The sequence below is a fragment of the Balaenoptera acutorostrata genome, chromosome X, assembly GCF_949987535.1.
Source record: "Balaenoptera acutorostrata chromosome X, mBalAcu1.1, whole genome shotgun sequence".
Classification (NCBI taxonomy): domain Eukaryota; kingdom Metazoa; phylum Chordata; class Mammalia; order Artiodactyla; family Balaenopteridae; genus Balaenoptera; species Balaenoptera acutorostrata.
Window position 1 is genome coordinate 71,616,329 of NC_080085.1, and position 72,089 is coordinate 71,688,417.

The 72,089-nt window shown below is 35.4% G+C and overlaps 1 protein-coding gene across 1 annotated transcript; it reads right to left on the bottom strand.

Annotated features, from left to right (window-relative positions):
* Window positions 1-31,178: 31,178 nt before the first annotated feature.
* LOC102999124 (occludin-like) lies at window positions 31,179-39,501 on the bottom strand. Its single transcript, XM_007188589.2, has 2 exons — window positions 39,337-39,501; window positions 31,179-31,619 (listed from the first exon to the last, which is right to left on the bottom strand). Exons 1-2 carry the CDS (start codon window positions 39,499-39,501, stop codon window positions 31,179-31,181), a joined length of 606 nt encoding a protein of 201 aa, XP_007188651.2.
* Window positions 39,502-72,089: the final 32,588 nt, after the last annotated feature.

Here is a 72,089-nt window from a genome sequence, read left to right on the forward strand (position 1 = left end):
TGTCTCCAAAACTTAGTGCAGGAAAAATTTTTGGTTCTAGGTCATTAACTTTTTTACATCTTATTTTCAATTTTATTATTTTAATTTTGTAAAAGGTGATGTTACACCAATGGTATTTATTTTAAGTACAACTATATTATTGATAGAAATTTATAATTTTCCTTAGAGATGAATATCATTGACACGAGTACTATATCTTAAGAGTGATTTTATATACTAGCCTAACTACAAGTATCTACAATGCAATATTTATCTGATTTGATATATAAAATCAAATTTTTCACTAAGCAGAATTCCAATGTGTAGAAACTTTGTTAGCACATATTTCAATCATGGGATTTATACTATAACTAGTTTTTTTTTAAAATTCTTAGAACTAAATAATAATTGGGTACAGTGCAAAGTTTTCAAATTTTGTGGGTACATTGTATAATGTAAAACTTCCCATTTTAACCATTTTAAGTACACAATTCAGTGGCATTAATTACATTCACAATATTGTACAACCATCACCACTATCTATTTTCAGAACTTTTCCATTACTCCAAATAGATACTTTGTACCATTAAAAACTCTCTATTTCCCCTTCCCTGTTGTCTCTGGTAACCTCTAATCTATATTCTGTTTTTATGAACTTGTGTATTTTAGATATTTCATGCAAGTGGAATCATACAATATTTATCTTTTTCTGCTTGGCTTATTTCACTTACCTTAATGTATTCAAGGTTCATCCGTATTTTAGATGACCATAACATCATTCTTTTTAATGGCTGAACAACATTCCATTGACCGTATATACCGTATTTTGTTTATCCATTCATCTGATGACAGATACCTGGGTTGTTTTGAGTTGTTTGGCTAATACGAGTAAGGCTACAATGAACATTGGCATACAAATATCTGTTTGAATGCCTGTTTTCAATGTCCTTGCATATATATCTACAAGCGGAGTTGCTGGTTCATATAATTTCTGTTTAATTTTCCGAGGAACCCCAAAACCGTTCCTACAACAGCTGAACCATTTTACATTCCCAAGAGTAATGTATGACGGTTCCAATTTTACCGCCTCCTTGCCAACACTTGTTGATTTCAATTTTTAAAAAATTAATTACATCCTATTTGATGTGAAATGGTATCTAATTGTGTTTTTTATTTGAATTTCCTTAATGGCTAATGATGTTGAACATCTTTTCATGTGCTCATTGGCTATTTGTATATCTTTTCAAGTCCTTTGTCCACTTTAAATCTTTTTGTTGTTGCTATTGTTGAGCTGTAGGAGTTCTTTATATATTCTGTATTTAACCCCACATCAAATATATGATTTATTAAATTTTCTCCCATTCTGTAAATTGTCTTTTTACTTTCTTGATAATGTGCTTTGTTACACAAAATTTTTAAGTTTGATGAAGTACAATTTATCTTTTTGTTGTTGTTCCTTGTGCTTTAGATGTCATATGTAAGAATCTATGGCCAAATCCAAAGCCATGAATATTTACCCCTGTTTTCTTATAAGAAATATTAGCTTTTGGTTCTTATATTTAGGTCAATGATCAATTGAGTTTATGGGTCCAAATTCAGTCTTTTGCATGTGGAAATATAGTTGTCCTAACACCATTTATTAAGGAACTCTTTTGTCTCCATCGAATGGTATTGGCACCCTTGTCAAAAGTCAGTTGGCCATTGATATATGGGTTGATTTCTGGATTCTCAGTTATATTCCATTTGTCTTCATATCTATCCACAGATTTCATTCCTGCATCTGAATAGTGAGTCTTCTAAATTTATTGTCACTTAAAATATTGTTTTGGCTCTACAGAACCCCATGTCTATCCACTTATTTAGGTCTTCTTTAATTTCTCTCTGCAATATTTTATAGTTTTAAGTATACAAGGCTTTTACATTCTTGGTTAAATTTATTCTTAGGGATTTTTTTTCTTTTAAATGCAATTGCAAGTGGAATTGACTTCTTAAATCCTTTTTGGGATTATTCATTGCTGTTGAATGAAAACTCAACTGATTTTTTTAATGTGTTGAGCTTGTAACATTCAACTTTACTCAATTTGTTTACTAGCTCTAGTAGCTTTTTTGTACCTTCCTTGGGATTTTCTATATATAGGATTACATCATCTATGGATATAGTTTTAAGTTTTCCTTTTTTATTTGAATAAATTTTACTTCATTTTCTTGCCTAATTGCTCTGGTTACAACTTTTAGTACAATGTTGAATAACAGCAGTGAAAGTGGGCACACTTGAATTTTTCCTAATATTAGGGGAAAAACTTTCAGTCTTTCATCATTAAGTATAATGTTAGCTCTGGGATTTTCAAAAATGTCCTTTATCATGTTAAGGAAGTTTCCTTCTATTCCTAGGTTTCTGAATGTTTATATCATGAAAAGGTGTAATTATGTCAAGTATCCTTCTACAGCAATTGAGATAATCATGTGGATTTTTTTTCATTCTATGAATGTGGTGTATTATGTTTATTGATTTATTATATTGAACCACCCTTGCTGTCCTGTGACAAATACCAGTTGGTCATGATGTATAATCCTTTAAATATGCTATTGGATTCAGTTTGCTAGTATTTTGTTGAGAATATTTGCTGTGTATTCATAAAGGATATTGTTCTGTAATTTCCTTCCCTTGTGATTTTTTCTGATGTATCAGAGTAATGCATGCATTATAGAATGATTTAAGAGGTGTTCCTCCTTCTTCCATTTTTTGAAAGAGTTGGGGAAGAATTAATGTTAATTCTTCTTTAAATATTTGGTTGAATTTAACAGTACAGTGAAGCCACATGGCCTTGAATTTTTCTTTGTTGGGATGTTTTTGACTACTAATTTAATCTTATTACTTGTTATAAGTCTGTTCAGATTTTCTATTTCTTCTTCAGTCAATTTTGGTAATTTGAATGTTTCTAGGAAATTGTCCATTTCATCTAGGTTATCTGACTTTTTGGTGTAAAACTATAGTGTTCTTTTATAGTTTTTTCTATTTCTTTAAGGTTGGTAGTAATGTCCACTCTTATATCTAATTTTAGTTTTTTGTGTATTCTCTCCTTTTTCTTAATCAGTCTGCCTAAAAATTTGTCAATTTTTGTTGCTCTTTCTAAAGAACCATCTTTGATTTTGTTGATTTTCTCTATTCTCTAGTTTAAAAATCTCAGATCTAATTATTTTCTTCTTTTTGCTAGTTTTACTTTTGGTTTGCTCTTCTTTTTCTAGTTCTTTCAAGTATAAATTTACATTTTTGATGTGAGATTTTTTCTCTTTTATAATGTAGTCATTTACTGCTATAAATTTCCCTCTGAGCCCTGCCTTTGTTGCATCCCATAAGTTTTGATATGTTGTGTTTTCAGCTTTATTCACCTCAAATTATATTCTAATTTATCTAGTGATTTCTTTTTTAAACTATTTGTTATTTAATTGTTTGCTATTTAATGTCCACACATTTTAAAATGTTTTTCATTTTTCTGTTACTTTTGTAGCTTTACTCCATTGTGGTCCTGGAAGATGCTTGTATGATATCAATCATTTAAAATTTATTGATACTTGTGGCCTAACATATGGTCTATCCTAGAGAATGTCCAATGTACACATGAGAAAAGTGTGTGCTCTGCTATTGTTTAGTAAATTGTTTTATACATATCTATTAGGTCTAATAGTTTAGAGTGCTGTCCAAGTCTTTTGTTTTTTTATTGGTCATCTAGCTAGATGTTCTACCCATTATTTAAATTAATGCTTTGACATCTCCAATTATTGTAGAACTATTTCTCACTTCAATCTGGTCAATGTTGCTTCATATATTTGGGGGATTTGTTGTTTGGTGCATGTTTATAATTGTTATATCTTCTTAAGGATTTGACCCTTTATCAACATATAATGTTTTTCTTTGTCTTTTGCAACTGTTTTTGACTTAAAACTATTTTGTTTGATATTAATACAGCTGCTTCAAACCTCTTTTTTATTATTATTTGCATGCAATACCTTGTCTTATTCTTTCTCTTTCAACCTGTTCGAATCTTTGGATGTAAAGTAAATCTCTTATAGACAGGATATAGCTGTGTCATATATTTTTAATCCATTTTTCAATTCCTGTTTTTTTTATTTCAAACTTCAATCCATTTGCATCAGTAAAGTAATTACTGGTAAGGAAGAAATTGTTTCTGCCATTTTTCATTTTGTTTTCTGTAACTCTTACATCTTTTTTGTCCTTAATTTTCTCCATTAATACCTTCTTTTGTATTTGGTTAAGTATTTTTGTAGTGACATTTCTTTATTCCTTTCTCATTTCCTTTGTGTATTTTAAAAATATTTTTATAGTTATACTAGGGATTACATTTAACATACTAAATTTATAAAAATATAGTTTGATTTAGTACTAACTTAAATTCAATATCATAAAAAACTCTGCTCCTATATAACTCCATCCCCTCCCCTTTTATGCTGTTGTCACAAATTACGTTTTTATACATGTGCAGTGCATAAAATAGAATAGAATTTTAATACATAAGAATTCAGAGCCATCAACAATTTTCCAAGACATTTGTTTTGCACAATTCTTATTACCAAGAAGGTGAAAAAAGCAATTAAAACATGATTTTGGTCTCACCATTCCTTTATTCTCTAAATGATCATAGAAAGTTAATAAGAATAAGAATAATACTAATAATAATATAAGACAATATTTAGGAGGTCCAAAAGACAAACTGAGGTGGACCACCTGAGGTAGTATAGCAGAGGGGTTAGGGAGGTTGACTGGACTCAGACTACATCTAGTTCCATTATCAGCCACATAATTTTGGATGTGTTCCTTAATCTTTTTATGCCTAATTTTCCTTATCTGTAAAATGTGGATAACTGTACCTGTGTCAAGTATTGTCAGGATTTAAATGTAAAATTCATGGAAATTTACTATACATTACCTAGAATTTGGTTAGGTCAATAAAAATAGTTTTTATTATAACTGACCTCCCCCCAAATCTGATAATACAGAGAACATAGCAGCTTTTGTGCATGGAACTTTTGTTTATGAATTGTGATTTTTAAATCAAGTTTTTACCTTGGAAAAAAGTTGAACTTAGTGGAAAATCTGACTTAATCTACTTTCTACACAAGAAAGAATGTTTAAAGCACTATTTCTCAAGCTGCTTTTTTTCTTCAGATCATAATAACAGTCAACATTTACTCCCTCCTGCCCCGAGCTTTATTATGACATAATAGACAAATAAAATTGTAAATATGCAAAGTGTACAATGTGATAATTTGTTATACACATACATTGGGAAATGATTACCACAATCAAGTTAATTAACACATCCATCACCTCACATACCTACCTTATTATTCTTTTCTTTTCTTTTTTGTGAGAATGTTTAAAATGTAATCTCTTAGCAGAATTCAAGTACATAATACAGTGTTTTTAACTATACTCACCATGCCACACATTAGATTCTCAGAACTCTTTCACCTTATAACTGAAAGTTTATACCATTTAGCAAACCAACCCCCAGTGCCTGGAAACCAGCAACTCTGCTTCTCTGAGATCAACTTTTTAAAAAAGACTCCACATATGAGTGATACCATACAGTCTTTGCCTTTGTCTGCCTTATTTCACATACTATAATGTCCTCCAAATCATCCATTTAGTTACATAGGGCAGAATTTCCTTCTTTTTATGTAGATCTCACATTTTCTTTATTCATTCACCCACGAATGGACACTTACATTGTTTTCATATCTTGGATATTAGGGAAAATGCTGCAATCAACATGCTATTGCAGATATCTCTTTGAGACCCTGATTTAATTTCCTTTGCCTATATACTCAGAAGGGGGACTTGCTGGATCATATGGTGATTCTATTTTTTTTAGGAACTTCCATACTGTTTTCCATAATGGCTGTACCAATTTACATGTCTGTCCATCAACAGTGTACAAGCATTCCTTTTCCTCCACATCTTCACCAACATTTGTTAATTTTATTTCTCTTTTCAAAGAACTGACTCAGTTTTTTTGATCATTTTTACTGTTTTTCTATTCTTTATTTCATTTATTTCTGCTCTGATCTTTATTATTTCCTGCTTTCTGCTTTTTTCTTAGTTTGTTCTTATTTTTCTCATTCCTTGAGGTGTAAAGTTAGGTTGTTCAAGATCTTGGTTTTTCTTAATGTAGGCATTTACCACTAAAACCTTTCTTCTTAGAAGTGCTTAGCCAGCATCTTATACATTTCAGTATGTTGTGTTTCCACTTTCGTTTGCTTTAAGATACTATTTGATTTCCCTTTTGATTTCTTCTTTGACCTATTGGTTGTTCAGGCATGTGTTGTTTAATTTCTGCATATTTGTGAATTTTTCAGTTTCCCTTCTGTTATTTATTTACAGTTTCTTATCACTGTGGTTAGAAAAAGTGCTTGATATTATTTCAATCCTCTTAAATTTGTTAAGACCGGTTTTATAAACTAACATATAATCTATTCTGAAGAAACTTCCCTTTGTGCACAAAAGGAACATGTATACTGCTGCTGTTGGATGGAATGTTCTCTATATGTCTATTAGATTCATCTTGTATAAATTGTAATGTAAGTCCAGTATTTCCTTGTTAATTTTATGTCTAGATAACCTATCCATGGCTGAATGTTGGGTATTGCAGTCCCTTACTATTGTATACCTGGCTGATTCTTTCTAATGATATGTTAATATTTTCTTACTTAGCTACTCTGGTGTTGGATATATATACAATTACTATCCTTTCTTGATGAATTTTTCCTTATTATTATATAATGATCTTTGTATTTTATTAAAGTTTTTGATTCAAAATCTTTTTTTTCTGATATAAGTATAGTTACCCTGTTCACTTTTCATTTTCATTTTCATGGAATATTGTTTTCCATCCCTTTATTTTGAGCATGTGTGTGTCCTTTATTCTCATTCTTTATATACTATTTTTTTATTGGAGTATAGTTGCTTTAAAATGTTGTGTTAGTTTCTACTGTACAGCAAAGTGAATCAGCTGTATGTATACATATATTCCCTCTTTTTTCGGTTTCCTTCCCATTTAGGTCACCACAGAGCACTGAGTAGCGTTCCCTGTGCTGTACAGGAGGTTCTCACTAGTTATCTATTTTATACATAGTATCAATAGTGTATATACATCAATTCCTATCTCGCAATTCATCCCACCTCCACTTCCCCATTGGTATCCATACGTTTGTTCTCTATGTCTGTGTCTCTATTCCAGCTTTGCAAATAAGATCATCTATACCATTTTTATATATTCCAGATACATACATTAGTATATGATATTTGTTTTCCTCTTTCTGACTAACTTCACTCTGTATGACAGTCTCTAGTTCCATCCACGTCTCTACAGATGAACCAGTTTTGTTCCTTTTAATGGGTGAGTAATATTCCATTGTATATATGTACCACATCTTTCTTTTCTTTTTCTTTTTGAAGAGAAAAAACTTAGATGTGTCCTTTATATTTATATATATATTTTTTTATCAGTAATGTTGTACTATACTCTTATTTTTTACATCTTCATTGGAGTATAATTGCTTTACAATGTTGTGTTACTTTCTGCTGCATAACAGAGTGAATCAGCTATATGTATGTATATATATATATATATATATATATATATATATATATATATATATATCCCCATATCCCCTCCCTGTTACACCTCCCTCCCACCCGCCCGATCCCATCTCTCTAGGTGGTCACAAAGCACTGAGCTGATCTCCCTGTGCTATGCAGCTGCTTCCCACTAGCTATCTATTTTACATTTGGTCAATGCTACTCTCTCACTTTGTCCCAGCTTCCCCTCCCCACACCGTGTCCTCAAGTCCATTCTGTACTTCTGCATCTTTATTCCTGTCCTGCCCCTAGGTTCATCAGAACCATTTTTTTTTTAGATTACATATATATGTGTTAGCATATGGTATCTGCTTTTCTCTTTCTGACGTACTTCACTCTAGAGTATGACAGATTCTAGGTCCATCCACCTCACTACAAATATTTCAATTACGTTTCTTTTTATGGCTGAGTAATATTCCATTGAATGTATGTGTCACATCTTCTTTATCCATTCATCTGTTGATGGACATTTAGGTTGCTTCCAGGTCCTGGTTATTGAAAATAGTGTTGCAATAAACATTGGGGTGCATGTGTCTTTTGCGGTGCATGTGTTTCTGGATATATGCTCAGTAGTGGATTGCTGGGTCATATGGTAGTTCTATTTTTGGTTTTTTGAGGAACATTCATACTGTTCTCCACAGTGGTTGTATCAACTTACATTCCCACCAACAGTGCAAGAGGGTTCCCTTTTCTCCACACCCTCTCCAGCATTTATTGTTTGTAGATTTTTTGATGATGGTCATTCTGACCAGTATGAGATGATACCTCATTGTAGTTTTGATTTGCATTTCTCTAATAATTAATGATGCTGAACATCTTTTCATGTGTTTGTTGGCCATCTGTATGTCTTCTTTGGTGAAATGTTTATTTAGGTCTTCTGCCCATTTTTGTATTGGGTTTATTGGTTTTTTGATATTGAGCTCCATGAGCTGTTTGTAAATTTTTGACATTAATCCCTTGTCCATTGCTTCATTTGCAAATATTTTCTCCAATTTTGCGGGTGTCTTTTCATTTTGTTTATGGTTTCCTTTGCTGTGCAAAAGCTTTTGAGTTTAATTAGGTCCCATTTGTTTATTTTTGTTTTTATTTTAATTACCCTAGGATGTGGGTCAGAAAACTATAAGACAGTGATGAAAGAAATCAAAGACAACACAAACGGATGGAGAGATATACCATGTACTTTGATTGGAAAAATCAATATTGTGAAAATGACGATACTACCCAAAGCAATCTACAGATTAAATGCAATCCCTGTCAAATTACCAATGACAATTTTCACAGAACTAGAACAAAAAAAAAAATTGCAGTTTGTATGGAAACACAAACAGACCACAAATAGCTAAATCAGTCTTGGGGAAGGAAAACAGAGCTGGAAGAATCAGACACCCCTCCCTATACTACAAAGCTACAGTCATCAAGATAGTATGGTACTGGCACAAAAACAGAAAATATAGATCAATGGAACAGGATAGAAAGCCCAGAGATAAACCCATGCACCTGTGGTCACCTAATCTGTTATAAAGGAGGCAAGAATATACAATGGAGAAAAGACAGTCTCTTCAATAAGTGGTGCTGGGAGACCTGGCAGCTACATGTAAAAGAATGAAATTAGAACACTCTGTAATACCACACACAAAAATGAACTCAAAATGGACTAAAGACCTAAATGTGAGCCCAGAGCCTATGTGTGTCCTTAAAGCTGAAGTGAGAATCTTCTGGGTAGCATATAGTTGGGTTTTGTGTTTTTATTCACTCAGCCACTTTAAGCCTTTTGGTTGGATAATTTAATACATTTACACTTAAAGTAATTATTAACAGTTAGAAACTCACTATTGTCAATGTGATCATTTTTTTCTGGCTCTTTTGTAATTCTTTTGTTCTTTTCTTCCCCTTTTACTATCTTCCTTTGTGATTTGATTATTTTCCGTAGTGGTATGCTTTGATTGTTTCTCTTAATCTTCTTTGTATCTACTATAAGTTTTGCTTTCTCTTTACCATGAAAGTTACATAATACATATTATAAACCTATTTTAAGCTGATAACAACTTAACTTCAATCACATAAAAATCTGTACACTTTTATCCCATCCCACACATTTTATAGTTTTGATATAAAAATTTCATCTTTTTAAAGGATGCATCATTAACAAATTATTGTAGCTAAATTTATTTTCAATACTTTTGTCTTTTAACATTTATACTAGAACTAGTGATTTACACACTACATTTACAATATTGGAATATTCTGAATTTGACTATATACTGAAATTTACTAGTGAGTTTTATACTTTTGTATGTCTCTGTGTTACTAATTAGTGTCCTTTCATTACAGCATGAAGGACTCATTTCAGAATTTCTTGTAAAGAGATCAGTTGTGATGAACTTCCTCAGCTTTTTATTTATTTATTTATTTTGGTCTGGGATAGTCTTTATCTCTTCTTTATCTCTGAGGGACAGCTTTGCCAGATAAAGTGTTTTTTGTTTGTTTTCTGTCACCACTTAGAATGTATCTTCCTACTCTCTCCTGGCTTTTCAGGTTTCTACTGAGAAGTTTTCTGATAGCCGTATAGCAGTTCCCTTGTATGAGATGAGCTGTTTTTCTGTTGCTACTTTCAAAATTCTTTGTATTTGATTGTCAATTGTTTTTTAATAATATATACTGGTGAAGTCTTCTTCGGGTTAAATCTGGATGAGGACATGTGTGCTCCATGTACCTAGCTGTCTATATCTCCTCTCAGATTTGGGAAGATCTCAGTCTTTATTTCTTTCAATAATCTTTCTGTCCCTTCTCTTTCTTTTGTTCTTCCAGCACTTCTATAATACTAATTATATTTTTTGCTTGATGGTGACACATAATTCAAGTAAGCATTCATTCTCTTTATTCTTTTTTTTTCTCCTTTGACTGTATAATTTCAAAAGACCTATCTTTGAGTTCACAGATTCTTTCTTCTGCTTGACCAAGTTTGAGGTTAATGCTCTCTACTAAAATTTTCATTTCATTCATTTTATTCCTGAGCTCCAGAATCTGTTTGGTTCATTTTTTATTATTTCTATTTCCATGTTAAACTTCTAGTTTTGTTCATGTATTCTTTTCCTGATTTCACTGCTTTGTCGATCTGTGTTCTCTTATAACTTGCTGAACTTCTTTATAACAATTATATTGATTTCTCTTTCTCTGGCAATTTGTAAATCTTCACTATTTTGTGGTTGGTTACTGAAAACTATGTTGTCATACATTATTAATTGAACACTTCTGCCCTCCAAGGGCTATTTTGTGAACAGCTGTTTAATTGTTGTTTTTGTGGGTATTTAAAAGTCTGTATCTTGTACTCTGCCATCTTGCCGATGTCACTCCCTAAGTTAAATTCAAACTGAATCTTTTTTTTTATTTTTTAACATCTTTACTGGAGTATAATTGCTTTACAAAGTTGTGCTAGTTTCTACTGTATAACAAAGTGAATCAGCTATATGTATACATATATCCCCATACCCTTCCCTCTTGCATCTCCCTCCCGCTCTCATTAACCCACCCCTCTCGGTGGTCACAAAGAACCGAGCTGATCTCCCTGTTCCATGTGGCTGCTTCCCACTAGCTATCATTTTACATTTGGTAGTGTATATATGTCCATGCCACTCTCTCACTTTGTCCCAGCTTACCATTCCCCCTCCCCATGTCCTCAAGTCCATACTCTACATCTGCATCTTTATTTCTGTCCTGGCCCTAAGTTCTTCAGAACCATTTTTTTTAAATACATATATACGTGTTAGCATACGATACTTGTTTTTCTCTTTCTGACATACTTCACTCTGTATGACAGACTATTTCCATCCACCTGGCTACAAATAACTCTATTTCATTTATTTTTATGGCTGAGTAATATTCCATTGTATATATGAGCCACATCTTCTTTATCCATTCACCTGTTGATGGACACGTAGGTTGCATCCATGTCCTGGCTACTGTAAATAATGCTGCAATGAACATTTGGTATGACTCTTTTAGAATTATGGTTTTCTCAAGGTATATGCCCCATACTGGGATTCCTGGGTAGTATCGTAGTTCTATTTTTAGTTTTTTAAGGAACCTCCATACTGTTCTCCACAGTGGCTGTATCAATTTACATTCCCACCAACAGTGCAAGGGGGTGGCCTTTTCTCCACACGCTCTCCAGCATTTATTGTTTGTAGATTTTTTGATGATAGCCATGATGACCTGTGTGAGGTGATACCTCATTGTAGTTTTGATTTGCATTTCTCTAATGATCAGTGATGTTGAGCATCCTTTCATGTGTTTGTTGGCAATCTGTATATCTTCTTCGGAGAAATGTCTATTTAGGTCTTCTGCCCATTTTTGGATTAGGTTGTTTGTTTTTTTGATATTGAGCTGCATGAGATACTTGTATATTTTGGATTAACCCTTTGTCAGTGGCTTCATTTGTAAATATTTTCTCCCATTCTGAGGGTTGACTTTTCATCTTGTTTATGGTTTCCTTTGTTGTGCATAAGCTTTTAAGTTTCACTAGGTCTCATTTGTTTATTTTTATTTCCATTTCTTTAAGGGGTGGGTCAAAAAGAATCTTGCAGTGATTTAAGTCATAGAGTGTTATGCCTATGTTTTCCTCTAAGAGTTATAGTGTCTGGCCTTACATTTAGGTCTTTAATCCATTTTGAGTTTATTTTTGTATATGGAGTTAGGGAGTGTTCTAATTTCATTCTTTTACATGTAGTTTTCCAGTTTTCCCAGCACCACTTATTGAAGAGGCTATCTTTCTCTATTATATATTCTTGCTTCCTTTATAAAAGATAAGGTGACCATATGTGTGTAGGTTTATCTCTGGGCTTTCTATCCTGTTCTATTGATCTATATTTCTGTTTTTGTGCCAGTACCATACTGTCTTGCTTACTGTAGCTTTGTAGTATAATCTGAATCAGGGAGCCTGATTCCTCCAGCTCCGTTTTTCTTTCTCAAGCTAGCTTTGGCTATTCAGGGTCTTCTGTGTCTCCATACAAATTGTGAAAAATTTTGTTCTAGTTCTGTGAAAAATGTCATTGCTAGCTTGATAGGGATTGCATTGAATCTGTAGATTGCTTTGGGTAGTAGAGTCATTTTCACAATGTTGATTCTTCCAGTCCAATGACGTTGTATATCTCTCCATCTATTTGTATCATCTTTAATTTCTTTCATCATTGTCTTATAGTTTCTACATACAGGTCTTTTGTCTCCTTAGGTAGGTTTATTCCTAGGTATTTTATTCTTTTTGTTGCAATGGGAAATGGGAGTGTTTCCTTAATTTCTCGTTCAGATTTTCATCATTAGTGTAAAGGAATGCAGGAGATTTCTGTGCATTAATTTTGAATCCTGCTACTCTATCAGATTCATTGGTTAGCTCTAGGAGTTTTCTGGTAGCATCTTTAGGATTCTCTATGTATAGCATCATGTCATCTGCAAAGAGTGACAGTTTTACTTTATTTTCCTATTTGGATTCCTTTTATTTCTTTTTCTTCTCTGATTGTTGTGGCTAAAACTTCCAAAACTATGTTGAATAATAGTGGTGAGAGTGGTAGCCCTGCCTTGTTCCTTATCTTAGAGGAAATTGTTACAGTTTTTCACCATTCAGAACGATGTTGGCTTTGGGTTTGTCATATTATAGCCTTTATTAACTTGAGGTAGGTAGCCTATATGCATACTTTCTGGAGAGTTTTTTCATAAATTGGTGTTGAATTGTGTTGAAAGCTTTTTCTGCATCTATTGATATTATCTTATGTTTTTTATCCTTCAATTTGTTAGTATTGTGTATTACATTGATTGATTTGCCTATTGATGAAACCTTGCATTCCTGTGATAAATCTCAATTGATCATGGTGTATGATCCTTTTAATGTACTGTTGGATTTTGTTTGCTAGTATTTTGTCAAGGAATTTTGTATCTATGTTCATTAGTGATATTGGCCTGTAGTTTTCTTTTTTGTGACATATTTGTCTGATTTTGGTATCAGGGTGGTGGTGGCATTGTAGAATGAGTTTGGGAGTGTTCCTCCCTGTGCTATGTTTTGGAAGAGTTTGAGAAGGATAGGTGTTATCTCTTCTCTAAGTATTTGATAGAATTCGCCTGTGAAGCTATCTGGTCCTGGGTTTTTGTTTGTTGGAAGATTTTAAATCACAGTTTCAATTTAAGTGTTTGTGATTGGTCTGTTTATATTTTCTCTGTCTTCCTGGTTTAGTCTCAGAAGGCTGTGCTTTTCTAAGAATTTCTTCCAGTTTGTCCAATTTATTGGCATATAGTTCCTTGTAGTCATCTCTCATGATCCTTTGTATTTCTTCAGTGTCAGTTGTTACTTCTCCTTTTTCATTTCTAAATCTATTGTTTTGAGTCTTCTCCCTTTTTTTCTTGATGAGTCTGGCTAATGGTTTATCAATTTTGTTTATCTTCTCAAAGAACCAGCTTTTAGTTTTATTGATCTTTGCTATCATTTCCTTCATTTCTTTTTCCTTTATATCTGATCTGATCTTTATGATTTCTTTCCTTCTGCCAACTTTGGGTTTTTTTTTTGTTCTTCTTTCTTTAATTGCTTTATGTGTAAGGTTAGGATATTTATTTGAGATTTGTCTTGTTTCTTGAGGTAGTATTGTATTGCTATAAACGTCCCTCTTAGAAATGCTTTTGCTGCATCCCATAGGTTTTGGGACATCCTGTTTTCATTTTCATTTTTTTCTAATTTATTTTTGATTTCCTCTTTTATTTCTTCAATAATCTCTTGGTAATTTAGTAGTGTGTTGTTTAGCCTCCATGTGTTTGTATTTTTTACAGTTTTCTTTTCCTGCGATTAATAACTAGTCTCATAGTGTTTTGGTCGGAAAAGATACTTGGTACAATTTCAATTTTCTTAAATTTACCAAGGCTTGATTTGTGACCCAAGATATGGTCTATCCTGGAGAATGTTCCATGAGTACTTGAAAAGAATGTGTCTTCTGTTGTTTTTGGATGGAATGTCCTTTAAAGATCAATTAAGTCCAGCTTGTTTAATGTGTCATTTAAAGCTGTGTTTCCTTATTTATTTTAATTTTGGATGATCTGTCCACTGGTGAAAGTGGGTGTTAAAGTCCTCTACTATAATTGTGTTACTGTCAATTTCCCCTTTTATGGCTATTAGCATTTGCCTTATGTATCGAGGTGCTCCTATGTTGGGTGCAAAAATTTTTACAATTGTTATATCTTCCTCTTGGATTGATCCCTTAATTATTATGTAGTGTTCTTCTCTGTCTCTTGTAAAAGTCTTTATTTTAAGGTCTATTTTGTCTGATATGAGAATTGCTACTCCAGCTTTCTTTTGATTTCCATTTGCATGGAATATCGTTTTCCATCCCCTCACTTTCAGTCTGTGTGTGTCCCTAGGTCTGAACTGGGTCTCTTGTAGACTGCATATATATGGGTCTAGTTTTTGTATTCATTCAGCCAGCCTATGTCTTTCGGTTGGATCATTTAATCCATTTACTTTTAAGCTAATTATCGATATGTATGTTCCTATTGCCATTTTCTTCATTGTTTTGGGGTTTTTTTTAGGTTTTTTCCTTCTCTTGTGTTTCCTGCCTAGAGCAGGTCCCTTAATATTTGTTGTAAAGCTGGTTTGGTGGTGCTGAATTCTCTTAGGTTTTGCTTTTCTGTAAATGATTTAATTTCTCCATCAAATCTGAATGAGATTCTTCCTGGGTAGAGTAATCTTGGTTGTAGGGTTTTCCCTTTCATCACTTTAAATATTTCCTGCTACACCCTTCTGGCTTGTAGAGTTACTGCTGAATGATCAGCTGTTAACCTTATGGCGATTCCCTTGTATCTTATTTGTTGTTTTTCCATTGCTGCTTTTAATATTTTTTCTTTGTATTTAATTTTTGATAGTTTGATTAATATGTGTCTTGGCGTGTTTCTCCTTGGATTTATCCTGTATAGGACTCTCTGTGCTTCCTGGACATGACTGACTATTTCCTTTCCCATGTTAAGGTAGTTTTCAACTCAAATATCTTCAAATATTTTCTTAGAAACGTTTTTTGTCTCATCTTCTTCTGGGACCCCTATAATTTGAATGTTGGTTCATGTAATGTTGTCCTAGAGGTTTCTCAGACTGTCCTTAATTCTTTTCTTTCTTTTTTCTTTATACTTCTCTGTGGTAGTTATTTCCACTATTTTATCTTCCATGTCACTTATCTGTTGTTCTGCCTCTGTTATTCTGCTATTGATTCCTTCTAAAGAATATTTCATTTCATTTATTGTGTTATTCATCATTGTTTGTTTGCTCTTTAGTTCTCCTAGTTCCTTGTTAAACATTTCTTGTATCTTCTCCATTCTATTTCCAAGATTTTGGATTATCTTTACTATCATTACTCTGAATTCTTTTTCAGGTAGACTGCCTATTTCCTCTTCATTTGTTTGGTCAGTGGGTTTTTACCTTGCTACATCATCTGTTGCATATTTTTCTATGGTCTCATTTTCTTAGCTTTCTGTGTTTGGGGTCTCCTTTTCACAGGCTGCACATTCATAGTTCCCACTGTTTTTGGTGTCTGCCCCCAGTGGGTCAGTTTGGTTCAGTGGCTTGTTTAGGCTTCCTGGTAGAGGGGACTATTGCCTGTGTTCTGGTGGGTGGGACTGGATCTTTTCTTTCTGGTAGGCAGAGCCACTCCCAGTGGTGCTTTTTTGGGTGTCTGTGAGCTTAGTATGATTTTAGATGGCTTCTCTGCTAATGGGTGGGGTTGTGTTCCTGTCTTGCTAGTTGTTTGGCATGGGGTGTTCAGCACTGGAGCTTGCTGGCCGTTGGGTGGAACTGGGTCTTAGCATTGAGATGGATATCTCTAGAAGAACTCTTGAAGATTGATATTCCATGGGGCTAGGAGGTCTCTGGTCATCCAGTGTCCTGAACTCACCTCTTCCACCTCAGAGACTCAGACTGACATCAGGCCAGAGCACCAAGACCCAGTCAGCCATGTGGCTCAGAAGAAAAGTGAGAAATAGAAGAAAGAAAAAAATTAATAAAAATGTTACTAAAAAAATAATAAAGAAGGAGAGAGCAACCAAACCAATAAACAATTCCACCAATGATAACAAGTGCTAAAATCTATACTCATATAAACATAAAAATCAGAAACAAATCAGTAGCAGCCAGCAGACCCCAAGTCTACAGTTGCTCTCAAAGTCCACTACCTCAATATTGGGATGATTCATTGTCTATTCAGGGTATTCCACATTTGCAGAGTGCATCAAGTTGATTGCAGGATTTAATCCACTTCTCCTGAGGCTGCACAGAGAAATTTCACTTTCTCTTATTTGTTTGCACAGCTCCTGGGGTTCAGCTTTGGTTTTGGCCTCACCTCTGTTTGTAGGTCGTCCTCAGGCATCTGTTCCCGCCCAGACAGTATGGGGTTAAAGCAGCTGCTGATTAGGGGGCTCTTTCTCACTCATTTCTGGGTGTGGGAGGGGCATGGTAGTTATAACTGGAATGCAGGGTGAACCTGTGGCAGCAGAACCTGGTGTGACGTTTCAACAGCCTGAGGTGCACCGTGTGTTCTCCTGGGGAACTTGTACCTGGATCTTGGGACCCTGGCAGTGGTGTGTTACACAGGCTCCCAAGGGTGTGTGGATAGTGCCCTGTGCTTGCACACAGGATTCTTGGTGGCTGTAGCAGCAGTGTTAGCATTTCATGCCCATCTCTGGGGTCCGAGCTGATAGCCATGGCTCATGCCCATCTATGGACTCATTTAAATGGTGCTCTGCCTTCTGTGGGCAGACAGTGAAGGAATCCCCTCTCCTCACGCACCCTGAAACAATGGTCTTCTGCCTATTAGGCAGGTCCAGACCTGCTGGACTCCCAGATTCCCTTCCAACTAGCTGTGATGCAAAAGCCCCCTTCAGGCTGTGTTCTCACAGCCAACACCAGTCCTCTCCCTGGGATCCGATCTCTGAAACCCGAGCCTCAGTTCTCAGCCCCCACCTGCCCCAGCAGGTGAGCAGACAAGCTTCTCAGACTAGTGAGTGTTGGTCTGCACCAATCCTCTGTGTGGGAATCTCTCTGTTTTGCCCTCTACACACTGTTGCTGTGCTTTCCTCTGTGGTTCTGAAGCTTCTCCCCTGCCCACTCCTTGTCTCTGCCAGTGAAGGCACTTCCTAGTTGTGGAAACTTTTCCTCCTTCACAGCTCCCTCCCAGAGGTGCAGGTCCTGTCCCTATTCTTTTTTGTCTCTGTTTTTTCTTTTTTCTTTTGTCCTACACAGGTACGTGGGGGTTTTCCTGTCTTTTGGGAAGTCTGAGTTCTTCTGCCAGGTTCAGTAGGTGTTCTGTAGGAGTCGTTCCACATGTAGATGTATTTTTGATGTATCTGTGGGGAGGAAGGTGATCTCAACCTCTTACTCCTCCACCATCTTGAAGGTCCCCCTCAAACTGAATCTTGAGATCACTGGTGTGCTTTAAATTTCCAAGAGAATTTGAGGTTTTGTTTCAATTATTGTTTAAATAAAACCTTTATTTTGGTATGATGTGTCACTACTGAGGGATATTTTCATAAAACATGAGCTTCAATTGTTTTATTTATCAGTAAAATAAGACTTTGATTCAATGCGGTAATGAGATTAATAACAGAGAGAACTTCACGCATAAATGATGTATTTACACAAGTGAATGTCCAATGACCTCATGGCAAATGAAGGTTTTATTGTAGTTCAATTAAAGAAAATTTATGGGAGAACTGAATACTCTCACAGCACATAGTAATATTGGAATGCTAAAATTGAATAATGCTGGGTAGTATCTTTTACTAACATATTCAAATTATACAATCATTTTTGTCTATACCAACTAGCCATTCTTCACTTGCAATAAGTAATGAAGCATTAACTACTTAAAAATTATTCAATAAAGAATGCTTCATTAAATGTTATTTTTATAGTTTTTAGTATTACATCTTATGATACTAATCGAATAATTCTTCAATAAAGAGGATTTATTGTTAAAAACAAGTTTATTTTTTAGTTTAAGATAATAGTATCATCTATGACATTAAATTAATAGTATTAACTTTATTCAATTCATTTCATAGTTTTGTTTGTAATTAATTTTAAAATTTGTCTTGCAATTTTGCATTATTTGTATAAGTTATAAAAATAAGGAATTTATACTTTATGTTTGTGTTCATTTAAGTACTAAAGTAAAGGGGAAAATCATTTAAATAAACATTGGGGGTCTGTAATGTGAGATTTTGAAAAGCACCATTTGTCAAGTTTGAGAAATCTTGGCATGACAGTTAATAGTTTGAGGTATAGAGTCATATAGATTTGAGTTCTAATCATTGTTTTACCACTAACTTGTTGTGTGACCTTTGACAACTTACTTAACATTTATAACCCACAGTTTCCTCATCTGTGTAGTGGGAGTAATTATAGTATTGATCTCACAGGGTTGTTGTGAAGATGAAATATAATGTGTGTAAAGCACGTATCACAGTGACTGGCACATGGTAAACATAAAAATGTTAGTTGTTAATAGTTGTTATTATGAAAAATATAAATATTTCTCACAGTAAACCTGGATTTAGCCTCAAAATCTCTACAATTCAAAGTCATAAAGCTTTCCAGAAAACAATATATGATAAGCAACTCAAATCCATTAGATGTACATCAGGATTTGGGGAAAACATAATTTCCCACTGCATGAGTTAAAGAATAGATTTTATTAAGAGGACTTATATGAACCAAGGACATTTACATATGCAAGAGAACTAAAGTAATAGGCCTCCTTGATCTAGCATCACTTAGAAAAGTTTAGTAGGGTCGGCACATATTATCCAATAGTACGGGTCTGTGGCCCAATAAATGAACATAGTTCTCTTGTAGGACCAGTGTGAAAAAAGCAGTCTTATCAGCGGAGAACTAACTACATAGACTGCTAGAAACTAGGCAGTTTTGATTTAGGGGGTCTTTTGTATGCAAGAGCTGTTTGTAATGTTATATTCCCAGAATATGAAGAACTTGGTGTCAATGGGATCCCTGTTTGGTGGAAGGAAGCACAGGTCCAGGGGGAAGCTGGGCTTGGATGCAAACTCCCTTTCTGGGAATAGAGGGAGTCTCTGGTTCCAATGAGCTGTTTGTCAAAGCAGAGTCATTTTCACTCAATTTATTCACTTTTTTCTACAGGAAAATTGAATTTCAAATCAAATTGAAATCTGACAACTGACAAAAACATGATTCCAAGTTTTTCATCCAAACCAATGTTTACTTTATAAAATCAATAATTTTTAAAAATCTAAAAAAATAAAATAGAGGAAAGAGAGAGGAAGTGAAAGAGTAGGAGGAAGAAAAATAAATCAAAATACAATCATGAAACAGTGAGAATCCTCAGAGATTTTATATAAAAGAAACCTCTAGTGCATTGCTAAGAGAGATTTTATAATCCTGTGCCATACAATCCTGTTCCTTGCATCACAACCACTGAGGAGAATATTAATGATCTCAATGGTAAATCTAATAAATTTATCCATAGTGTAGTATAGGTAAATAAAGAGAAGGAAAATATGAAAGAGAAGTTCAGATACATAGAAAATTGAACTGAAAAGTCTAGCATATATGTGTTCCAAGTTACAGAGGAGAGAATAGAGAAAATAAGGGAGAAGCAATATTCAAAGAAAAGAGTAACTTAGAGTTTTCCAGAATTGAAGAAAGACAAATATACACAGGAAAAAAAAAATTAGAGTTAAAACGGAGAAGGATAAATAGAACTAACTCAATGCTATACACATTATAGAGAAACTGCACATAAAATATAAAAAGAAGATCTTAAAAGCAATCAGAGAGAAAAGACAGAGTACTCACAAATAAAAATAGACAGGGGACTTTATTAGTAGCAATAATAGAAATTAATCAATAAGTCATTTTCAGCTTTCAGAGAAAATAATTTCTTATGTAGAATTTTATGTCCAGGCAAATCATTATTCAAGAGTGAAGACAAGAATTTACTGTATAACAACAACAACAACAGCAACAACAAAAAGAACAGAAACAAGAGCAAAAAGAACAACTTATTAGATAGTATAAAAACAAGACAAAACAAAAGTACTGGAAAATATGGTAAAATGGTAAAGGAAGACTGGAGTTAAATTATTATAATGTACTCATAATATTCAGAAGAAGAGTAGAAAATAAAGATATGGAATGACTTTAGATATTGTTAAGTAGGTAAGCAAATTTTTAAGGGTAATCAAAAGAAAAATGTAAATAGAATGTATATCAACACCAGTAGAGGAAAAATCATGTAATATAAGGCAGAAAAAGAAGTTAAAGAAAGCATAGAAAAGGCAGAATTATTAAAAATACAAGATAAGACAGTAGAAATAAATCTAAACATGTCAGTCATCACAACACACATAAGTGGACTAATCTTACCAATTAAATGGCAAAGATAGACTGGATAGAAAACTTTAAAAAAAATTATAAATTATTTGTGAGAAATACATCTAAAACATAAGCACACAGAAAGATTCAAAGCAAAGAGATGGGAACAGAAATCTAATGTGTTTATGTTAATATCAGACAAAACAGATTAAAAGGCAAAAATATTATTAGTAATAAAGAGGGTCAGTACAGAATGGTAAAATAAACAATTTCCAAGAAGATAACAGTTCTAAAGTTGAGTGCATTTAATAGCATAGCCACAAAGTATCTAAAGCAGATTGAAATAATTACAAGTAGAGTATGACAACCCACAATCATCGTGGTATATTTTAACACCTCTTCTTCAATAACCCATCCTAAAGCTTTTCTATGATTTTCCATTTGATTTTGCTCACATCATTCAAGTAGGCATGCCAAATTTTTAAGGTTTAAGAGAAAGAAGATGGAACTATATGACAGGGATCCCCAACCCCTGGGCCACGGACCAGTACCAGTCTGTAGCCTGTTAGGAACCAGGCCACACAGCAGGAGGTGAATGGTGGATGAGCAAGCGAAACTTCATCTGTATTTACAACTACTCCCAATCAGTGGCATTACCGCCTGAGCTCTGCCTCCTGTCTACATTATGGTGAGTTGTATAATTATTTCATTATATATTACAATGTAATAATAATAAAAATAAAGTGCACAATAAATATAAAGTGCTTGAATCATCCTGAAACCATCCCCCCATCCTGGTCTGTGGAAAAATTGTCTTCCACAAAACCAGTCCCTGGTGCCAAAAAGTTGGGGACAGCTGCTATATGATACTAGAAATTATGATGGAACTGTTGTATATTATTTTTTCTATAACTTTGGTATTTCCCAAATCTCCTGTAATTCATACATATTATTCATTTTTATATAATAAAAATGAACTAATAAACTTTTAACAAATGAATTAAAAGTAAAAATAATTGTATCCCTAACATATAATATATTGCTTGGCACAGATTAGGCATTCATGAAAAACTGGTTGAAATATAATTGGGGTCATTTGAAAAAAATTGTATAGTGGTGGATAAAACACTCTTTTGGGAGAAGTGAGTTTACTAGGGCTCTGCTATCTACTATTTATGTAGTTTTCAGAAATTCAGTCTAAGCTACAATTTTCTTACTGAAAAATATAAATGATAAACTTTCCTGACAAAGTTATAAGACTGTGAAAATCAAATGTATACAAACATGCTTGGTAAACAATAAAATACTATAAAATGCAGTATAATATTAAAAGTATACCCAGTTGCATAGTAGTTCATTCATCTTCTTGTCATTATGCCCACTTTTAAAAATAAAGCATAGTTGATTTACAAAATTATATTACTTTCAGGCGTACAAATTAGTAATTCAATATTTTTAAAGATTATACTCCATTTAATGTTATAAAATATTGACTATATTTCCTGCACTCTACGATATATCCTTGTACCTTATTTATTTTATACATAGCAGATCATACGTCTTAATCCTCTACCCTGCAGGTGTCCAGAGCACCCATTTGGCTGGAAGAACTCTGGTCTGAAGGGCCAGCCTGGTGCAAGGCCTCTGCATGCAGCATCCTGTCAGCAAGTGAAATTAGAGGAACCACAAAGAAAAAGAGAGGGGAAAAAAAAGGGGGAGCTTCAAGATGGCAGAAGAGTAAGGTGTGGAGATCACCTTCCTCCTGACAAATATGTCAGAAATACATCTATAAGTGGAACAACTCCTACAGAACACTTACTGAACGCTGGCAGAAGACCTCAGACCTCCCAAAAGGCAAGAAACTCCCGACGTACCTGGGTAGGGCAAAAGAAAAAAGAAAAAAACAGAGACAAAAGAATACGGATGGGACCTGCACCAGTGGGAGGGAGCTGTGAAGGAGGAAAGGTTTCCACACACTAGGAAGCCCCTTCACGGATGGAGACTGCGGGTGGCAGATGGGGGAAGCTTCAGAGCCATGGACGAGAGTGCAGCAACAGGGGTGCGGAGGGCAAAGCAGAGAGATTCCCGCACAGAGTACCAACACTCAGCAGCCCGAGAGGCTTGTCTGCTCACCTGCAGGGACGGGTGGGGGCTGGGAGCTGAGGCTCGGACTTCAGAGGTCAGATCCCAGGGAGAGGACTGGGGTTGGCTGCATGAACACAGCCTGAAGGGGCTAGTGCACCACAGCTAACCGGAAGGGAGTCCGGGAAAAAGTCTGGAGCTGCTGAACAACGAAGAGACTTCTTCTTGCCTCTTTGTTTCCTGGTGCGTGAGGAGAGGGGATTAAGAGTGCCACTTAAAAGAGCTCCAGAGACAGGCGGGAGCCATGGCTACCAGCGTGGACCACAAAGACAGGCACGAGATGCTACGGCTGCTGCTGCAGCCACCAAGAAGCCTGTGTGCAACCACAGGTCACTATCCACACCTCCCCTCCCAGGAGCCTGTGCAGCATGCCACTGCCAGGATCCCATGATCCAGGGACAACTTCCCTGGGAGAATGCACGGTGCATCTCAGGCTGGTGCAACGTCACAGGGATCTTTGTCACCGCAGGCTTGCGCTGCACTCCGTAACCCTCCCTACCCCCGGACTGAGTGAGCCAGAGCCCCTGAATCAGCTGCTCCTTTAACCCCGTTCTCTCTGAGCGAAGAACAGACACCCTCAGGCAACCTACACACAGAGGCGGGTCCAAATCAAAAGCTGAACCCCAGGAGCTGTGCAAACAAAGAAGAGAAAGGGAAATTTCTCCCAGAAGCCTCAGGAGCAGCGGATGAAATCTCCACAATCAACTTGATGCACCCTGCATCTATGGAATACCTGAATAGACAAAAATCATCCCAAATTGAGGAGGTGTACTTTGGGAGCAACGATATATATATATATATATATATATATATATATATATATATATATATATATATATATATATATATATATATATATATATATTTCCCCCTTTTTCTCTTTTTGTGAGTGTGTATGTGTATGCTTCCTTGTGTGATTTTGTGTGTATAGCTTTGCTTTTACCATTTCTCCTGGGTTCTGTCTCTCTTTTTTTTTTTTTTTTTTAATACAGTTTTTAGCACTTGGTATCATTGGTGGATTTGTTGTTTGGTTTGGTTGCTCTCTTCTTTCTTTCATTCTTTTTTTTATTACTTTAAAAAATTTTCTAATAATTATTTTCTATTTTTTATTTTAATAACTTTTATTTTATTTTAATTATATTCTTTTTTCTTTCCTTTCTCACTTTTATTCTGACCCATGTGAATGAAAGTCTCTTGGTGCTCCAGCCAGGCGTCAGAGCTGTGCCTCTGAGGTGGGAGAGCCAAGTTCAGGACACTGGTCTACAAGAGACGGCCCACCTCCATGTAATATCAAATGGCAAAAATCTCCCAGAATCTCAATTTCAATGCCAAGACCCAGCTCCACTCAACGACCAGCAAGCTACAGTGCTGGACAACCTATACCAAACAACTAGCAAGACAGGAACACAAACCCATCCATTAGCAGAGAGGCTGCCTAAAATCATAATAAGGCCACAGACACCCCAAAACACACCACCAGACATGGATCTGCCCACCAGAATGACAAGATCCAGCTTCATCCACCAGAACAAAGGCACAAGTCGCCTCCACCAGGAAGCCTACACACCCACTGAACCAACCTTAGCCACTGGGGATAGACACCAAAAAAAAAACGGGAACTATGACTCTGCAGCCTGAGAAAAGGAGACTGCAAACACAGCAACTTAAGCAAGATGAGAAGACAGAGAAACACACAGCAGATGAAGGAGCAAGGAAAAAACCCACCAGACCAAACAAATGAAGAGGAAATAAGCAGTCTACCTGAAAAAGAATTCAAAATAATGTTAGTAAACATGATCCAAAATCTTGGAAACACAATGTAGAAAACACAAGAAACGTTTAGCAAGGACCTAGAAGAACTAAAGAGCAAACAAACAGTGATGAACAACAAAATAAATGAAATTAAAAACTCTCTGGAAGGGATCAATAGCAGAATAACTGAAGCACAAGAACGGAGAAGTGACCTGGAAGATAAAATAGTTGAAATAACTACTGCAGAGCAGAATAAAGAAAAAAGAATGAAAATAATTGAGGACACTCACAGAGACCACTGGGACAACATTAAACACACCAACATTCGAATCATAGGGGTCGCAGAAAAAGAAGAGAAAAAGAAAGGGACTGAGAAAATATTTGAAGTGATAATAGTTGAAAAATTCCCTAATATGGGAAAGTAAATAGTTAATCAATTCCAGGAAGCAAAGAGAGTCCCATACAGGATAAATCCAAGGAGAAACAGGCCAAGACACAAAGTAATCAAACTATGAAAAATTAAATACAAAGAAAAAATATTAAAAGCAACAAGGGAACAACAAGAAATAACACACAGGGGATTCCTTATATGGTTAACAGCTGATCTTTCATTAAAAAACTCTGCAAGCCAGAAGGGAGTGGCAGGATGTATTTAATGTGATGAAGGACAAAAACGTACAACCAAGATTATGCTATCCAATCAGGATTTCATTCAGATTTGATGGAGAAATTAAAACCTTTACAGACAAGCAAATGCTAAGAGAATTCAGCACCGCCAAACCAGCTTTACAACAAATGCTACAGGAACTTCTCTAAGCAGGAAACACAAGAGAAGGAAAAGAGCTACAATAACAAACCCAATACCATTAAGAAAATGGTAATAGGAACATACATATCGATAATTACCTTAAATGTAAATGGATTAAAAGCTCCAACCAAAAGACATAGACTGGATGAATGGATACAAAAAGAAGACCCATATGTATGCTGTCTACAGAAGATCCACTTCAGACCTAGGGACACATACAGAGGGAAAGTGAGGGGATGGAAAAAGATATTCCATGCAACGGGAAATCAAAAGAAAGGTGGAGTAGCAATTCTCATATCAGAAAAATTAGACTTTAAAACAAATATTATTACAAGAGACAAAGAAGGACACTACATAATGATCAAGGGACCAATCCAAGAAGAAGATATAAAAATTGTCAATATTTATGCACCCAACATAGGAGCACCGCAATACATAAGACAAATACTAACAGCCATAAAAGGGGAAATTGACAGTAACACAATCATAGTAGGGGACTTTAACACCCCACTTTCACCAATGCACAGATCATCCAAAATGAAAATAAATAAGGAAACACAGGCTTTAAATGATACATTAAACAAGATGGACTTAATTGATATTTTTAGGACATTCCATCACCAAACAACAGAATACACATTCTTCTCAAGTGCTCATGGAACATTCTCCAGGATAGATCATATCTTGTGTCACAAATCAAGCCTTGGTAAATTTAAGAAAATTGAAAGTGTATTAAGTATCTTTTCCGACCACAACTCTATGAGACAAGATATGAATTACAGGAAAAAAAAATCTGTAAAAATATACAAACACATAGAGGCTAAACAATACACTACTTAATAACCAAGAGCTCACTGAAGAAATCAAAGAGGGAATCAAAAAATACATAGAAACAAATGACAATGAAAACTCGATGACCCAAAACCTATGGGATTCACCAAAACAGTTCTAAGAGGGAAGTTTATAGCAATGCAACCCTACCTAAAGAAACAAAAAAATCTCAAATAAACAACCTAACCTTGCACCTAAAGCAATTAGACAAAGAAGAACAAAAAACCTCAAAAGTTAGCAGAAGGAAAGAAATCATAAAGATCAGATGAGAAATAAATGAAAAGGAAATGAAGGAAATGATAAACAAAGATCACAAAACTAAACGCTGGTTCTTTGAGAAGATAAACAAAATTGATAAAACATTAGCCAGACTCAACAATAAAAATAGGGAGAAGACTGAAATCAATAGAATTACAAATGAAAAAGGAGAAGTAACAACTGACACTACAGAAGTACAAAGGATCATGAGTTATTACTACAAACAACTCTATGCCAATAAAATGGACAACCTGGAAGAAATGGACAAATTCTTAGAAATACACAACGTGCCAAGACTGAACCAGGAAGAAATCGAAAATATGAACTGAAAAATCACAAGCACTGAAATTGAAACTGCGATTAAAAATCGTCCAACAAACAAAAGCCCAGGACCAGATGGCTTCACAGGCGACTTCTATCAAATATTTAGAGAAGAGCTAAAACCTATCCTTCTCAAACTCTTCCAAAATATAGCAGAGGGAGGAACACTCCCAACTCATTCTACAAGGCCACCATCACCCTGACACCAAAATCAGACAAAGATGTCACAAAGAAAGAAAACTACAGGGCAATATCCCTAATGAACATAGATGCAAAAATCCTCAACAAAATACTAGGAAACAGAATTGAACACCACATTAAAAGGATCATAAAACAAGATCAAGTGGGGTTTATCCCAGGAATGCAAGGATTGTTCAATATACGCAAATCAAACTCTGTGATACACCATATTAACAAATTGAAGGAGAAAAAGCATATGATCATCTCAATAGATGCAGAGAAAGCTTTCAACAAAATTCAACACCATTTATGATAAAAAAGCTCCAGAAAGTAGGCTTAGAGAGAACTTTCCTCAAATTAATAAAGTTCATGTGTGAAAAACCCACAGCCAACATCATCCTCAATGGTGAAACACTGAAACCATTTCCACTAAGATCAGGAACAAGACAAGGTTGCCCACTCTCACCACTATTATTCAACATAGTTTTGGAAGTTTTAGCCACAGCAATCAGAGAAGAAAAAGAAATAAAATTAATGCAAATCGTAAAAGAAGAAGTAAAGCTGTCACTGTTTGTAGATGACATGATAATATACATAGAGAATCCTAAACATGCTACCAGAAAACTACTAGAACTAATCAATGAATTTGGTAAAGTAGCAGGATACAAAATCAATGCACAGAAATCTCTTGCATCCCTATACAATAATGATGAAAATGTGAAATTGAAATTAAAAAAAAACACTCCAATTTACCATTGCAACAAAAAGAATAAATTATCTAGGAATAAACCTACCTTAGGAGACAAAAGACCTGTATGCAGAAAATTATAAGACACTGATGAAAGAAATTAAAGATGATTCAAGTAGATGGAAAGATATGCCATGTTCTTGGATTGTAGGAATCAACATGGTGAAAATGACTCTACTACCCAAAGCAATCTACAGATTCAATGCAATCCCTATCAAACTACCACTGACATTCTTCACAGAACTAGAACAAAAAATTTTACAATTTGTATGGAAACACAAAAGACCCCGAATAGCCAAAGCAATCTTGAAAAAGAAAAGCGGAGCTGGAGGAATCAGGCTCCTAGACTTCAGACTATACTACAAAGCTACAGTAGTCAAGACAGTATTGTACTGGCACAAAAACAGAAATATAGATCAATGGAACAGGATAGAAAGCCCAGAGATAAACCCACACACATATGGTCACCTTATCTTTGATAAAGAAGGCAAGAATTTACAGTGGAGAAAAGACAGCCTCTTTAATAAGTGGTGATGGGAAAACTGGACAGCTACATGTAAAAGAATGATGTTAGAACACTCCCTAACAAAAAACACAAAAATAAACTCAAAATGGATTAAAGACCTAAATGTAAGGCCAGACACTCTCAAACTCTTAGAGGAAAACATAGGTAGAACTGTCTATGATATAAATCACAGCAAGATTCTTTTTGACTCAGCTCTTAGAGAAATGGAAATAAAAACAAAAATAAACAAATGGGAACTAATGAAACTTAAAAGCTTTTGCACAGCAAAGGAAACCATAAACAAGATGAAAAGTCAACCCTCAGAATGGATTAAAATATTTGCAAATAAAGTAACTGACAATGGATTAAACTGCAAACTTTACAAGCAGCTCATGCAGCTAAATATCAAAAAAAAAAAAACAGTCTAATAATGAGCAGAAGACCTAAATAGATATTTGTCCAAAGAAGGTATACAGATTGCCAACAAACACATGAAAGAATGCTCCACATCATTAATCATTAGAGAAATTCAAATCAAAACTACAATGTGATATCATCTCACACGGGTCAGAATGGCCATCATCAAAATATCTACAAACAATAAATGCTTGAGAGAGTGTGGAGAAAAGGGTGGCACTGTTGGTGGGAATATAAACTGATACAGCCACTATGGAGAACAGTATGGAAGTTCCTTAAAAAACTAAAAATAGAACTACCGTATGACCCAGCAATCCCATTACTGGGCATATACCCTGAGAAAACCATAATTCAAAAAGAGTCATGTACCAAAATGTTCATTGCAGCTCTATTTTCAATAGCCAGGACATGGAAGCAACCTAAGTGTCCATCAACAGATGAATGGATAACGAAGATGTGGCACATATATACAATGGAATATTACTCAGCCATAAAAATAAACGAAATTGAATTATTTGTAGTGAGGTGGATGGACCTAGAGTTTGTCATACAGAGTGAAGTAAGTCAGAAAGAGAAAAACAAATACTGTATGCTAAAACAAATACATGGAATCTAAAAAAAAAAAAATCGTCATTAAGAACCTAGGCACAAGATGGGAATAAAGATGCAGACCTACTAAAGAATAGATTTGAGTATATGGGGAGGGGGAAGGGTAAACTGGTACAAAGTGAGGGAGTGGCATGGACATATATACACTACCAAATGTAAAATAGATAGCTAGGGGGAAGCAGCCGCATAGCACAGGGAGATCAGCTGGGTGAATTGTGACCGCCTAGAGGGGTGGGATAGGGAGGGTGGGAAGGAGGGAGATGCAAGAGGGACATATGTATATGTATAACTGATTCACTTTATTATAAAGCAGAAACTAACACACCATTTTAAAGCAATTATACTCCAATAAAGATGTTAAAAAAAGTTAAAAAAAAATCCTCTACCCTTATTTTGCCCCTCCCCCAATTCTTCTTCCACCTGGATAGCACTGGTTTTATTTGTTTTCCTATATCTGTGAGTCTGTTTGTTTTGTTGTATTTATTCATTTTTTGTTTTGTTTTGACTATAGCCATTCTGACAGGTGTGAGGTTATACTGTGTTTTTTTAACATCTTTATTGGTGTATAATTGCTTTGCAATGGTGTGCTAGTTTCTGCTTTATAACAAAGTGAATCAATTATACATATACATATATCCCCATATCTCCTCCCCCTTGCATCTCTCTCCCACCCTCCCTATCCCATCCCTCTAGGTGGTCACAAAACACTGAGCTGATCTCCCTGTGCTATGCAGCTACTTCTTACTAGCTATCTATTTTATGTTTGGTAGTGTATATATGTCCATGCCACTCTCTCACTTTGTCCCAGCTTACCCTTCTCCCTCCCCATGTCCTCCTGTCCATTCTCTATATCTACGGCTTTATTCCTGTCCTGCCCCTAGGTCATTGTGGTTTTTATTTACAGTTCTCTGATGATTAGTGAGAATTATTCCATGTGACGATTAGCTATCTGCACGTCTTTTTGGAAAAATGTCTATTCAGGCCTTCTGCTCTTTTAAAACTTGGACTTTTTTTGATATTTATTTGCATGAGCTGTGTATATATTTTTGGATGTTAACATCTTATTGGTCATATCATTTGCAAATTTTTCTTCCATTCAGTAAGTTGTGCTTTTGTTTTTTTTTTGTTTTTTTTTAGTTTATTTTCTTCAGAGACTTTATTTCAGGGCCCCAGTTTCCTTATCTGAAGATAAATGATTATAAGTAACAGATATCTGAAGGGAGAATTCTGGGAGAATTAAACTATCCCCTACAAGACCCAATGAGTGTACTTAGGTATTAAGACCTGATTGACTAGGGTGTGAAAGTTCACAGCACAGTGTACTCCAGGACCTTCCTTAGAGGTTTAAAAACCTGAAACAAAAGTTCTTAATACAAGAACCAATGTTTAAAGCATAAAATCCTTACTTGGAGTGTTCAGCCCAGTTGATTATCAAAAGCTATTTATAAAATGCTTCAATACTGATGATATTAAAACTACCAAAACTCTGTAATGATCACAAAGATTTGGCCTCCCAGGTTAGAGTCCAAAGTCATTTTGACTCCTGATAAAATTGCAGAGATGTCAGTCAGATACTTCTTAACCTAACAATGTGGCATCTGCTGTCTATGTTTTCCGTCGATCATAATCTCCAACCATCTTCTTAATGTGTGACAATTTGCTCTTCAACTGCTTGCAGTAATTACTCTTACTTTTGTAATCTTCAGATCCCTTAACTTGTTTCAGTCTATTGTATTCATCAGCAGCAGCCATGTACTCTTTACTCTCTTCTCTATAGTCATCCAGTTCTTTATCCAGACGAGAGAGTTCTTTATTGATCTCATCAAGCTCTGCTTGTAAGCTCTTGTATTCCTGCAGGCCAGTGTCAAAATTCCTCTTGTAGAGTTGTCTTTGTTGATCTGAAGTGATAGGTGGATATTCCCTGATCCAGTCCTCCTCCAGCTCATCGCAGGACTCACCGCCTGTCATGTAGTCTGTTTCATAGTGGTCTTGCTCTGATCTCCTCGACTTTCCTGTGCTTTTGTTTTGATGACAGATTATTTTGCTCTGCAAAACCTTTTAAGTTTAATTAGGTAACATCAGTTTATTTTTCTTTTGTTCCTTTGCCTTAGGAGACAGATCCAAAGAAATATTGCTACAATTTATGTCAAAGATTGTCCTAATTATGATTTCTTCTAGACATTTTATGTTTTCCAGTCTTACATTTAGATCTTTAATCCATTTTGAGTTAATTTTTGTGAATGGTTTAAGAAAATGTACTAATTTTATTCTTTTACATATAGGTGTCCACTTTTCCCAGCACCACTTATTGAATAGACTGTCTTTTCTCCATTGTATATTCTTGCCTCCTTTGTCATAATTTAATTGGCCATAAGTGCATGGATTTTTTTCTGGACTCTCTATTTTGTTCCATTGATCTATGTGACTACTTTTTCTGCCAGTAAAATAATTCTTTGATTACTGTAGCTTTGTAGTACATTCTGAAGTCAGGGAGTAGGATACTTCCTGCTTTGTTCTTTTTTCTCTTTTGCTTTGGGTGTTCAAGGTCTTTTATTGTTCTATATAATTTTTGATTATTTGTTTTAGTACTGTGGAAAATGTCATGGATGTTTTGATACGGATTGCATTAAATCTTTAGATGGCTTTGTGTAGTATGGACATTTTAGCAATATTAAATCTTGCAATTCATGAACACAGAATACATTTTAATTCCTTTTTATCATCATCCTCAATTTCCTACATCAATTTTTTATAGTTTTCAGAGTATAGGTCTTTCATCTCCTTGGTAATTTTATTTCTAGTTATTTTATTCTTTTAGATGTGATCTTAAATGGGATTTTTTTCTTGCTTTCTCTTTCTGATAGCTCATATTAGTGTATAGAAAAGCAGCAGATATTTGTATGTTAATCTTGTATCCTACAATTTTACTGAATTTTTTTTTATTACTTCCAATAGTTTTTTTGGTAGAGACTTTAGGATTTTCTATATGTAGTATGTCATCTGCAAATAGTGACAGTTTTACTTTTTCTTTCTAATTTGTATGGCTCAAGAGTAGGCTCCTTTTCTCTTTTTTGATTTTAGAGGGAAAGATTTTAGCCTTTCACCATTGAGTATACTGTTTGGTGTGGTTTCCTCATGAATAACCTTTAGTATATTGAGATATGTTGAGGTATGTTTCCTCTACACAAACTTTGATAAGAGATTTTATCATAAATGGATGCTTAACTTTGTCAAATGTTTTTTTGGCATCTATTGAGATGATTTTGTGATTTTTATTCCTTCTTTTGTTACTGTGGTGTACCACATTGATAGATTTGTGTATATTAAACCACCCTTGCATGCCTGGAATAAATCCCACTTGATCATGGTGTATTATCCTTTTTACATATTGTTGGATTCTGTTTGCTACTATTATTTGAGGTTGTTTTCATGTATATTCATCAGAGATATTGGCCTGTAATAATTTTTTGTAATTTTTTCCACATATTCTTTTTTATGTTTATTTTATTTTACTTATTTTTTTTTACTTTTATACAATTTTTAAAGGTTGTTGTCCATTTACAGTTATTAAAAAAATATTGGCTACAATCCCTGTGTTGTACAATATTCCTTGAGCATATCTTACACCAAATAGTTTGTCTCTACCACTCCTCCAGCCCTAAATTGCCTCTCTGCTCCCACTGGTAACAACTACTTTGTGCTCTATATCTGTGAATCTGCTTCTTTATCTTATACTTATTAGATCATTGTGTTGTATTTTTTAGATTCCACATATAAGTGATATCACACAGTATTTGTCTTTCTCTGTCTGACTTATTTTACTTAGTATAATGCTCTCCAAGTCTATCCATGTTGCTGTAAATGGCAACATTTTGTTCTTTTATATGGCTGAGTGATATTCATTTGTTATATATATATATATATCTCACATCTTCTTTATCCATTCATCTGTTGATGGACACTTAGGTTGTTTTTATATCTTGGCAATTGTAAATAATGCTGCTATGAACATTAGGGTGCACATATCTTTTCAAATTAGTGTCTATGTTTTTATTGGATATATACCCAAGAGCAGAATTGCTGGGTATATGGTAGCTCTATTTTTAGTTTGTTTGAGAAACCTCCATACTGTTTTCCACAGTGGCTGTTTATATAGGTTGGATATTAATCCTTTATCAGTCATATCATTTAGAAATATTTTCTCCCTTTCAGTAGGTTGTTTTTTCATGTTGTTCATGGTTTCCTTTGTTGTGAAATACCTTTTAAGTTTAATTAGGTCTGATTTAATTATTTTTAGTTTTATTTCCTTTGCTTTAGGAGACAGATCCAAAACAATATTGCTGCAATTTATGTCAAAGTATGTTCTGCCTGTTTCCTCTAGGAACATAGGCAGAAAATCTATCTTTCTGAACATCTATCCTTCTGAAACTATTCCAAAAATTTGCAGGGGAAGGTAGACTCCCAAACTCATTCTATGAGGCCAGCACCACCCAGATACCAACACCAGACAAAGATATCACAAAAAAAGAAAATTACAGGCCAATATCATTGATGAACATAGGTGCAAAAATCCTCAACAAAATACTAGCAAACAGAATGCAACAATACATTAAAAAGATCATACACAATGATTAAGTGGGATTTATCCCAGGGATGCAGAGATTTTTCAATATCTGTAAATCAAGCAATGTGATACACTACATTAACAAACTGAAGAATAAAAACCAATATAATGATCTCAATAGATGCAGAAAAAACCTTTGATAAAATTAAACACCCAATTATGATTAAAACAAAAACACTCTCCAGAAAGTGAGCATAGAGGGAACATACCTTAACAAAATAATGGCCATATATGACAAACCCACAGCTAACATCATACTAACAGTGAAAAGCTGAAAGCATTTCCTCCACGATCAGGAACAAGACAAGGATGCCCACTCTCTCCACTTTTGTTCAACATAATTTTGGAGTTCCTAGCCACAGCAATCAGAGAGGAAAAAGAAATAAAATGAATCCAATTGGAAAGGAAGAAGGAAAACTGACACTGTTTGTAGAGGACATGCAATATTCTTTTTTTTTTTTAGTTTCTTTGCCTGGTTTTGGTATCATGGTAATGGTGGCATCATAGAATGCATTTGGAAGTGTTCCCTCTTCTTCAACTTTTCAGAATAGTTTGAGAAGGATGGGTATTAGGTCTTCTTTGTATGTCTGGTAAAATACCCCTGTGAAGCTCTCCAGTCTTGAACTTTTGCGTGCTGGAAGTTTTTTGATTACTGCTTCAATTTCAGTACTAGTGATCAGTCTTCTCAGTTTATCTTTTTCTTCCTGATTCAGTCTTGGAAGATTGTATGTCTCTACTTGTTTATCCATTTCTTCTAGGTTGTCAAATTTACTGGCATATAACTGTTCATAGTATTCTCTTATTTTTTGTATCTTTGTGATATCAGTTGTAGTTTCTCCTATTTCATTTCTTACTTAGTTTATTTGGGTCCTTTCTCTTTCTCTCTTAATGATCCTGGCAAAAGGCTTATTAATTTTGTTTATATTAAAAAAAAAACAGCTCTTGGTTTTATTGATCTTTTCTATTTTTATCTCATTTATTTACTCTGTGATTTTTATTATTTCCTTCCTTCTGCTAACTTTGGCCTTTATTTTTCTACTTAGATGGTAAGTTAGGTGTTTATTTGAGATATTCCCAGCTCCTTGAGGTAGGCTTGTATAGGTACAAACTTCCTCCTAGCATGCTTTTGCTGCATCCAAGAGATTTTATAAAGTTGTATTTTTATTTTCATTTGTCTCAAGGTATTTTCTGATTTCTTCTTTGATTTCTTCATTGACCCATTAGGTTTTTTTTAGTAGCATGTTGTTTACTCATCACAAATTTGTGTTTTTCCCATTTTTATTCCTATCATTGATTTCTAGTTTCATGTCATGGTGATTAGGAAAAAAAATGCTTGATATAATTTCTATCTTCTTAAATTTGTTGAGACTTGGTTTGTGACCTAGTATGTGTTCTATCCTGGAGATTTTTCCATGTGCACTTGAAAACATATGTATTCTGCTGCTTTGGGATGGAATATCTGTAGATATCTCTTAAGTCCAACTGGTCCAATATGTCATTTAAGACCACTGCTGCCTTATTAATTTTCTGTCTTGATGATCTGTCCATTGATGTGAGTGTAGTATTAAAATCCCTACTATTATTGTATTATTGTCATTTTCCCTTTAAGTCTGTTAATATTTGCTTTATATATTTAGGTGCTCCTATATTAGGTGTGCCTATGTTAACAAATATTGTATCTTCTTCTTGAGTTTATCCCTATATCATTATAAAGTGCCCATCTTTGTCTTTTGTAATAGATGTTGTTTTAAAGTCTACTTTGTCTGCTATGAGTATTGCTACCCCAGCTTTCTCGTCATGTCCATTTGCGTGAAATATCTTTTTCCTTTCCCTCACTTTCAGTCTGTGTGTGTCTTTAGCTCTGAAGTGAATCTCTTGTAGAAAACACACGAAAGGGTATTGTTTTTTTTTATCCAATCAGCCACCATATATCTTTTGATTGGAGCATTTAGTTCATTGACATTTAAAGTGATTACTGAGAGGCATGTGCACATTACCATTGTGTTATTTGTTTTCTGTTTTTTTTTCTTCTTATCTGTTCATTTCTTCTTCTTTTAGTTTCTTCCTTTGTGGTTTGCTGATTTTCTTTGGTGGTACGCTTGTTTTCCTTTCTCTCTAGTTTTTGTGTATCTATTATAGTTTTTTTTTATGATTACCACGGGGTTCATATATGTTGATCTATAACTATATCAACTTATTTTAAACTGATAATCTTTCAAACACATTCTAAAAGATCTACATTTTTTACTCTCTTACCCCACATTTTGTGTGTTTGATGTCATATATTACATCTCCTTGTCTAACCCTTAACTGTTTATTGTAGTTATGGTTGATTTTACAATTTTTTGTCTTTTCATATTTGTACTACCTTATTTAATTGATTGAGCCACAGACGTTACTAAATAGTTACCTCTGTTAGTAGGATTTTCCTTTTCCATAAATTCTTTACTTGTTGTACCCTTTTTTTTTCCACTTAAAGAAGAACCTTTAATGCCTATTGTAGGGTTGGTTTAGTATTGATAAACTCTTAGTTTTTGCTTGTCTATGTTATTTATCTCTCCTTCAACTATGAATGATAACCTTGCTGGGTAGAATATTCTAGGTTGTAGGTTTTCCCTTTCAGCAGTTTAAATATATTATTCCTCTCCCTACTGGCATGCAAAGTTTCTGCAGAAAATTCAGCTGATAGCCTTATGGGGATTCCCTTGTATATAACTCTTTGTTCTTCTCTTGCTGCTTTTAAAATTCTCTTTTTATCTTTTGGCATTCTAATGATGATATGTCTTGGTGTGGTTCTTTTGGGGTTCACCTTGTTTGGAACTCTCTGTGATTCTTGGATGTGGAAATCCATTTCTTCTTCATCTTTGGAAAGTTTTCAGCTATAATTTCATCAAATGAATTTTCAACTCTTTTCTCTCTCTCTTCTCCTTCTGGAAGTCCTATAATAAGTATGTGATTATGCTTATCATTGTCCCAGAGGCCCCTTACACTATTTTCATTTTTTTAATTTGTTTTTTCTTTTTGCTGTTCTGATTGGATGAATTCCATTATTCTGTCTTCCAGATCACTTATGCTTTTTTCAGTATCACCTGGTCTGCTACTCATGACTTCTAGTGTATTTTTCATTTTAATTTTTGTATTCTATTCTGACTGATTCTATTTGAATTTTATAGTTCCTTGCTAAAATTCTCACTATGTTAATCTATTCTTGCCCCAAGTTCAGTTAGTATTTTTATTACTGATGCTTTGAACCCCTGATCTAATAAATTATTTATCTCTGTTTCATTAGGGACTTCTTCAGGTTTTTTGTGTGTGTGTGTGTGTGTTCTTTCATTTGAAACAAATTTCTCTGTCTTCCCATTTTGTTTAATTTTCTTTGTCTCTATGGAATTGTGTGATACAATTATCTATCCCTGTCTTGAAGGTGTGTCTTTGTGGGGGACTGCTCCTATGCAGTCTGCATGTGCCCAGTGGCTTTGGTGGGTGAGTTGTATCTAAAGTGAGCATGGGTCACATCTTCCCCATTTGTATGCTAGCATCTACCACTTTGGTGGGAGGTGGGGCTGGATATGGAGGGGTTAGAGCCAGAACCAGGTAGAATCCATGGTTTCTCCTATGCTCAGTGGCCATCACTGCCCTATCAACAGTGGGATTGGGTTCATGTTGCCATAGCAGAAGCCCTAAGGTTCCAGCCCAAGCTGGTTCCACTCCCTCTAAGTGTGTGCTCTCCTCCCAGCAATGGCACTTCTGCTCTAGTACAAATCAGTGCCAGAGCAATAGGGATGAAGCAGATGCCTAGTGCAAGCCAGGGCACCCACTGGGATGGTCCTGGCACTCCAGTCAGATCCTCAGGTAGCTCTCTATCTGCCACCTCTGTGTGTACTCTGATAATGGTTGTTTTCACTGTGTTCAAATGCAGGTCCAGGTCCAAGCTGACTGCATTCCACCCATGTGCACATTCTCCTTGGCAAAGGCAGCTTTCATCCTAGTGGAGAGCTGTGCTTGAGCTAGAGGGGCTGGAGCAAGCACCCGGTGTGGGCTGGGGTGAATGTTGGAGCAATTGAAGGAATCTTGCCAGAGCCCCAGGCCATTTTCAATCTTCTTCCTCTTGTTCCAGGGAGTAAGCAAATGTGTGTGTGTGTGTGTGTGTGTGTGTGTGTGTGTGTGCTTTTCATGAGTGGAGTCACAGTTTCTTACAGCCTTCCTGTTAAGTCCCACTGGTTTTCAAACCAGCTAAGGAGACTTGTCTTCCTGTTGTCAGACCCCAGAGCTGGTGTGCTGATATTTGGCTCCAGCCTCTCATCCCCCAGAGTGGATCTCCAAGCCTGTGATAGTCCCTTCTCTTCTGTCTCCCCTGCTAGGAGTGCAGGTCCCTACCTGATTGCTTCACCTCCCTTCCTACCCAACTCTGTGTGAATCTTTCTGCCAGTCTCCAGTTTGTTTTCAATGAGAGTTGCTCCACATGTAGATTTATTTCTTATGTGTTCAAGGGAGGAGGTGAGCTCAGCATCCTCTTACTCTACTATCTTGGTCTCCCTCCTCTTCACCACTTTTTTGCAACAAATCTCTGGCTGTAAATTCCCTGCTGTGCGTTAAAGCTAAAACCAGATACAATATATAGTGCCAAGGAATAACAAGTCCTGCTGAGTGTTATCATAGGTGCCTCATGTAGAAATGGCATCAAGGCAAGGATTTTTCTGGTTTACTGAGATCTAATCAGGATAGTCTTGTTGCATCAGCAAAGCAACATGTAGAGTTCCACCAGAATCCTTCCTACAATATCAAGTAGAGCAGTTTGCTGACAACTGATCTCATTATGAGGCTTTATCTGCATGGCATGGTTTCAGTGACATTGTGAAGGCAGCAGAGTTGATACTAATAAAAATAAGGCCTAATACAAAATTTGATATGCACTTTCACTCACACTTCAGAGTAAATCTCTGAATAAAATAAAAGAGTGTTCCTCTTTCTTTTATGAGTAATGGATTTAGCTAAGCAAATAGAGTGTCTTTTGTGAGGAAGAATGGATAATGTGGAAATAGGGGGACAAATAGATGGAATTTATCATCTTTGAAGCTCAAAAACTGTATGCTATGAAATGGAGACACTCATAATAACTTGTCTCTGTATCTTCTCTACCTCTGTGAAGGAGGTTGGAGGCCCTGGACCTATATCCTGAAACACAAACATCAACATCATCACCATCACAATCACTATTGCCTTCAACAGCACCAGCCCTGTATCCAAAAGCAGTAAGCTCGTGTCAATAGCTAATTTCCCAAATAGTGACCCTTCTGTGCCCATTGGCCTCTGTATATTTTATTGACCATTTTGGCTTAATATTATGACTGGAAGGTAACTCTTTGATACCAAATCTTCTGTTTGCTGAAGTCAAGTAATTCCAAATGTAGTTTACATCTTATTTGTTTAAGACTTCCATGTGTGGTCTCATTTTAAGTTTATGACTAAAATTTGAAGTGATATTTCAGTACTTCCAGGTGATCCTACTTTAATTCCAAGTCCATTTTTATCCTCTGTTCCTCTGGCCCCAGCAACTATTTCACACCTCCTCTTCTCAAACATCCAATATTGCCTTCCCTCTCCTCACCTTAACTGATTAACTGGCCTGTTATTTCACTGATAAAATAGAAGGTATCTGAAGAGGCCTACCACAAGCTCCTACCAAAACATTTACCCATCTCACTGTATCTGCACCCACCCAATCTGCTTTACTGCAATTATGTACTTTGCTCCTGAAAATAACTTATTTCCTCCATCGTCAATTTCTCCCTGTACACTAGGTCCTCAACCAACAAACATGTTGAAATATTTCGCATCTTAAACAACAACACTACCAACAACAAAAACAATTTCCATAGGTCCCAAATCCCTTATAATTTACCACATCTTACTCCTTTTCTATGAAAATATTTGCAGCAAATCTCCATTCAAATGTGTTGCCTACACTTACTCTCTCAAATTTTCCACATCTCATTGTCTTCCAAACACACTCTAATTAGATTTTGTTCTCATAACTCCACTGAAATCTTGTATTGTGATTCCCAGTGACCTCCATATTTTTCAAATCTATGGTCAGTTTTCATCTGTATTTTATTTGATCTTTCAGCAGTATTTAACACAGTTGATCACTTTTCTGTTGTTGAAGCACTGTTGTGACTTGGTTTCATCTAGAGCAGGATATTTTCTTTGTTTTCATCATACCTCATTAGAAGCTCCTTCTCAGCTTTATTTTAGTTTTCCCACTCTTCTTTCCCATTTATTAAATACTGTACGTTTTCTGTTTATCTCTATTTAGTTTCATATTCTTGGTGATTTAATTTTTAATGGTTTTATATAGGATTTATATTCTGATGACCCCAAATTTGTCCAGCCTTTGAACTTCCATAAGCTATAAACTCCTAAGTCCAACTGCCTTGGGACTACACTACTTGTTGCCTAACAACATATCAAATTTAACATAGGTAAAATAGAACTCTTGACTACATCACCACTCTCCATCTATCTTGTTCTTTACCAAGCCTTCCTCATGTCAGTAAACCATTCACTTGGTTGCTTTGGTCAAAACCCCAGAGGTCATATTTTATTCTTCTCTTTCCCTTCCACTCTACATCTAATCCATTATCAAATTCTATTCACTCTTCTTTTAAAAAATATATCTCAAGTATATTTTCTCACCTCCTCAACTGCTACCTTATCCAAGCCACTGATCTCTGGTCTAAACTGTAGTAATAGTCTTAAGTGGTCTACATGGCTCCATTATTGCCCCCATATAGTCAGTCTTTCACAGTGCTGGTAGAGGGATTTTTTAAAAATATACATTAAATTGTGTCACTTCCATGCTCAAAATTCTTCAAAGATCAAACCAAGTGGTTATCTACTGTACTGAGAAAAAAATATATAAACTCCTTGTCATAGCTTACAAGGTCCTACATGATATGGCCCTTCTTTAGCTCACTGACCTCATCTCCTACCATCCTCCAACTCACTATGACTTAACTACATTAACCTTGCTGTTGCTAAAACCCACAAACTTATTCTTACTTCTAGGTCTTTGCCCTTGCTATAACATTCTTCTCCCAGATTGTTTCATGTCTCATTCCCTGATCCAGTGGCTTCCTTCCTTTGTTATAATTTTATCTTTTCAGAGCTTTTTCTTATGACCCTCCTTAATTAAAATGACACACATTATCACTTGTACTTTTTCTATATTTTAACCTAACATTTTATATTTATTTGTTAATTGTCTGTATATCCTGTAGATTATACGCTCCAAAAAGCATGTACTTTATTCACTGCCATGTCCCACAGCATATTATAGATAAGCAATAAATATTTGTTTAATTAATATATTAATTCATAGGTAGATGGCAACATCTAGTACGTAGATGGCAACATTCAATAACAAATAATTACCAAGCTCCAAGTTAAATAAATATACAAAATAGATTAAGATATGCATAAAATTTTATCTTATAAGGCAGAGAGTGAAGAATGCTGTGAGACACAAGCAAAGAATAATGCCTAATACATAGTAGGTATTATAATAATAATTATTATTTTTTCAGCATTATTGATATATAATTGACATATGATGTGTAAGTTTAAGGTGTACAATGTGATAATTTGGTATATGTATATACTGTAAAATGATTTCCACAATAAGGTTAGTTAACACATCCATCACTTCATAGAGTTACTTTTGTGTGTAGTGAGAACATTTAAGATGAACTCTCTTAGCAATTTTCAATTATAATACAGTATTTTTAACAATAGTCACCATGCTGTACATTGGATCCTCAGAACGTATTCATCTTCTAACTGGATATTTGTACTTTTGACCAACATCTCTCCATTTCCCCCACCCTCCAGCCCCTAGAATCTACTATTTCATTTCTATGAGCTCAGTTTTTTTAGATTCCACATGAAAATGAGATCATACAGTATTTGAGTTTCTCTGTCTAACTTATATAATGTCCTAAAAGTTCATCTATGTTGTAGCAAATGGCAAGATTTCCTTCTTTTTATTTCTGGGTAATATCCCATTATATACATATATCACTTTTTAAATAATTATTTTGGGTTAACAAACGAATTAATGAACACCAAGGGAGATTATCATACTTGAAGCTGATATTAGTCATATCCACTTCAAGATGGTGGAATGGATAGAGAATTTAGGGACAGAAAGAAGGAAAAAGTCTGAGTCTGGGTGGGTTGAGGGGCTATACTCAAGAGGAAGCAGAAGTTTGGTGTCGAAGAGACACTACCACTATGTCCTACTTTGGGCACTAGAAAATCAATGTGAGGTACTAAAGACTATATCTGATTTTCTAGTCCCTGGTTCTTGGCACAGAGCTTCAAAAACCCTTGGAATTTTCAGAGTGATAGGATTATGTCTGCTATGTTAATGAAATGACCTATAGTAGCCCCTAGATAGCTTCAGGATGGGAGCTGGTTATCAGAAAAGCCAAATGCATAATTAGAGTGTTGGAACTTTCAGCTGCCCAACATCCAAGGAGGGGAGAAGGGCTGGATATTGAATTCACTTACATGGTCAGTTATTTAATCAATCATGCTTATGTAATGACACCCCATATAAAATGTCTGGACATTGAAGCTCAGGGGAGCTTTCTGGTTGGTGAATATGTCAATATACTGAAAGGGTGACACAGTCTGATTCCAAGAAAACATAAACTTCTGTACTCGGGACCCTCCTAGACCTTGCTCTATGTATCTCTTAATCTGATTATTCATTTGTAATCTTTATAATGAAATGGTAATCATAAATATAGTGTTTTCCTGAGTTCTATGCATCTTTCTAGTGAATTATCAAACAAATTATCAAACTTGTTGGAAACTGCAAATTTGTAGTCAGCTGGGCGGAACTGAGGGTATCCTGGGGACCCTTCTTATGGCTGGCATCTGAAGTAAAGGCAGCTTTATTGGGGATCTTGCCCTTTCACCTTCAGAATCTGATACTCAGATAGTGTCAGCATTGAATTAAATTATAGGACACCCAGCTGGTATGTGAGAATTAGTGTCAGAATGCAATCAGTAACTCACAATATCTTTGTTATACTATATGACATCTATTTGTTATAGGGAAAAATTGTTAATTACAACTAATTTTGGATATGTGACATTAATACCAATTTGTTATTTTCTTATTTCATTTTCCAATGAATGAATTGGTAAATTTGACACCGTATTGGTTCCAATTTATATAAAAGTTGGCACCATGTTGATGTTACAGTAATGTTAAAAATAAGCAACATTAAAATCATATATACCCTATAAGTCATTTATAAAACATGAGTCATCTCCCCTTCATATAAATGAACTTTAAAATGTGTATGTGTTTAAAGGTTTGAAGTTTTTACTATGAATAATTTTGGGAATAAATGCAAAGATTTTAGTTAAAAGACCATGTTAAATTCCAAGTAGAAAAGAAGAATAAATATCATAAAACACAAAGAAGGGAATATATATTTTAATTGTTTTCAGTTTTCTTGAGAATTTAAATGCTAATTTAATCAGTCAATTAAAAATAGCCACTACATATTGTTTCAATTATAAACAATGAAAGAAAGATTAGTTGTCTTCATCAGTCTTCAAATATTGTATATGAAATTAGTATATGAATTAACAAATTTATTAATTACATGGTCTTCCATTTACAGTTGTATATGAAGATCTTGTCAGATTACATGCTGCCATTTCACAGAATTAAAGTGTGAGTAAGCATACTTTATTTGGCCAAGGGCACTGACACTCAGCAGGCAAGTACTTGGTATACAGGCATTAAGGTATCCTTATACCAAATGCCATGCCAAAAAGAATGCACCATTATACAACATGCTTTCTTGCTCATGTTTATGCCACTTTGCCATACCTTGAATGACCACTTGCATACCTTGAATGACCATTCTCTCTGTTTTCCTGTTACCCCTGTCCTTCAGGAGCACAGATTTTTTTCTGGTATTGACCTGAGGATACTGCTATATTTCATTTAACTATAAGAGACACATATACTTTGAGAAAAAAACTGGATCTGGAGAACAGAATGGGAAAGAAAATTTTTCTTCCTTCGTTTACCTCATTCCTGCTGTCCAGAGATGAGGTGTTGATATGTATTTTACAGGTTACAAGGAGTAATAGACCTGACTCATGAATGTTCTAGCACTATAAAGTAGTATATTCATATTGTAGGTTTGCTGTAACAAAGTGCCACGAACTGAGTGGCTTAACAAAAGAAATGTATTGTGCCATACTTCTGGAGGCTAGAAGTCAAAGATCAAAGTGTTGTGATGGCCATACTTCCTCTAGAGGCACTAGGGAAATTTCTATTCCAAGCCCTGTCTCCTACCTTCTGGTAGTTTCTTGGTTTATGGCAACACAACCCCAATAGTTACATGGCATTCTCCTGTTTGCAAGTCTGAGTCCAAATCTTCCCTTTTGTAAAGACACCAGTCATTATGAACTAGGGGCCCATCCTACCCCATATAACCTCATCATAAGTTAACTAATTATATCTCAATGACCGTATTTCTAAATCAAGTCATATTCTAAATACCGTGGGTTCGAGGTTCGATATTCAAATTTTAAGGGGAATTAAATTTGGTGAAGGAATTAAAAGTAACATAACAAATTCAATACGTAACCTTAGGAAATAGTAATAATAGTTACCATGCATTTACTATGTCCCAAGCCCTATGCTAAAACATTTCTATGGAGTATCTTATTTAATTTGTAAAAACCTTTATAAGGTGTTATTAATTGTCATTTCTTATGAATGAAGTACTGAGACTCAAATAACTTGAACCCAAATTAGAAAGTAACTGAGCCAAGATTGAAACCTGGGTAAAGTTACCAGAACCTCTATTATTAACCATTATATCCTTCTGAAAACCTAATGGTGTACATTCCTTTTGGACTGTGATGCAATGGAATGTCCATTTCTATCTTCAAAAATCCATGCTACTCAGTGCATACCAGGACAATGGCTATATTATCCAAAGATGATGTTCCTTAGAGTACATACTAAAAAGTGATAATATTCTGCTTTGTAACATTTTGTTTTGCACCTTAGGGGTTATATAAATTTTCAACTAGGATATATGCTTCTCTAGGTCAGGGATTGTGACTTCATCTTGTTTTCTATACCCCAGAGAGACTAGCACAGTGTTGATTCTCAATAACTAGTTGTTGAGAGAAGTATGCCAAGAAACAAACTGTCATGACTGATTTCTTTTCAATGGGTACAAAGCTTCTTTTAAAAATCTCCATCGAAGACTAAATCGGTGGCAGCAATTATCATAACGTTAGTGTTAATACTTATATATATTTTTTAAAACACTGATTCCCTGATGCAAGTCTTTGTAATTTATTGAGTTTTGGGCCTTAAACTATGGTATCACAACTGACAAGTCATGAAGTATTGAGTTGATTAAGATATGTGTAAATAACTCTTTACCTTGGATGTTTTAGCAGGTACTTTTTTTTTTAATGCTATTCTTGTCTGCTTACATTCTTTTTATGTATGTATGTATGTATGTATGTATGTATGTATGTATGGCTGTGTTGGGTCTTCGTTTCTGTGCGAGGGGTTTCTCTAGTTGTGGCAAGAGGGGGCCACTCTTCATCGCGGTGCAAGGGCCTCTCACTATCACGGCCTCTCGCCGCCGAGCACAGGCTCCAGATGCGCAGGCTCAGCAATCGTGGCCCACGGGCCGAGCCGCTCCGCGGCAGGCGGGATCCTCCCAGACCAGGGCCCGAACCCGCGTCCCCTGCATTGGCAGGCAGAATCCCAACCACTGCGCCACCAGGGAAGCCCGCAGTTACTTTTTTTAAGGCAAAAATTCCATCTTTTTTTTTTTTTTAATGCAGAATATCAGGTGAAATGTGGGTATCTATTTTTAATTATAGTAACAATTAACAGTTTTATTTTTAAATTACTCTTATTTACATCACCAAGTTGCTGTGAGGGTAAAGTTTATCTGAATCAGGCAAAAGAAAGAAAAGACATTTTAAAATACTTTAAAATTCATTTTGGTTTTAGTGTTAGTGATTCCATTAATCTGTTTAAATTTAGACAAATCTTATTCATTTTTTAAAGCCTCAGTTTCTCCACCTGTAAAGAGAGAATGCTACCAACTGCCCTGCCTGATTCAGAGGGCTTTGTAAATGATAAAGCATAGTACACACAGAAGGAATTAACATTATTTCTTCATTAAACCCATCTCTAATATTTCAAGTCTTTAGGGGAACATCTAATTTTTAAAGTTCAGATAGATATCAGTCAAGAATAGTTATATTGGGATGAAAAGCCCCTGCATGCATGCTTTAAAAAATCACACCTAAGCTCCACCTGGAAAGAGCTGCTTATATCAAGTTCACATTCACAAGTACCTGGTAGAAGAAAAGAAATTGTCCATGCATTCTAGGGCATACTGTATTTATTTCCTTTTGTAAAAGAGAGTAAGACACCTACTCAAGTCTTAAAAATGTATCTTCATCATAAAGTGGAAGATTCATAGTCTTGAATGGCTCCATGAAGTCGGGGGCCAGACTGTCCTACAATTTGAAGTAAGGGAGGGACTCTCAAACAGATTATACTGAGCATTACTTTCTGGGGATAAAAAAAGAATAACAACAGTTATGTCAGATATGCAATTAAGGACATTGCCATAAGTTTAGTCCCACAAAACTCAGGAAAATAGATAAATAGAGGTTAAAATTATATATTTATATATATATATATATATATATATATATATATATATATATATATATATATATATATATACATTCCCAAAATCTCTACTGGCAGAACACAGATTATTATCCCACTTGAAAAATAAAAAAGGGACAGCAAATGCCCAGAGAGGGGAAATGACTTGAAATCAACATAGCTAGCTAATAGAAGAACAGATCTAGAACCCTATTAATCTTAGAAGCAGATTTATCTCAACCTCTATTTAGAAAACAAATTTCTAGAGGAATTATTGAGTTGTAGTGTTGAAAAAAGTGTAAAGGCCCAAGTAGTCCATCCCCCCAACACAGTTGCACCTCAAAGTCTTGGCAATCTTCTGTTTTTAATTTCTGAAGTTCTCAGGAGGATGTCAAAAATTTTAAGCATTTTCTTCTCTAGCACACAAAATCAGGAGACTAAAAAATTATGAATTTTGTGTGGTAGTGTTCTCAAAGAGGGACCATGTGTGCATGCTCTTCTCTATTCCTGCCTCAGTATTATTTTTCTGACCACAGTGCTTGTTTTCCTCTTTATGGTGCTCTTGTCTGCCCCTAAATTCTTCTCAACATATTACTAATTTAAACCGTCTTCAGTTCAGCAAAATAGCCCTTTGTTTTTCAACTTTTTAATCTGCCATTTTAAAACTGAATAGAGAAAAAATAGCAAAGTACTTGTCTTTGGAAGATTACTTACTTGAATGGTTAGAAGAAAGAATTTGAAGTAATTCCAAGTTTTAGAAATGTCTCTGGACCTAATAGAGATCATATCCATATGGCATATTAGTAGAGTAACCATACAGTTCTTAACCAAACTAGGAGACTTTTGAGAGTGAAAGATAGAACTAACCAGAGAGAACACTGAGACAATAGACATAAACTGGGACAGTTATTCTATATGTAAATGAATATAAACTTAGCAAGAACATAGTTAGACAGAGTCCCCAAGGCATATGTTCATCATCATAATTGAAGACCTCAATTCCATTAAGAATCTGAGGAAAGCTATAGATCTTCCTCTCAGAAGACTGAAGACAGGATTATATGTACATGTTAGAGTAGGGGGTTACAAACTAAATTCCATGGGTCAAATGTTGTTCACTGGTTTTTGTAACCAAAATTTTACTGGGACACAGTCACACCCAATAGTTTATGAATTGTATATGGCTACTTTTGCACTATGCTAGCAGAGTGGTTGCAACACAGACCCTATAGGTGGTAGAGTTAAAGACATTTACCATCTGGCCCTGGAAAATGTTTACTGACTAAAAGAAGATAATTATCAGATTATTATTATTGTTATTATTTATAATAAATACTGGGCTAACACTAAAAATATGAAGCTTAATGGAATTAAGTCATGCATTTAAATTCAAAAAGATTAATTTTACAAGAACAGAATTGAAGTGACATTATAAAACCATTGGGGAGTTTAGTTGGCAGCAAGCTTCATATGAACCAAGCAACATATCATGGCTTTCTACAAAGTTCATGCTATCTTAAGGTACATAAATAGAAGTATAAAGTTCAGATCAAATCTGGAATGTTGTGCCACATTTTTAAAAGGGCATTAATAAACTGAGACAGGACTTCCCTGGTGGCACAGTGGTTAAGAATCTGCCTGCCAATGCAGGGGACATGGATTCGATCCCTGGTCTGGGAAGATCCCATATGCTGCGGAGCAACTAAGCCTGAGTGCCACAACTACTGAGCCTGGGCGCTAGAGCCTGTGAGCCACAACTACTGAGCCCGTATGCCACAACTACTGAAGCTCAGGCCCCTAGAGCCCATGCTCCTCAACAAGAGAAGTCACTGCAGTGAGAAGCCCATGCACCAGAACAAAGAGTAAACCCTGCTCGCCGCAACTAGAGAAAGCCCGCACGCAGCAATGAAGACCCAACACAGCCAAAAATAAATAAATTAATTAATTAAAAATAAATAAACTGAAACAACCAAATATAGGTAGCTGGGTTTGTCAAAAATAATCTGTACCTAAATTGCATGAGGGACTGTGAAAACTGTCTTCAAATTTTGAAAGACTGGCTTGTGCAGAAGGGACTGGTATGTAAATATGAACTAGACTAGATGATATACAGCATGTTCCACTAATTTTTCAGCCTGCCTTCTTACTCAGGGAGTCAACGATCCTATATGTTAAGCAAATAGATAGTGAGACTGTCCTGACATGATATTTCCTCTTGGAGTTTAGGATATTTATTAAAACCATCGCTCTGTGTAAATATCCTAAAGAAACACGCTCAGTTCCGTGAAATCTAAAAGTATTTACAGTTGAAAGAGTGCAAGTGAGAGATGACGAGAAGAAAAGAGAGAGGTAGTTTTATTTTATTTTAATATAATGGGTTGGCCGAAAATTTCATTCAGGTTATTCTGTAAAATCTTATGGAAAAATCCAAACGAACTTTTTGGCTAACCCAATATTAAAGAAAGAAAGGGGCCTTAGAGAACTTCTTTCTCACTACAGATTTCTGGGCAGAAAATGAAAAATTAGTGGAACATGCTTTTAATTATTAAGAGCCTATATTTTGGGTAAAGAAGATGTGGTATATATACACATTGGAATACTACTCAGCCATAAAAAAGAATGAAATAATGCCATTTGCAGCAACATGGATGGACCTAGAGATTATTACACTAAGTGAATTAAGTCAGAAATAGAAAGACAAATACCATATGATATCACTTATATGTGGAATCTAAAATATGTCACAAATGAACTTATTTATGAAACAGAAACAGACTCACAGACATAGCAAACACACTTATGGTTACCAAAGGGAAAGTGGTGGGGGAGGGATAAATTAGGAGTTTGTTTTTAGCAGGTACAAACTACTATATATAAAACAGATAAACAACAAGGTCCTACTGTATAACACAGAGAACCATATTAAATATCCTGCAATAAGTCATAATGGAAAAGAATATGAAAAAGAATATATATATATATATATATATATATATATATATATATATATATATATATGTATAACTGGATCACTTTGCTGTACACCAGAAACACACAATGTTGTAAATCTACTATACTTCAATACAAAAGAGCTTATATTTCATTCAAATCAACTGACATGACATTCTCTACCATTTTTCATGTGAGAGATACAATAATGAGCTTAGATTAATTACTGTATATGATATCTCAACACAGTCACCATTAACAGAAGAATTGCTAAGGGACTAATGGAAAAAAGCTTGGCAATGTTATTCAGGATTTTGTAGACAAAATTCCTAACCTGAAAAGTATATATCCATATTATTTGTAAGAAAAAACACTTTCAGTAACTTGAAAATCAAGATTAATAAAACTCATGGATTCAAATAAATTAGCAGAACCCACTATTTCCCATAGTCCCAAATAGAAGTATGAGTAACAGTTCAGTTTTGAGTCTTGTGTATGTAGAAGCAATACTAAACGTGTTCGTATATGGACTATTGCTTGGAAATGATTTCATTTGTAACCAAACATTTCTTGAGCCTCAGAGTTTCCTGTTCTAGCCAGTATGGGGAGAATAAGTTATCTGCACCATTTTTTTGAGGGTATCTGGTCTGGATCAGTTCTACAGTTTTATGCCAGAACCCCCAGTCTCATGCCATCAGGTTTGTCATGTATTCAGTATTAAAGTAGACAGTTCAGTATTCTCACTTTATTAGTAGAAGCAAAACTTTAAATTAAAAGTTAAATAATTGTACATTTAACTTATTAGGAAATAAAATAACTCTTCCTAAAGTAAAGCTATGAAATCTGCAAAGTCAAACAATAAGTATACACTATATGTTGAAGCATATTAATATTTTTTAAATTGATGTAGATTATTCACACTTCCTTAGCTCCCACCCCAGATAATGAGCACTGCTGCTTCGCTCATGGTTAATGTTCTGAACCCTTTTGGTTCCTCTCTTTTCTTTTTTTTTTTTTTTTTTTCAGTCCATTCCTGAACCCTGAGTGCTTCATCTCTAGCACTTTAGCCTTATTTCTGATCTTGACACTGTTCTTCTGAGACTGACCTTGACTCTCTTTCTTGGCTTGAATTTGACGCCCATAGCTAACTATGTTTTGATGTTTTTATTTTTTTTATTGGAGTATAATTGTTTCACAATGTTGTGTTAATTTCTGTCACACAGCAAAGTGAATCAAACATATGCATACCCTAGGCCATCACATATCACCAAGCTGAGCTCCCTGTGCTATACAGCAGGTTCCCACTAGCTATCTATTTTACACATGGTAGTGTATTTATGTCAAACCTAATCTCCCAATTCATCCCACCCTCCCCTTACCCCCGTGTCCACACATCCGTTCTCCACATCTGCCTTTCTATTTCTGCCCTGCAAATAGGTTCGTCTGTACCATTTTTCTAGATTCCACATGTATGCATTAATATACGATATTTGTTTTTCTCTTTCTGACTTACTTCACTCTGTATGACAGGCTCTAGGTCCATTCATATCTCTACAAATGACCCAATCTCATTTCTTTTTATGGCTGAATAATATTCTATTATATATACGTACCACATCTTCTTCATCCATTCATCTGTTGATGGACATTTAGTGGGCACAGAGGAAACCTAACTCAGCATAATAAAGGCCATATAGGACAAACCCACAGCAAACATCATTCTCAATGGTGAAAAACTGAAAGCATTTCCTCTAAGATCAGGAACAAGACAAGGATGTCCACTCTCACCACTATTATTCAACATAGTATTGGAAGTCCCAGCCATGGTGATCAGAGAAGAAAAAGAAATAAAAGGAATCCAAATTGGAAAAGAAGTTGTAAAACTGTCACTGTTTGCAGATGACATGATACTATACATAGAAAATCCTAAAGATGCCACCAGAAAACTACTAGAACTAATCAATGAATTTGGTAAGGTTGCAGGATACAAAATTAATGCATAGAAATCTCTTGCATTCCTATACACTAACAATGAAAGATCAGAAAGAGAAATTAAGGAAACACTCCCATTTATCATCGCAACAAAAAGTATAAAATAGCTAGGAATAAACCTACCTAAGGAGGCAAAAGACCTGTACTCAGAAAACTATAAAACACTGATGAAAGAAACCAAAGATGACAGAAACAGAGAGATATACCATGCTTCTGGATTGGAAGAATCACTATTGTGAAAATGACTGTACTACCCAAAGAAATCTTCAGGTTCAATGCAATTCGCATCAAATTACCAATGTTTTTGTGTTTTTAGCAACTAGGAGATGCAGTTCATCCAATAAAGCCCAGCCACTGGAGTTCGAACCTAACAGCAGCCCATGTGGTCATCATTCCCCCTAGGTTTGCCCTGACACTTGAGGAAGGCCATCGGGCAGAAATAATAAAAATATATATATATTGCCCTCCAGCTAAAGGGACACAGTGTTTTAAAATATACATGAGATTTATTTTAATCAGGTATGGCAAGACATGCAGGCACCGAAATAACTGTCATGAAGGAAGAAGTTTTTATATTTAGAAATTCCTAGTAACAGGTGACATGGTATGCCACCAGAGGTGGACACCCAGGTAAGCACCAGGGTCAGTCAGGAGACAAATGTAATGGGGAAACATGGGCAAGAACCTTTATCATGCTTTCTGTGGGAAGGAATGGGCAAGGCAGATAAGCAGGTTAAGGATCAGTTAGAAAAATTTCAGCAGGCTCTGGAGTATAGAGGGGTTTATGAGCTTTCCCTAGCTGTCTGGTACCTGTCTCTGATGTGTTTAGGGCAGTTGAATAGAGACCCAGAGTGTGAAAACCCAATAAAGGAGGTGGTTAGGATATAGGCTTTAGATTGTTTGGTTTGTATCTGAAATGCACACTCACAGCTGAGTTGCTCACTATCTCTACAAATTGACTAACATTTGGGGGATAATTCCTCCAAGATCAGTAAGGCTCCAGATGTCAAAACATCAGAAAAACATGGATAATATATATGTCTGCAATTAAACATGTTGGATTTATTTCTCATTGCAGCAAGAGAGAACATACATCATGAAGAAACATGGAGTGTCTCAGGAATAGGGTATTAAAAAAAAACACAACATATTATAGGGTTTGGGCTTTGGTTGGGTAATTTGGGGGAGTATTTAAGGAATTTTGCTCCAGATTAGATGCTGGTAGAAAGCAGAAGAGGGGCATTCTATGATTAGGTATCTCAGTAAGTCTTACCTATAGGGAAGAGAGAGACCAATATGAAGACAAAGCTGTAATTGGTAAAGAAGTGGTAGTCACTTATTTTGGCTGAGAAATGGGTAGTTAGTATTTTGTGTGTGGCACAATGAACTTGAGTCTGTCTGTTCTCAGGCAAAATTATTAAATGGCCTTTACTTGCCTTATTTTGTTGTGGTCTGAGAATAACTTTGACTGAGTTTGAAATTCTGTGTAATGGTTGATGTCTAAAAAAAATCTCAGAAAAATATGCACAGTATGTCATCGGATTATAACTTATTTTTGTTTTCTATATTATACCTTAATACATTTCTTAATTTTACTTCAATCTTTGTAGTGTGTACAGGTATTATTTTTATAGTAAGAATTATTATTTTAAAAAAGTAAAAGTAAAACTGCAGCAATTGGAAACATGGAGTCGTACTATGTAATGAGGCTTTTTAAATTTCCCCTCAATACACATAGTTTCTTATACAGTAATCTTGGTTGAGGTAGAGTGAGGTTATAGTAATTATAGGCCCATATTTAACAAAATTATCTTTTCAGGCATATACAGTATAATTTCTTACAAAGAAAATAATCTTGAAATATGTTTCTTTCTTTATGTTTTTTTTCTCTTAATTTTAGAAGAAATCATACCAAAGAGAGGGATTATAAGGGAATATAAGTATCTATTCCCCTGTTTAGTGACACCAAAGAAACCACTTCTTTTAAAAAGGGCAAGACAAGAAGTGATTTACTTAACAAAAATATTCAATTATAAGGGAATCATCTGCAGTTCTGTTTCAGCAATACTCTCTGTTCTTACTAATACACATTCCCTGTCTCAAAAGCTGAAAGTATAAATGAAAAAAACATTAATGTTCCCTACGCCTTTTAGTTTTTGTGGAACAATATACCTCAATGTATAAAATCAGGAAAAAAGAAGAGTGATCAGTTTTATTGAAACATTAGTGTGGATGATTCACAAGATGAATAATTGAAGATAAATTAGACTCTAAGTGACTGCCAGTGTCGCTGGCTTTCTCAGAAGCCATGTTTATAAACAAAGGGAAAAATGAGGAATATGTGGCAAAAATGAGGAAAATGCTGGAACTCTAGAGACTCACTGTAACACACCTCACAGACCTTATAAGACCTGATTCTGATTTTACCAATGGAAACCTCAAACATGGGTTTTAAAGAATCCAGATTACTTAGATCCTCAGACTAAAAAAGTATCCAAAACCACTATAAAGACCCCCAAATAATAACACTACATCACATTATTATATTTTACATTTTACCAAGACACATCCACCTATATTTCTCTGTACTTTCTGTACAACTCCACAAGGTAGAGATAGAAAGAGGGATTACCCTAATTTCTCAATAAAGAAATTGAGCCTGAGAAAGTCCTCATGGCTTTCCCAAGGAAACCTGTGTTAAATGGTAAAATGAAGATTCAAATCCAGGCTTTATGATAACATGCCCTGTGCTCTATGTATTTCACTACAGAAGAGTGTGAGGTGAATCTGAGGATCTGCAGATAGTCAAAAAATGCATCAGGAGAGGTGAACATAAATGCAAAATTCCTCAACAAAATAGTAGCAAACAGGATCCAACAGCACATTAAAAGGATCATACACCATGATCAAGTGGAGTTTACCCAAGTATTGCAGGACTCTTCAATATATGCAAATCAATCAATGTGATACACCATATTAACAAACTGAAGGATAAAAACCATATGATAATCTCAATAGATGCAGAAAAAGATTTTGACAAAATTCAACACCAATTTATGAAAAAAAACCCTCCAGAAATTAGGCATAGTGGGAACTGACCTCAACATAATAAAGGCCATATATGACAAACCCACAACCAACATCATTCTCAATGGTGAAAAACTGAAACCATTTCCACTCAGATCAGAAAAAGACAAGGCTGCCCACTCTCACCACTATTATTTAACATAGTTTTGGAAGTTTTAGCCATAGGAATCAGAGAAGAAAAAGAAATAAAAGGAATGCAAATTGGAAAAGAAGAAGTAAAACTGTCACTCTTTGCAGGTGACATGATACTATACATAGAGAATCCTAAAGATGCTACCAGAAAACTACTAGAGCTAATCAATGAATTTGGTAAAGTAGCAGGATACAAAGTTAATACACAGAAATCTCTTGCATTCCTATACACTACTGATGAAAAATCTGAAAGAGAAATTAAGGAAACCCTCCCATTTACCACTGCAACAAAAAGAATAAAATACCTAGGAAGAAACCTACCTAAGGAGACAAAAGACCTGTATGTAGGAAACTATAAGACACTGGTGAAAGAAATTAAAGAGATGGAGAGATATACCATGTTCTTGGATAGGAAGAAGCAACATTGTGAAAATGAATATACTACCCAAAGCAATCTACAGATTCAATGCAATCTCTATCAAACTACCAATGGCAATTTTCACAGAACTACAATCAAAAATTTCACCATTTGTTTGGAAACAAAAGAGACCCCGAATAGCCAAAGCAATCTTTAGAGGAAAAAGAAAAACAAAAACAAAAACAAAAAATGGAGCTGTATCAATCAGGCTCCCTGACTTCAGACTATAATACAAAGCTACAGTAATCAAGACAGTATGGTACTGGCACAAAAACAGAAATATAGATCAATAGAACAGGATAGAAAGCCCAGAGATAAACCCATGCACATATGGTCACCTTATCTTTGATAAAGGAGGCAAGAAAATTCAATGCATGAAAGGCAGCCTCTTCAATAAGTGGTGCTGGGAAAACTGGACAGCTACATATAAAAGAATGAAATTAGAACACTCCCTAGCACCGTATACAAATATAAACTCAAAATGGATTAAAGACCTAAATGTGAGGCCAGACACTATCAAACTCTTAGAGGAAAACATAGGCAGAACACTCTATGACATAAATCACAGCAAGATCCTTTTTGACCCACCTCCTAGAGAAATGGAAATAAAAACAAAAATAAACAAATGGGAACTAATGAAACAAATCTTTTGCACAGCAAAGGAAACCATGTACAAGACGAAAAGACAACCCTTAGAATGGGAGAAAATATTTGCAAATGAAGCAACTGATAGAGGATTAATCTCCAAAATATACAAGCAGCTCATGCAGCTCAATATCAAAAAAACAAACAACCCAATCCAAAAATGGCCAGAAGACCTAATAGACATCTCTCCAGAGAAGATATACAGATTGCCAACAAAAACATGAAAGAATGCTCAACATCATTAAGCATTAGAGAAATGCAAATCAAAACTACAAAAAGGTATCACCTCACACAGGTCAGCATGGCCATCATCAAAACATCTACAAACAATAAATGCTGGGGAGGGTGTGGAGAAAAGGGGACCTCTTGCACTGTTGGTGAGAATGTAAATTGATACAGCCACTATGGAGAACAGTATGGAGGTTCCTTAAAAAACTACAAATAGAACTACCATATGACCCATCAATCCGAGTACTGGGCATATACCCTGAGAAAACCATAATTCAAAAAGAGTCATGTACGACAATGTTCATTGCAGCTGTATTTACAATAGCCAGGACATGGAAGCAACCTAAGTGTCCATCAACAGATGAACGGATAAAGAAGATGTGGCACATATATACAATGGAATATTACTCAACCATGTAAAGAAATGAAATTGAGTTGTTTGTACTGAGGTGGATGGACCTAGAGACTGTCATATAGAGTGAAGTAAGTCAGAAAGAGACAAATAAATACTGTATGCCAACCCATATATATGGAATCTTAAAAAAAATAAATAAATAAAGTTTTGAAGAACCTAGCACCAGGACAGGAATAAAGACACAGATGTAGAGAATGGATTTGAGGACACAGGGAGGGGAAAGGTAAGCTGGGATGAAGTGAGAGAGTGGCATGGACTTATATATACTAACAAATGTAAAATAGATAGCTAGTGGGAAGTAACCACATAGCACAGGGAGATCAGCTCTGTGCTTTGTGACCACCTAAAGCGGTGGGATAAGGATGGTGGGAGGGAGGTGCAAGAGGGAAGAGATATGGGGATATATGTATATGTATAGCTGATTCACTTTTTTATAAAGCAGAAACTAACACACCAGTGTAAAGCAATCATACTCCAATAATGATGTTAAAAAAATAAAAAATAAAAGCAGCAGTTTTCAGGGCTTCAGAAATTACCAAATGTGCTCACCAGAGGGCGCACCAAAGCAAAAAAGGAGCAAACAGCAAGTACCATGTGACTGTTGAACAATCCTTGTTCATATCACTCATTCATTTGGGTAAACATGTATTGGACACTAAGTGTATGCCAGACACTTGTTAATCACGGAGAGTGCAGTGGTGAGTGTGATCCCTCATGAGATGCCTGTGTGATGCAAGAAATAATGAGGGATGTGAAGAATATTCTTTTCATGGAAGTGGAAGATATGATATCCTGGGCAGAGTCAAGTGTCAGTGATACCTTGTATGTGGTTATTTTTGCGATCCTGGTTTTTCCCTAGGGTGATGTGTCCTGGTGTATGTGCCTTACATTTGGGTGGGCTGCTCCTGGTTTCTGTTATTAATTTTGGCAGTTAACCCTTGTCTAGTACTTATGCAAATTCCCAGCCACACCAATTACAAGATTGACTAAATATTTACCCTTTCTCTTTATTTCACTTTAAAGGGCCATGAAATTTGGGGTTCAAGGAATAGAGATGAGCCTTTCTAATCTGTAAGGGTCCTAGGTTTTTTTGAGGACTACTCCAGTCCACTTGCAATATCACAGTCATGCCAACTCAGAATAAATGGGAAAGTATTCCATGTCTGTGTATCTCCTTGACATAGGAATTATCCGTTTCAAAAAAAAAAAAAAGCTTATAAAGAAACTGCTTGAAAACTGTCTTTTATTAGGTTCTTTTGGAGGAGGTAGGTCTTTGACAAACTCCTCAATATCTTCTAAAATTAGTGTCTATCTCTTCTTGGGTAAATTATTCCATTTATTTTGGGAGATAAGGAATTATGCCCTTCATTTAGATATTCAAAAAGCAACAGCCTATCTGTGGGAAGAGGAAATTGGATGAAGGTGGTCAAAAGGTACAAACTTCCAGTTATAAGATAAATAAGTAATAGGGATGTAATGTACAACCTGAGAAAGATACTTAACACTGCTGTGTGTTACATATGAAAGCTGTTAAGAGAGTAAACCCTAAATTCTCATCACAAGGAAAAGGATGTGTTTTCTACTTCTCTAATTTTGTCTCTGTATGAGATGTTGGATGTTCACTAAACTTATTGTGATCATCATTAAATGATTTATGTAAGTCAAATCATTATGCTGTATGCCTTAAACGTACACAGTGCTGTACACCAATTATATGTCAATAAAACTGGAAGAAAATATTAAAAATTTAAAGACAAAAATAAAATTTTATAAAAGCAAAAAAAAAAAAAAAAAGTGTCATGTACCACAATGTTCATTGCACCACTATTTACAATAGCCAGGACATGGAAGCAACCTAAGTGTCCATCAACAGATGAATGGCTGAAGATGATGTGGCACATATATACAATGGAATATTACTCAGCCATAAAAAGAAATGAAACTGAGTTATTTGTAGTTAGGTGGATGGACCTAGAGTCTGTCATTCAGAGTGAAGTAAGTCAGAAAGAGAAAAACAAATACCATACGCTAACACATATATATGGAATCTAAAAAAAAAAAAATGGTTCTGAAGAACCTAGGGGCAGGACAGGAATAAAGATGAAGACGTGGAAAATGGACTTGAGGACATGGGAAGGGGGAAGGGTAAGCCAGGGCTACATGAGAGAGTGGCATTGACATATATATACTATCAAATGTAAAATAGATAGCTAGTGGGAAGCAGCCATATACCACAGGGAGATCAGCTCGGTACTTTGTGACGACCTAGAAGGGTGGGATAGAGAGGGTGGGAGGGAGACACAAGAGGGAGGGGATAAGGGGATATATGTATACGTATAGCTGATTCACTTTGTTATACAGCAGAAACTAACACAACATTGTAAAGCAATTATACTACAATAAATTTGTTAGAAAAAGAAAAACAAAACATGAACTATTAAAAAAAGTGCATCAGGAGTGGCAGGGTCTACCCTCTGTAGATTAAACACATTTAGAAAAAGCTTTCATCTTAGCTTTTGCTGAGTCAATTATCTGTATCTAACCTATTTAATGGAACACTCATTAGACTCCAGGATATACTGGTCTCTTTGATTATGCTACTTTCCAAGAGGGATAATTGCAAGAAGATTTGACATAAAGCTTTTATGTGTAAGCAGAACATCTTGGTGTGGAAAGAAAAGAAAAAACGATAGTATATTTATGGAACAGTTACTATATACCTAGCACTTTGCCCACTTTATATACAATTTGTAATCCTTACAACTTTTTAGGAGGTTAATACTCTTATTATCCCCTTTATTCAGATAAGGTAACTGAAACCTACAAAAGTTAAGTAACTTGCACTAGATCATAAAGCTAGTAAATGCTAGAGTTAGGATTCAAACTAGGCTCTATGTGGCTCCAAATGCCATGTTTTTCCCATTATGTAATTCTATATAAATGTAAGAACTACTTTTTGCATAATATTGTTTTATTTTCCAAACTATTTTTATATAATTTTATATACAAATGTTATCTGAACCATCCCCAAACATTCCCAACAATTTCTTCCTAAAAATAGACATGGAAGTCAATATCCTCAATTGACAGATTAGGAACCTAAGAGATAGAGAAGTCAAGTGACCTACTAAAGATCTCACAGAGATATAGTTGATAGGGTCAGGACTCAGAATAAATGTTCTGTGTTATTTGCATTTAAACCATTCTGCCTAATAGAGGAAGATAATCAATAAAATAAAACAAGGCAAATTATATTAAATGGCAAAAAGAAAAAAAAAACCTGTTGCAATAGAAGAACTATGCATAACATCATCAACAGAAATCAAACGGAGCAATAACTTTTGAAGTTCGGGCTTTGGATGAAAAACAAAGAAAAATAATATATTAATCACATCTTTTAAAAGTATAAGGCATTGAAAAACACGAAACTGCACTCACTTTTATGTTGTGAAAAAGATAAAGAAAGATGTGGGTTGGAAACAGGGGAGGGGAGGAAAAGATTAAAAATATAAGATAAGAAGAGAGAAAAAAGGAAGCAATATTGGCTCAAGGACGAAAACCTGGGACAGGTGGTTTGAAGTTACTGGGTGGAGGGTGACTTTTGTTCAAGAAAGAATATTTCAGTAATGAAAAGTTTCTAACAGTATACTCCTAATTGCCTCATTCAGTGGCCTTTTTTGAGTTTTCGTCAAGCAGAAGTCCGTTTCAAATTTGCTCAATATCCTTGTAATTAATCTTGTTCTCCCTACTTTTCTGTGATATGGGACTTTTCTGGCTCTTCTTCTTCAGTGTATAAGGACACTTGCCTTAGTTTTATCAGTACCTTATGCTACGACCTTGGACTAATCATTTCTCTCTGAAATGAATTCTTCAAAATTAGAATGTCAAAGTGCATGTTTAAGGTCCTTTCCAGTTCTAGAGAACCATGATTCTATAATCACTTCCTTTAATGATAATTTTCCCAACCTTAAATCAGCATTTATTACTGGGATTTCTTAGCTCACACTGAAAGCTTTCATTTGGTAACAAGGTATGACTTTCCAAACTCTGTCTGTCACCTTTTCTCCCAAATACCAGACCTCTTTATGCAAACCTCTCCACCTGATGTCCCATAGACACCTCAAATAAACTCATCTTGTCTGTAAACTCACTCTTCTTCCCACATCCCCTTGTTTCTTTAGTAATACCATAATCTTCTCCAGATCAAGCCTCTTAAGGTCTATAACTCAGCACTATCTTCCATTCTCCTTTCACATAAAGTCAAATAATAATTGTTTCAGGTTTAACTATGAAAGTTTCTTGTATTCATACGATTACTGTTTTGTCAGTGATCTGTTTTAGGTACTCATGTTTAAGTATTAGTGTTCAAAACTATTAAAACAGTTTTCTACTCTCCACACCCCACCCCAGATCTCTAGCTCTTTCTTTCAAGCCATGCCTTGTTGCAGCTAGAACTAACTTCCTTTGATGCAAGCTTAATGATATTTGATGAATTACAACTCAAAAAGCACTTAAAATTGTTCCTGTAGCACAATTAAGTGCTATATAAATGTTGGCTATTATTATGATTCCCGTTCACAAATAACTTTGAAAACTTCCTTTGATATACAGCGAAAAAGTCTATGTTTCTTAGATTAGCATTTAATAATCATTACAGTTTGATATCAGCTTATCTGTCTAGTTGTATTACGTATAATATCTCACTGGACAGGAAAATATTTAATTGCCTTATTTTCACACATATCCATTTTAAGGGGAAATTATCCAGTCTGTGGCCACTATTTTATTCATGTCAAGTGACCCTATTCTCCTCATCCATCTCCCACCATGCCATAGTTATTTGTGTGATGGTTAGGTATCTGTCATATTTCAGAGCATCCAGTAGGGCTATCAATTATATCTTATGGCCTATCACAAAAAAATAAATCGGTCCAAAATATAATTTTAGTTTTCTTAAGAATTTGAACTAATAAAATGGTGGAGAATTTCCCAGCTGGCAGTAAGAAGGGGAAAAATTGATAATGAAGGGAGAAATAAACATGAGTATCCATGATGAGCCATATGAAAGATGAAGTTAGATGTGAGCAAAAACTAAGCAGAAGAAAAATTAGTTGATTGGGATGGAAATCAAAGAAAAGACCATTTATACTGAGAGGAGATATGTCATAAGAAACCAGGACCAACTAGTTCCTTAGAGAATTTCAAACAGTACAGGAATAACTTGTTTTATTTTGCTTCATTTTATTGTACTTCAAAGATATTGTGCTTTTTACAAATTAAAGGTTTGTGGCAACCCTGAAAGCATATCAATGTCATTATTCCAACAGCATTTACTCACTTCATGTCTCTGTGTCACCTTTTGGTAATTCTTACAATATTTCAAACATTTTTATTATTATTATATTTGTTATGGTGATCTGTTATCAGCGATCTTTGATGTTACTCTTGTAATTGTTTTGGGGGCCACAAATCACATCCATATAAGATGGTGAACTTAATCAATAAATATCTTGTGTGTTCTGACTGCTCTACTGACAAGCCATTCACCAGTTTCTCTCCCTTTCCTCAAGCCTCCCTATTTCCTGAGACAAAACAATATTGAAATTAGACCAGTTAATAACCCTACAATGGCCTCTAAGTGTTCAAGTAAAAGTAGTGCCATGTTTCTCACTATAAATCAAAAGCTAGAAATGATTAAGTTTAGTGAGGAAAGTATTCAAAAGCTAAGATAGGCTGAAAGCTAGTCCTCTTGCACCAAATAGTTAGCCAAGTTGTAAATGCAAAGGAAAAGTTTTTGAAGAATATTAAAAGTGCTACTTTAATGAACACATGAATGATAAGAAAGCGAAACAGCCTTATTGCTGATATAAAGTTTTAGTGCTCTGGAGAGAAGATCAAACCAGCCACAACATTCTCTTAAGCCAAATCCAGAGCAAGACCCCAACTCTCTTCAATTCTATGAAGGCTGAGAGAAGAGAGAATGCTGCAGAGAAACAATTTGAAGCTAGCAGAGGTTGGCTCATGAGGTTTAAGGAAAGAAGCCATCTCCATAACATAAAAGTGCAAGGTGAAGCAGAAAGTGATGATGTAGAAGCTGCAGCAAGTTATCCAGAAGATCAAGCTAAGATAATTAACTAAGTGGCTACACTAAACAACAGATTTTAAATGTAGACAAACATCCTCCTATTGGCAGAAGATGTTGTTTAGGACTTTCATAGCTAGAGAGAAGTCAATGCCTGTCTTCAAAGCTTCAAAGGACAGACTGACTCTCTTGGTACAGGCTAATGCAGCTGGTGATTTAATGTTAAAGCTAATATTCATTTTATTTTCGGAAAATCCTAGGGCCTTTAAGAATTATACTAAATCTACTCTGCCATGCTCTATAAATGGAACAACAAAGCTTGGATGACAGCACATCTGTTTACAACTTAGTTTATTGAATATTTTAATCCCACTGTTGAGATCTACTCCTCAGAAAAAAAAAAAATTCTTTCCAAATATTATGTATTGCTCATTGACAAAGCACCTGGTCACCAAAGAGGTCTGATGGAGATATAAAATGAGATTAATGTTGTTTTCATGTCTGCTAACACAACATCCATTCTGCAGCTCATGGATCAAGGAGTAATTTCAAATTTCAAGTATTGTTATTTAAGAAATACCTTTTATAAGGCTATAGCTGCCATAGATAGTGATTCCTTTGGTCGATCTAGGCAAAGCAAATACAAAGGTTTCTGGAAAAGAATCACCATTCTAGATACCATTAAGAACACTTCTGATTCATGGGAAGAGGTTATGTCAGTGGAGGAAGTAACTACAGATGTGGTAGAAATAGCAAGAGAACTAGAATTAGAAGTGTAGCATGAAGATGTGACTGAATTGCTGTAATCTCAAACTAACAGATGAAGAATTGCTTCTTATAGATGAGCAAAGTGGTTTCTGGAAATGGAAACTACTCCTGGAAAAGATTCTGTGAAGACTGTTGAAATGGCAACAAAGGATTTAGGATATTACAGAAACTTGGTTGATAAAGCAGCGGCAGGGTTTGAGCGGATTGACTCCAATTTTGAAAGAAGTTCTACTGTGAGTAAAATGCTATCAAATACCATTTCATGCTCAGAGAAATCATTCACGAAAGGAAGAGTTGATCAATATGGCAAACTTTATTGTTGTCTTGGTTTAAGAAATGGCCACAGTCACCTCAACCTTTAGCAACCACCACCCTGATCAGTCAGCAGCTGTCAACATTGAGGCAAGAACCTCCACCAGAAAAAAGATTACAACTGGCTGAAGGCTCAGATAATTTTCATCATAGAGCATTTTTAATTAAGTATGTACATTTTTTAGACATAATGCTATTGCCCACTTAATAGACTACAATATAGTGTAAACATAACTTTTATATGTTTGGAAACTCAAAAAATTCATGTGACTCACTTTATTATGATATTCACTTCATTGCTGGTTCTGGACTGAACTTGCAAAATCTCTGATGTATGCCTGTAGCTAGATCCTAGAGCTGCTTCTGTTCTGATGACTTCTCCACTTTAATCCACATGCAGTCATACTCCCTTAATTCTTGACTTAATTTAAATATCTCCATTCCTTATAACAAACACCCCATTTCAATCCCACCTCCCTCAAAATCTAACCCAGATTTTTTGGTCAGATTGAATCTTTCCTTCTAAAACAGCTCCCCAATCACATTGTTTAGTTCTGAAATATCATTAATCCTACTCACCTTTGTATGAAACTGACATGTGTGTCAGTCTCCCTGATTAGATTTAGATAGGCTTTTACTCACATCGTGCTCTTTGTTCACTTAAAAAAAAATAGTGAGTTATTTCTCCAGGAAAAAAATAGTTTTACTCCGGATCGACAAAGAATGGCGATTAGGGGTCTGCAACCATGGTGAGCAATGTGCAAGTCCCCACACAGCCAAGAAAGGAGAACACTTTTAAAGAGCGGAAAAGAGGGTTGGAAAGGCTATATTGAACAAAGAGTTCATTGGGAGAATTGAGAGTTCAAAGTATAGTGGCTTTTCATTTGCTGAGTTGTGACATTCTCTCATTATCTGAGCTCTTGCCTGGCAAGAAGAGGAAGACTTTCTTTTTTCCTGTTGGGCTCAGCTATTATTGTAGAGCTTGAGAGATCCCTTTTCTGTCCTCCTGACTCTATTTTAATTGAGGTTTCTGTTTATTAATTTTTATATACTCCAAGAGTGGATGCTTAGTAAGTGTTTAATTGACTGAAGGGCTGCAATGAACTGAATAAACTAGAATTCACTGAGGTGTTCAAGCAGAGGCCAGAACAATCTGTCAGAGAATCTGTAGCAGATATCCTTACATTGGAAGAGTAGACTCAGAGGCTTATGAGACTTTTTCTACTTAAAATATATTTATTAAATTTATGTTTTCACAGTGATAATCAGAGATGAAATCCATCAAGCCATATATTCCTTGTTGGAATAATGTCCAGAACTTGTAATGATAGGGAAATAGCCATGGACCATTTACATATGAAGAGGAAGAAATTGTTTAGGGGACAGCTGTTAAAATCAAAAATTTTCCAAATATTTAGGCAACATTCACATTGTATAATTGAAATCTTGCATGCGTGGAGAAAAGTAAATGAATATTGTATTGACTATTATCAAACAAAAGGCTTTCTTTAAGCAATACTCTTTTTTAATTAAAAACTGAAAATAAGCCTAATATTTTTTGAATAAAAAGTAAAGTCAAATTCTTTTCTAAGTGGTCAAGGAAAGAGCTCATAACTTGTTGATTGTTTTCATTGTATTTAAAATATTTAAAAGCTCTTTTTGTTTACAATTTTTCTTATTTCTCCAAATAGAACAGCAGTGTTTTATCACCTGTGGTGCTGGGAAATTTCTCTATAACCTATGAAAACTGTTTTTATATTACTGAATCTTCCATTGTATATATCCATTGTAAAGCAATTATACTCCAATAAAGATGTTTAAAAAAATATATTATTAAAAAAAAAAGATATTATTGAATCTTAACAATGTTTTTAAAAAGGGGTTAGCGAGAGAGACCTTCAAGATGGCGGAAGAGTAAGAGGTGAAGATCACCTTCCTACCCACAAATACATCAGAAATACATCTACATGTGGAACAACTCTTACAGAACACCTACTGAACGCTGGCAGAAGACCTCAGACTTTCCAAAAGGCAAGAAACTCCACACATACTTGGGTAGGACAAAAGAAAAAAGAAAAAAAACAGAGACAAAAGAATAGGGATGGGACCTACACCACTAGGAGGGAGCTGTGAAGGAGGAAAAGTTGCCACACTGGGAACCCCCTTCACTGGTGGAGACGGAGTGGGGGGTGATGAGAGGAGAAGCTTTGGAGCCACGGAAGAGAGTGCAGCAATAGGGGTGCAGAGGGCAAAGTGGAGAGATCCCCTTAAAGAGGATCTGTGCCAACCAGCACTCACCAGCCTGAGAGGCTTGTCTGCTCACCTGCCATGAAAGGTGGGACCTGGGAGCTGAGGCTACCTCTTTGCAGGTCACATCCCAGGGAGAGGACAGGGGTTGGCTGTGTGAACACAGCCTGAAGGGGGCAAATGCACCACAGAGAGCAGGGAGGGAGTCCGGGAAAAAGTCTGGACCTGCTTAAGAGGCAAGAAACCATTGTTTCTGAGTGTGTGAGGAGAGGGGATTCAGACCACTGCCTAAACGAGCTCCAGAGAAGGGCGCGAGCCACGGATATCAGTGCGGACCCCAGAGACAGGCATGAAATGCTAAGGCTGCTACTGCAGCCACCAAAAACCTTTGTGCGAGCACAGGTCACTATCCACAACCCCCCTCCTGGGAGCCTGTGCAGCCCGCCACTGCCAGGGTCCTGTGATCCAGGGACAACTTCCCCTGGAGAACGTATGGCGTGCATCAGGCTGGTGCAACGTCATGCTTGCCTCTGCGGCCACAGGCTTGCCCCACATCCGTATCCCTCCCTCCCCCCGGCCTGAGTGAGCCAGAGTCCCCAAATCAGCTGATCCTTTAACCCCATCCTGTCTGAGCGAAGAACAAACGCCCTCAGGTGACCTACATGCAGAGGTGGGGCCAAATCCAAAGCTGAACCCCAGGAGCTGTGCGAACAAAGAAGAGAAAGGGAAATCTCTCCCAGCAACCTCAGAGGCAGCAGATTAAGTCTCTTCAATCAATTTGAAGTACCCTGCATCTGTGGAATACTTGAATAGACAATGAATCATCCCAAAATTGAGGCAGTGGACTTAGAAGCAACGATATATATATATATATATATATATATATATATATATATATATATATATATATATATCCTTTTTCTCTTTTTGTGAGTGTGTATGTGTATGCTTCTTTCTGTGATTTTTGTCTGTATAGCTGTGCTTTTACTATTTGTCCTAGGGTCTGTCTGTACCTTTTTTTTTATTTTTAGTATAGTTTTTAGTGCTTATTATCATTGGTGAATTTGTTTTTGGTTTGGTTGCTCTCTTCTTTCATTCTTTTTTTTTTCTTTTTTTATTATTTTTAATTTTAAAAAAAATAATAATTATTTTTTAATTTTAATAACTTTTATTTTATTTTATTTTATTCTTTCTTTCTTTCCTTTTTTTCTCCCTTTTCTTCTGAGCTGTATGACTGACAGGGTCTTGGTGCTGGCCAGGTGTCAGACCTGTGCTTCTGAGGTGGAAGAGCTGAGTTCAGGACATTGGTGCCCCAGAGACCTCCAGGCTCCATGTAATATCAAATGGTAAAAGATCTCACAGAGATCTCATCTCAACGCTAAGACCCAGCTCCACTCAATGACCAGCAAGCTATAGTGCAGTACACCCTATGCCAAACAACTAACAAGACAGGAACACAACCCCACATTAGCAGAGAAGCTGCCTAAAATCATAATAAGGCCACAGACACCTCAAAACAGCACCACCGGATGTGGTCCTGCTCACCAGAAAGACAAGATCCAGCCTCATTCACCAGAACACAGGCACTAGTCCCCTCCACCAGGAAGCCTACAAAGCCTACTGAACCAACATTAGCCACTGGGAGCAGGAATTACGAACATGCAGGCTGCTAAAAGGAGACCCCCAAAACAGTAAGTTAACCAAAATGAGAAGACAGAGAAACACACAGCAGATGAAGGAGTGAGGTAAAAACCAACCAGCCCAAACAAATGAAGAGGAAATAGGCAGTCTACCTGGAAAAGAATTCAGAGTAATGATAGTAAAGATGATCCAAAATCTGGGAAATTGAATGGAGAAAACAAAAGAAAAGTTTAACAAGGACCTAGAAGAACTAAAGAGCAAACAAACAATGATGAACAACACAATAAATGAAATTAAAAATTCTCTAGAAGGAATCAATAGCAGAATAACTGAGGCAGAAGAACGGATAAGTGACCTGGAAGATAAACTAGTGGAAATAACTACTGCAAAGTAGAATAAAGAAAAACGAATGAAAAGAATTGAGGACACTCATAGAGACCTCTGGGACAACATTAAATGCACCAACATTCAGACTCTAGGGGTCCCAGAACAAGAGAAAAGGAAAGGGACTGAGAAAATATCAGAGATATTTGAAGACATTATAGTTGAAAACTTCCCTAATATGGGAAAGAATATAGTTAATCAAGTCCAGGAAGCACAGAGAGTCTCACACAGAATAAATCCAAGGAGAAACATGACAAGACACATATTAAACAAAGTAGCAAAAATTAAATACAAAGAAAAAATATTAAAAGCACCAAGGGAAAAGCAACAAATTACATAAAAGGGAATTCCCATAACATTAAGAGCTGAATTTTCAGAAGAACTCTGCAAGCCAGAAGGGTGTGGCTGGATATATTTAAAGTGATGAAAGGGAAAAACCTACAACCATTACTCTACACAAGAAGGATTTCATTCAGATTCGAAGGGGAAATTAAAAACTTTACAGACAAGCAAAAGCTAAGAAAATTCAGCACCACCAAACCAGCTTAACAACAAGTACTAAAGGAACTTCTCTAGGCAGGAAACACAAGAGAAGGAGACCTACCATAACAAACCCAAAACAATTAAGAAAATGGTAATAGGAACATACATATCGATAACTACCTTAAATGTCAATGGATTAAAAGCTCCAACCAAAAGACATAGACTGGCTGAATGGATAAAAAACAAGATCCATATAAATGCTGACTACAGGAGACCCACTTCAGAACTAGGGACACATACAGAGGGAAAGTGAGGGGATGGAAAAAGATATTCCATGCAAATGGAAATCAAAAGAAAGCTGGATTAGCAATTCTCATATCAGTCAAAATAGACTTTAAAATAAAGGCTATTACAAGAAACAAAGAAAGACACTACATACTGATCAAGGGATCAATCCAAGAAGAAGAAGATATAACAGCTGTAAATATTTATGTACCCAACATAGGAGCACCTCAATACTTAAGGCAAATGCTAACAGCCATAAAAGGTGAAATCAACAGTAGCAAAATCATAGTAGGGGACTTTAACACCCCATTTTAACCAATGGACAGATCATCCAAAATGAAAAGAAAAAAGGGAACATAAGCTTTAAATGATATATTAAACAAGGTGGACTTAATTGATATTTATAGGACACTCCATCCAAAAACAACAGAATACTCATTATTCTCAAGTGCTCATGGAACATTCTCCAGGATAGATCATATCCTGGGTCACATACCAAGCCTTGGTAAATTTAAGAAAATTGAAATCATATCAAGTAACTGTCCAGAACACAACACTATGAGACTAAATATCAATTACAGAAAAAAAAACTGTAAAAAATACAAACACATGGAGGCTAAACAATACGATACTAAATAAGCAAGAGATCATTGTAGAAATCAAAGAGGAAAGCAAAAAATACCTAGAAAAAATTGACAATGAAAACACGACAACCCAAAACCTATGGTTTGCATGAAAAGCAGTTCTAAGAGGGAAGTTTATAGCAATACAATCCTACCTTAAGAAACAAGAAACATCTCAAATAAAGAACCTAAACTTACACCAAAAGCAATTAGAGAAAGAAGAACAAGAATACCACAAAGTTAGACGAAGGAAATAAATCATAAAGATCAGTTCAGAAATAAATGAAAATAAATGAAGGAAACAATAGCAAATATCAATAAAACTAAAAGCTGGTTCTTGCAGAATATAAACAAAATTGATAAAGCATTAGTCAGACTCACCAGGAAAAATAGGGAGAAGACTCAAATCAATAGAATTAGAAATGAAAACGAAGTAACAACTGACACTGCAGAAAAAGGATCATGAGAGATTACTAGAAGCAACTCTATGCCCATAAAATGGACAACCTGGAAGAAATAGACAAGTCCTTAGAAAAGCACAACCTTCCGAGGCTGAACCAGGAAGATATAGAAAATATAAACAGACCAATCGCAAGCACTGAAATTGAGACTGTGATTAAAAATCTTCCAACAAACAAAAGCCCAGGACCAGATGGCTTCACAGGCGAATTCCCACAAGCCTTTACAGAAGAGCTAACACCTATCCTTCTCAAACTCTTCCAAAATATAGCAGAGGGAGGAAGACTCCCAAACTCATTCTACGAGGCCACCATCACCCTGATACCAAAGCCAGAAAAGATGTCACATAGAACGAAAACTACAGACCAATATCACTGATGAACATAGATGCAAAAATCCTCAACAAAATACTATCAAACAGATGCCAACAGCACATTAAAGGGATCATACACCATGAGGAAGTGGGGTTTATCCCAGGAATGCAAGAATTCTTCAATATACGCAAATCAATCAATGTGATTAACCATATTAACAAATTGAAGGAGAAAAACCATTTGATCACCTCAATAGATCCAGAAAAAGCTGTCAACAATATTCAACACCCATTTATGGTAAAAACCCTCCAGAAGTAGGCATAGAGGGAACTTACCTCAACATAATAATGGCCATATATTAAAAACCCACAGCCAACATCATTCTCAATGGTGAAAAACTGAAAACACTTCCTCAAAGATCAGGAACAAGACAAGGTTGTCCACCCTCACCACTATTATTCAACATAGTTTTGGAAGTGTTAGCCATAGCAATCAGAGAAGAAAAAGAAATAAAAGGAATCCAAATCGGAAAAGAAGTAAAGCTGTCACTGTTTGCAGATGACATGATACAATACATAGAGAATCCTAAAGACTCTACCAGAAAACTAGTAGAGTGAATCAATGAATTTGGTAAAGTACAGGATACAGAATTAATGCACAGAAATCTCTTGCATTCCTATACACTAATGATGAAAAATATGAAAGAGAAATTAAAGAAACACTCCCAAATACCATTGCCACAAAAAGAATAAAATACCTAGGAGTAAACTTACCTAAGGACACAAAAAACCTGTATGCAGAAAAGTATAAGACACTGATGAAAGTAATTAAAAATGATACAAACTGTTGGAGAGATATACCATGTTCTTGGATTGGAAGTATCAACATTGTGTAAAATCACTATACCACCCAAAGCAATCTACAGATTCAATGTAATCCCTATCAAACTCCCAATGGCATTTTTCACAGAACTGCAACAAAAAATTTCAGAATTTGTATGGAAACACAGAAGATGCCGAATAGCCAAAGCAATCTTGAGAAAGAAAAATGGAGCTGGAGGAATCAGGCTCCTAGACTTCAGACTATACTATAAAACTACAGTAATCAAGACAATATGGTACTGGCACAAAAACAGAAATATACATAAATGGAGCAGGATAGAATCCCAGAGGTAAACTCACACACCTATGTTCACCTTATCTGTTATAAAGGAGGCAAGAGTATACAATGGGCAAAAGACAGTCTCTTCAATAAGTGATGCTGGGAAAACTCGATAGCTACATGTAAAAGAATGAAATTAGAACACTCCCTAACACCATACACAAAAATAAACTCAAAATGGATTAAAGACCTAAATGTAAGGCAAGACACTATTAAACTCTAAGAGGAAAAAATAGGCAGAACACTCTCTGACATGAATCACAGCAAAATCCTTTTTGACCCACCTCCTAGGGAAATGGTAATGAAATCAAAGTAAACAAATGGGACCTAGTAAAACTCAAATCTTTTGCACAGCAAAGGAAAATATAAAGAAGACAGAAACAACCATCAGAATGGGAGAAAATATTTGCAAATGAAGCAACTGACAAAGCATTAATCTTCAAAATTTACAAGCAGCACATGCAGCTCAATACCAAAAACCCGAACAACCCAATCCAAAAATGGGCTGAAGACCTA

What these genes read in the sequence shown, in the direction of transcription:
- LOC102999124 (XM_007188589.2), bottom strand. Translation starts at nt 39,501, where the DNA reads ATGGGCACAGAAGGGTCACTATTTGGGAAATTAGCTATTGACACGAGC. An exon ending in CTCCAACCTCCTTCACAGAG is followed by an intron (nt 31,620 to 39,336) that starts GTAGAGAAGATA and finishes AAGGTTTTGCAG; the next exon opens with AGCAAAATAATCTGTCATCA.